This window comes from Leuciscus leuciscus (genome assembly GCF_965113295.1).
Source record: "Leuciscus leuciscus genome assembly, chromosome: 25".
Taxonomy (NCBI): domain Eukaryota; kingdom Metazoa; phylum Chordata; class Actinopteri; order Cypriniformes; family Leuciscidae; genus Leuciscus; species Leuciscus leuciscus.
Window position 1 is genome coordinate 31,142,544 of NC_138724.1, and position 67,549 is coordinate 31,210,092.

The window sequence follows — 67,549 nt, forward strand, 5'->3', positions numbered from 1 at the left end:
AGACAGATCACTGTAATCTGTATAAATGCAAACTGGAACGCAAGGCTAATAATAAAAAAATGAGATATATATACATAAATATATATACATATACATTTCGTGTCTACAATGTCTTTAAAGTTCACATTAATCCTTTCTGTAGTCCAACAGGATGTGTTCTTGTCTTATTGTGGATCTATCAACACATGGAGATTGACATTTTTGACCATTGCATCATGTTTTTTTATTGCCTTGTACCATGAGTGCCGCTTTTTTAAAGCTTTTAAATATCTTACACATATGTATATATGGTATATACATTCTAAACCTATATATATATATATATATATATACTTTGACAAAGGTAAGCTAGTTAAAAACAAACACTGAGGAAATAACAACACTTTAATGGCAAACATGTTGCTTCGTTAAACAAAACTATATCAAGTAACAGCAAAACTGCAACATTATTAATGGAGATGAAAACATGAGACGTAGAACTAAACTGCCAAACAAGTATGAGCAGTATTTGGAAATCAGCACGTGGATAGTTCAACACAATAAAAACGTGAACTATAGTTACACTTTAAAAGTGTGAACGTGAACAGTTAATCAAAAGCTTAAGACATGTAGCTGTGCTGAATAACATTTCAACTAGGTTGGTAAAAACCAGACAAACACTACTAGCATGTAGTGTGTTAATCTGAGTTGAGGGAGCGTGATAAAGCACTAGTTTATCAAGTTATGGATTTGGTTTGAGCAGTGCATTCACCTCAGAGATGAACTGGCTGAGGTTTTCCAAGCATTTCTCCCTGATGTCCACCAGGTTCTGTTTCAGCGCTGTCAGGAGCTTCTGTTCCAGAGTTGGGTCCTTGGATACAAGCATCTTCACCACCATTCCCAAAGTCTCGCAGTCCTGTTTGTACAACTGGGAAAAGACGAACAGCTGTTGGACTCATCTGAGCTCTTAACACAAAGTGAGGTACTTTAAAAACGATAAATCAGATTATTACTCGTCTGGAGTGTTAGTCGGGTCTGGAGACATTTCTGCGATAGACCTGCACAGAACCGGCATATTTTCAGCTGATTGTGGTTGAAAATCAGCGGGATTCTTTGGAGTAGATTAAATATGGTAACATTTTTTGTAGGTGAATTAAAATTTGGGAAATTTAGGGAGCTTTCTGGGAAATTCATTGGTTGCTTGTTCTGTGCAAGTCTATATTTGACTAATGCGAATTTAGCTGATCTATGAAAATGATAAACGGGACAAACTGTTTGTTGGCAGGAGATCTCTCTGGTTTCTCTAACATGAGCATTGCTTCTTAAGAGCTTGACAAAGCAGTCTCTCTGTGTACTATACGACACTTTGACCTCCGGCGAGTAAGTCATTTGGCTGTAAACTTAACAGCCGTGCGCTTGGAGGCCAGAGACTATGGGAAAATGTCCAGTAACAGGTGTGTGACAGTGTGTTTGCATGGAGACCTAAAGGCAGGAGAAGTGTTGAAGCTAGTTAGAACTGCAAAGTTATTTCACACCAGACTTTAAAGGCCAACAAATTCTCCCTGAGTTTAAAGATGTGCTTAAAAGGTTTATTATGCCCTGCACATGTCCCGAGTGTGACGTCCAAGACCAGCGGACGAGGTGCGATCGGCTTTTATTTGATCTGTGCTGTAGGAAAGGTCTGGAGTTCATGCACATTAACACATCCTTTCAGGTTTTAAAGGAGCGTTTCGGTTTAGCTCTATCAACTTCGACTCGTCTCTTGATTTAAATATGTGAATATTGTTCCGAATCACTTGCTTGTCTGTGTAAAGTTAGATACCGTACTTCATCTTCTTGATGAACTTACCCACAGCCATCTATTATACACTGTTATATTAGTAAACTCCATTCACGGGAATTGCCAACACAATCTCAAACTTTTTTACGCTTTGGCGAACTGGTGGCCACTTTAGATGATTTCGTACAATCTCATTTTTGTACAAATTGTATGATCTGCTCAGTTAGGGGTAGAGATTCATGCTTTTTTTGTAAAATAGTTACATTTTTCACCAGAAGTAAAGTACACTACAAAAAAAAATTTTTTTTGTCTCGTTTTCCAGCACAAATCTAAACATTCATTATGGAAGCTTGTTTCCGCCACAGAATAAAACATTTTAAAAGATAATTCTGACTTTATTTCTCAGAATTGCGAGATATAAAGTCAGAATTACGTGATATAAAGTTGCAATTGCGTCTTATAAAGTCAGAATTCGGACTTGTTTTCTCGCAATTGCGACTTTATATCACGCAATTCTGACTTTATAACACATAATTGCAAGTTTATATCTCGCAATTCTGACATCTTTTCTCAGAATTGTGAGATATAAACTCACAATTGTGATATAAAGTCCAATTCTAAGAATTGTTTTTTTTTACCTCAGAATAGTTTATATCTCACAATTCTGACTTTATAACACGCAATTGCGACTTTATATCATGCAATTCTGACTTTATATCTCCCAATTGCGTATTATAAAGTCAGAATTGCGTGAAATAAAGTTGCAGTTGCGAGGAAAAAAAGTCCGAATTCTGACTTTATAAGACACAATTGCAACTTTATATCACGTAATTCTGAGATAAAAAGTTAGAATTGTGAGATTAAAAAGTCGCAATTACCTTTTTTATTTTTCACTCTGTGGCAGAAACAAGCTTCCATATTCATCAAGATAAATTTACTGGAGAAGCAAAATGACTGAAGATTTTAAGTCTTGTTTCTGAGTTTGTGCGTGAAACAAGAACAGATATCTGCCAATGGAGTCAGAGAGAGAAACTTTAATTAACTTCATATGTCTCTTCATATTTTAAGGTTAAACTTGCTACTTTTTGATAATTTTTCCTTCATGTCTTCAGTCATTTTGCTTCTTCTCCAGTAAATGTTTTCCAGGAGAAATATCTAAACATTCTTAAATCAAGATACAAGACAAAAATATATATATTTTTGCAGTGTAGTCCCACCACTAAAAGAGCAATTAAGACTAAAAATACCAAATAAAAGAGAAAACGAAGGGCTGAGTGCCAATTATGTTCTGACACAAATGCCGTTGATGGAGCTGAACTTATATTGAATGTGAAATCATCTTTTAACAGGAAAAAAAAGTATGAGCGCTTCATTGTAAGAGAGCATGAGAAAAGCATAAAATTACAAGGCCTGATGGGTTAATCCTCTTTGACCAACATCATAAAGCATCCGCAGATTTGAGCCACATCTCAGAAACCGCTTTATAATCAAGAGCTTTTGGGTCTAGAGATGAATAATTCCACACAATCACCCTGGAGCTCTTCTGACATCTGAGCTCGAGCCAGTCGAGGATATTCCCTCAGAGAAACAATGTTCACGTTTATTCGGGAGCATTAGAGGAACTGGTTATTTTTGCTGGAAATTCAACCCCAGTTTTTAATGATAATTCCTAGAGAGAGAGAGAGATAGAATCTGTCTATTTGAACACAAAACTAAACAAGAGGAAAGGAAGCGAGGAGGATAAACATAAACCTGCTCTGGTACACAGACCCTTCGAAGATAGAGGTTTAGGTTCAAAGGTGAAGTCTAATCAGAGCCGCTCAGGACCGGAATTGGCCATTTATTCAGCGTTACGGTTGAGGACTCTGTCGCGGGTTAATCTGAACACCAGAGGAAAAGCAGAAGCGCTCAGATTACTGAAGTGGACGAGGTCTGGTTCCTCTTATCCACAGCGTTCAGGCGCTCGGGTCCAGTTTAAAAACAGCGCAGAGATTGGAGGAGTTCTGGGCTCACTCAAAGATGAGCCAAGAAGAACAAAGCGGCCTGAGAAAGAGAAGACATGACAGGAAGACGAAAGATATTCAGGGTTTGAGACCAATTATCTTAAATGTTAACGTGAAAGTGAATGCGGTCAATGTTCAAGGCTTGACCAGTGCATTATTCTGCTTGATAATGGTATGCTATATATGAATATATAGAATAGGTCGTCTTTAACGATTTAGCTACCTAAGCAAACATCTCTCACTAACCCAGGGGAACGTATAGTTACTTGTCTCAACTTGGTTAAACGCTGGAGATTCCCACAAGCACGTAATGAGCAGGTTTCCACCCGTCTGCCAGTTACGGCTTCAGACTCAATTAGAGGACATTTGTTCTGGGAGCCTGTGGCGATGTCTGAAGAGTTATTACACTTCCCAGATCCCAACGCAAATCCAGCGGGTTTCGGTGTTCTGGCGCATGACCGCATTCAAAACGCCGAATCCTGCCGAGTTCTCAGGAGCTCAAAGAGCGTCGGGAGGTTTCATGTCTCGCTGGCAAACCTGTGTGTGTGTGTGTGTGTGTGTGTGTGTGTGTGTGTGAGCGTCCTGAAGCTCGTCTGCTGTCAGAGCTCTTAGATTCAGAGATTGGCACATGTACACTATCAGTCAAAAGTTTGGGATCGGTAAGATTTTTAAGAAGTCTCTTCTGCTCACCAAGACTGCATTTAATTGATTAAAAAAAAACAAAAAATATATTTTTCCAATGTAAATCATCTTTTTCTATGTGAATAATATATAGTAAAGTGTAATTAATTTTTGTGATCAAAGCTGAATGTTCAGCATCATTACTCCAGTCTTCAGTGTCACATGATCCTTCAGAAATCACTCTAATATGATGATGTGATGCTCAAGAAACATTTATGATTATTATCAATGTTGAAAACAGTTGTTTACATTTTTATTTCAGGATTCTTTGATGAATATAAAGTTGAAAAGAACAGCATTTATCTGAAATATAAGCTTTTGTAAAATGAAACACGACCGTTCAACAGTTTGGGGTCAGTAAGAATTTATTATTTTATTTTGGGGGGGAAATAAATAAAATAAATCAATACTTTTATTCATCAAGAATGCATTAAATTGATCAAAAGTGACAGTAAAGACATTTATAATGTTACAAAAGATTCTATTTCAAATTTATTTTCTTTCTATTCATCAAAGAATCCTGAAAATAAATTGTTAACAACTGTTTTCAACATTGATAATAATCATAAATGTTTCTTGATCATCAGATCATCATATAGTAATGATGTAATGATGCTGAAAATGATCACAGGAATAAATTACATTTTAACATAAAAATTAAAATAGAAAACAGTCATTTTAAATTGTCATAATATTTAACAATATTACTGTTTATTTTTTTGTATTTTCGATCAAATAAACGCAGCCTTGGTGAGCAGGAGAGGCTTCTTTTAGAAACATGACAAATCTTACAGATCCCAAACTTTTATGACCCTGACGTTTCAGTGTTTCACTGTCATCTGTACTAGACACAGCTCTCTCTCTCCTCCAGTGTGAGACACTGATAGTATTTTCACCCACATTACGTCATTCTCCATCTCTTCGAAACAGCAGAATCACCAGCGATAATAAACACTCAACTTAAATTACAATCATTTCTTGAGCGTTACAGGATCTTGTAAACCCCAAAGTAAAGCCACAAGTAATTATAATAAAACAATGACATAAAAAAGAAAACAAAAAGCTTGTGTTCGTGACGTACAGAGGAAGTTCTCCACCCCAGAGAGGATCTGTATTTATAGTGGTGATATTTACCAGTGCATGCTGGGAAGGTTTGTTAAAGGGAGGAAAGGTTTGACCCCGGTGTGCTTTTGTTTGGCGTGGAAGGAGAGAGAGAAAGACGTGATGTGGAGGTCTGATAACAGGACCACACAAACAGGAGACCGAACTGTACAACACACTGGGAAAGCAATGGTCTGTGACACAGTACAAATCAAACACACAACTGTGGCAGCAAGTGAAGCGTCGTGCTCAAACACACACACTCCCAACAAGCGGAGGTCTGTCGCAATCACTGAGCGGGGGGCGATTATCTGAGGGCTGGAACACATTAGGGAATATTAGGAGGCATTTTATCACTGAGGGTCTAATAGGGCCGGGTGGATGTGTGTCGTTGAGGACCACTGGAGTGATGGATGGAGTCTGAGCTAAATCATTCCCAGCTCACGAGATGTGATGTGTTGTACAGTCAAACCAAACATTACTCAGACACCAGATATCATTTCACTAGTGTGATCAGGACACTATAGTTCATTTATGTAAGTGAGGAGAGCAGAATAAAGTAAACTGTGACATATTATACCCAATAACTCTTCATACAGTGACTACCAGTGACATTTATACAAATTTGGGACCAAAAATGATTGGGACACTTTGAGCTGATCATGTTTTGCTGAAGTGTTTTGTCTTTAATTGCTAATGCTCTTTTTACACACAGACTGAACAAAATGAAGCATTGCTTGGTCACTGGTTGAGCTAAACTGGTATTATCTAATTGTGTAGTTAAATTTAACAGCTGACAGATATTCAACATAATTCATGTGTGAGACAGTCTAACAGAAGGACGGACAAAACCAGTCAAATATCAACTGAGTTCTGCTCATATTTTAGTACCATTTTCTAAACTATAGTGAATAAACTGATAATGTGAGAAATGTTGAAGCTGTCTGATATATATTGTGGTTTGACTGTAGCTCACGTTTAGTTTTCTGTCTTAGAAACTCAAAAAGGAAGTGAGGAAATCATATCAAACATGGCGAACGCACCTTCTCGATGTCCTGAGCTCTGTTTTTGATGGCCTGAGCGCACTGTTCTTCCACTGTCGGCTCCTCCGGGTCTCCGCCCAAACCGGGAATCACATCCAGGTCGGAGAAGAATATCTGCAACACAGGAGATTTATTCCATTGAACACGCTGCTGTTCTGTGGCTTCTAGGATGTTTAATGAAAAAATGATGTTCTTCGTCAGTATTTTTGTCTTCTTTTCCAGTACAAATATCTTACTTTGTGCTTCAAGTTTGGTTAAGCTTAGACATTGCGTTTAGCAGCTATACGTCCAGGGCCGCGGGAAGTGGGGGTGCTGGGAGTGCTGCAGCACCCCCTGTTTTCACAGAATTGTAAATGCAACGCATATGTTTGTTCATTAAAATGTATTAATTTTTAGCATTTAGTCATTTATTTGTAATAAACACTTTAAGTGGGCTATTTAAAAATTGTTATTTATATGTTATATTATGTTTTTAAAACATAAGCGCAGAGTGTTACGTAATAGTCTATTGTGTGTGTGTCGAAAGAATTTGTCCGCAGCTGTAAAAAAATAAATAAAAAATAAAAACCCAGTCAAAAACCCCACTGTCAGTGTTTTGTAAGGAACAGGCAAATATGTCAAATATAGCAGGAGACATTTTAATTGTTTACTATTAAAGCAGTTATTTTTTATGTCAGTGTCGGCTAGACAGATGAAGTTGACGACTCGCGATCTTCGCAGCGCCAGAGAGAAATGCACATTTCATACGAATTACATAAGCAGCGCAGTCTGTTTTCTTTCGTTTTGAATTGTTCTGCTTAAAAGTAGACATTTCAAGCTATCTATATGTCTCAGGTCTGTGAGGCAATAGGCTACCTTATAGGCCTACGCTGAGTTTCGGTTCATTTATGAGACGAGCTCCAGGTTCGCCAGCGCCTCCGTGTCCTGATTATCTATTTTCTAATAGCCAAGTATATTTACTTCTTATTCATTAAATCCAGACAATTGGTTGACGAAACATCGATTAAAATTAAGATACAATTAATACAAAACAAAATTAAATTTAAAGACAGGCTTTGTGCTTTCAGTTTGAGGTCTCTGTGAAAGTTTTAAAACATTCTTTTAGTGCCGCTTTAGAGCGCTCACGTCCGTAACGGAGAACTGTCTGTAATTTTTTTTTTTTTTTGTGAAATAAATTTCTAAAAAAATGCGACTTAGTCCAGTGCGACTTAGGCTATATATGGTTTTTCTTCCTCGTGGCGCATTTTTTTACTGTTATGCGACTCCGGAGCGACTTATAAAATAGGCTACGGTAAGTTATTTATTCTTTTTGTGCAAATGTCCCATAAAGTGCCATCCTTTAAGGATTAATTTATGTCCCGTTGACCGGTCCATTGCATTACGAATAAAAGCAGAATCAATAAAGTCAAAAATGTGATGTGCAGAGTTTTATAGTCTTGATATTGTTTCTTATTCAAAAGTGGCGACGCCACAACAACGAGTGAACAAACGAGTGTATTCTATGGCAAAGATTGTTTCAGTCACTCAGTATGTATTTTAATAATGTTAAAATGGTGTAATATGTATGAATGTCATTATGTACTTATGCATTTGGTTGCGAGTGCAGTGCGTTTGCTGAGACTCCGCCCACACACTCTCCTGATTGGCTGTGATTTTGGATTGATTTGGTTGCGAGTACAGAGAGACTCTGCCCACACACTCTCCTGATTGGCTGTGATTTGTGATTGATTTGGTTGTGAGTGCAGTGCGCTTACAGAGAGACTCCGCCCACACGATCTTCTGATTGGCTGTGATTTTTTGATAGGTTTTTGTTGCCCATTTTATTTTGTTGACAGACAAACTGCATGCCGCTGTAATCTCATGGCATCGCGACTGGTTAGGACACGGTGGAAGTTGATTACAAGTGATAACAGAATTGTTCAGGCTCAGTGTGTTTGAACAGAGGTGATCGATACCTTGCTGGCTGATGCCGACGCGTGTGGAGAGTCTTCTCTGGATCCTCCCGGGGGATCACCGGATGGCCTGAGTTTCTCTGCAGTCACAGAGAGACAGTGAAGAACATCAGGAGAAACAGTTGCTCTTAAAACTCCAAATCTTTAAATGTCTGAGCAGACAAGAAAAAATTATCCGTCATAAACAATATCAGAGCCATCCTTGTATAAATGAATAGCCGAACATCATCCGCGTCGGAGAAGCGTGTTTATGTTTGCGTTCCCGAGTTTGAGATGTTTCTCTCTACAGGCACCCATACGTCTACAAACAACGAACATGACGGCGCAAAGAAAGTTCAATCCGATTCCAGGGTTTTCCAGGTGCAACTGAAAAACATGTTTATTTCTGTTTTTTATTTACTCTATATTTTTATAGAGTCTTGCTTCTGACTCAAGCTGAGCGCTGGAGGACAGGGAGCGTTTACATTAAACTACCACTGAATATTTATTTGATCATTTGGGATGATCAAAACTTTTGACTTAATTTTAAGATTTATTATTGTAAGTATTATTTTAGTTGGAAAGGTGCACATTCTTAATAGTAAAGATTTAATTTATATACATTTAAGCATATTTGAAACATTATCTGTTAGAAACTATTTAAAGAGTTCAATTAGGTAGAAAAAAAAATACAGTGGGTTTTTCCCACTGTAATAATGAGTAACTTATTAATTACATAACTTTTATTTGTAAGCTTTTATTTTAATTTTATTTGTAATCTCCACATGCTAACATGATGTTTTGCTTGATCCGGACCTGCATCCCAGCACAATCCCGAGGTCTGTGGACATTCCCTGCTTTCATGTGTGCGTTAATGACGCGGTCGGGACAGAAGAAACGGCTTCTGTTGGCTCAGGTTTTATTGTGTCTGTAAAAGTGAGGCGACACATTCCTCCTGTATGAGTGATGATGATGATGGGAACAAAACACAGGCCTGTTGTGAGCCGACCCTCTTAACACCAAATAAATAATGACTTTAAAGTTCACAGGCTAAAAAAAGACCCTTAACTGGGACGTCCTGTGACGGGACGCGTCCAATTAAACCAGCTAACCTGAAGAACTGAAGCGGCCCGGATGAGAAAGAGCCCAAATACTCTACGAATACATAAACGTGTGCAGATACTCTGGTTTAATAGTTGTGTGTGAATGTATATGAACTTTTTTTTTTGGTTATTAATTAAACAAATTAAACTACAATATATGTCGCCTCTGCAATTAATTGAAATAAAATATTTGTTTAATTTTATTTTATTTAGTGAATGATAATAACCTTGATCTGGAGAGGGATTTATAAACTTCCTAAAACCGACAGGTAGCATGAAGAAGAAATTGAAGAAATTAGAGAATCTGAGTCATCTAAATCTGTGAAGACAAGAGAAGGGGATTATCATGTAGTGACGGGTGAGTTATCAGCTGACCTGGCTGGTTCTCGGGGCGAGTGGCGCTGATGTTCTGCTGGTGTTCGGGGACTCGGGGAGATCTGGATCTGAACCTGGATCTGAATCTGGATCTGGATCTGGATCTGACACCATCACCATCAGCCCTGATCACACATCAACAGTTCTGTCAGCACCACTATCGTCAAATACGACATTCAGTTTGGATTGACTGGTTCTGTTCTGGGCCGCCTAGCATGGATAAGAGCAGCAATAACCCCTCTTAGGGGAGAACAGAACACAACCAACATGAATGTATGCAGATCATTAATTAATAATGATTTTAATCACTACGCCTAATTCTTCACATGAACAAGAGTTTTCCTGGTGTGTGTGTGTGTGTGTGTGTGTGTGTGTGTGCTGCTCACTCTCGGTCCAGGTTCATGATGGCCTGTAGCAGTGCGTCCTCTCCTGGAGGATAGAGTAACCTTTGACCTCTGACCCCAGGCTGAGAGGTCACTACACCACCACTCCTGCATACAGACATGAAAATAATCTAGTTTATGTTTTTAAAGAGCTCATTAAAGCAACACTAAGGAACTTTTCCTCTGCGGTCCCCCTACAGGTTGGAAGCGGAATTGTCCATTACCGCTGTCGTAAATAATGTCTCCGCCCGCAGCCGACTGTCACACACACACTCGCTGTTTATCCAGCGCCGGCTCTGAATGAACGATGTCCACAGACGAGGTAGAGTATGATGCATGATTTCATGAAAGTATGATGTATTGCGACATCAGAAATGCAGAAAAACTAAATAATGACTATTGTAGCGCTTGCCGTAAAGCAAGTCAAATTTGTAGTTTTCTTATGTCTCATTAGAACTACAGAAACGCGACCAGATCTGGCAATCTTACATAGTGTGGTTATAGCAGATATAGGGACGCAAAGCGGATCCAGAAGTGCCGTTCACACTGTTACCACTTGATGAACCACTGATACCATTTTGGAAACATTATTTTAAGGTAAAACATTTTCCTTAGTGTTGCTTTAAGAGAGTCAGAGAGATATTAACAGGTCATTTACTTATTTAAAAAAAAGAAATCTTTATTTAGCTTTCAAATAAGCAAACACTCGAACACACGTGAGGCCCCGAATATATATATATATATATCATTTTTCAACATAATATAATAAACATAAAATAAGAAAAATGTATATAATACATAATTCTGCATTATGACTGGTTTGATGAGGGACAAATGTAAGCGCTTCTGTGCGATTCATTAGAAGTGTTTGGACCAGTGCTGATCCTGAGGAGCCGCTGAGTAAAGCGCTGCTACACACACACAGTTTGATCAGTGTGTGGACTGTAATGAAGCCGCTGAGTAAAGCGCTGCTACACACACACAGTTTGATCAGTGTGTGGACTGTAATGAAGCCGCTGAGTAAAGCGCTGCTACACACACACAGTTTGATCAGTGTGTGTACTGTAATGAAGCCGCTGAGTAAAGCGCTGCTACACACACACAGTTTGATCAGTGTGTGGACTGTAATGAAGCCGCTGAGTAAAGCGCTGCTACACACACACAGTTTGATCAGTGTGTGTACTGTAATGAAGCCGCTGAGTAAAGCGCTGCTACACACACACAGTTTGATCAGTGTGTGAGCTGTAATGAAGCCGCTGAGTAAAGCGCTGCTACACACACACAGTTTGATCAGTGTGTGAGCTGTACTGAAGCCGCTGAGTAAAGTGCTGCTACACACACACAGTTTGATCAGTGTGTGGACTGTAATGAAGCCGCTGAGTAAAGCGCTGCTACACACACACAGTTTAATCAGTGTGTGGACTGTAATGAAGCCGCTGAGTAAAGCGCTGCTACACACACACAGTTTGATCAGTGTGTGAGCTGTACTGAAGCCGCTGAGTAAAGTGCTGCTACACACACACAGTTTGATCAGTGTGTGGACTGTAATGAAGCCGCTGAGTAAAGCGCTGCTACACACACACAGTTTGATCAGTGTGTGGACTGTAATGAAGCCGCTGAGTAAAGCGCTGCTACACACACACAGTTTGATCAGTGTGTGGACTGTAATGAAGCCGCTGAGTAAAGCGCTGCTACACACACACAGTTTGATCAGTGTGTGGACTGTAATGAAGCCGCTGAGTAAAGCGCTGCTACACACACACAGTTTGATCAGTGTGTGGACTGTAATGAAGCCGCTGAGTAAAGCGCTGCTACACACACACAGTTTGATCAGTGTGTGGACTGTAATGAAGCCGCTGAGTAAAGCGCTGCTACACACACACAGTTTGATCAGTGTGTGGACTGTAATGAAGCCGCTGAGTAAAGAGCTGCTACACACACACAGTTTGATCAGTGTGTGAGCTGTAATGAAGCCGCTGAGTAAAGCGCTGCTACACACACACAGTTTGATCAGTGTGTGGACTGTAATGAAGCCGCTGAGTAAAGCGCTGCTACACACACACAGTTTGATCAGTGTGTGGACTGTAATGAAGCCGCTGAGTAAAGCGCTGCTACACACACACAGTTTGATCAGTGTGTGGACTGTACTGAAGCCGCTGAGTAAAGCGCTGCTACACACACACAGTTTGATCAGTGTGTGAGCTGTAATGAAGCCGCTGAGTAAAGCGCTGCTACACACACACAGTTTGATCAGTGTGTGAGCTGTAATGAAGCCGCTGAGTAAAGCGCTGCTACACACACACAGTTTGATCAGTGTGTGGACTGTAATGAAGCCGCTGAGTAAAGCGCTGCTACACACACACAGTTTGATCAGTGTGTGAGCTGTAATGAAGCCGCTGAGTAAAGCGCTGCTACACACACACAGTTTGATCAGTGTGTGTAATGTACTGAAGCCGCTGAGTAAAGCGCTGCTACACACACACAGTTTGATCAGTGTGTGAGCTGTAATGAAGCCGCTGAGTAAAGCGCTGCTACACACACAGTTTGATCAGTGTGTGTACTGTAATGAAGCCGCTGAGTAAAGCGCTGCTACACACACACAGTTTGATCAGTGTGTGAGCTGTAATGAAGCCGCTGAGTAAAGCGCTGCTACACACACACAGTTTGATCAGTGTGTGTAATGTACTGAAGCCGCTGAGTAAAGCGCTGCTACACACACACAGTTTGATCAGTGTGTGGACTGTAATGAAGCCGCTGAGTAAAGCGCTGCTACACACACACAGTTTGATCAGTGTGTGTAATGAAGCCGCTGAGTAAAGCGCTGCTACACACACACAGTTTGATCAGTGTGTGAGCTGTAATGAAGCCGCTGAGTAAAGCGCTGCTACACACACACAGTTTGATCAGTGTGTGAGCTGTAATGAAGCCGCTGAGTAAAGCGCTGCTACACACACACAGTTTGATCAGTGTGTGGACTGTAATGAAGCCGCTGAGTAAAGCGCTGCTACACACACACAGTTTGATCAGTGTGTGGACTGTAATGAAGCCGCTGAGTAAATCGCTGCTACACACACACAGTTTGATCAGTGTGTGAGCTGTAATGAAGCCGCTGAGTAAAGCGCTGCTACACACACACAGTTTGATCAGTGTGTGGACTGTAATGAAGCCGCTGAGTAAATCGCTGCTACACACACACAGTTTGATCAGTGTGTGAGCTGTAATGAAGCCGCTGAGTAAAGCGCTGCTACACACACACAGTTTGATCAGTGTGTGGACTGTAATGAAGCCGCTGAGTAAATCGCTGCTACACACACACAGTTTGATCAGTGTGTGTACTGTAATGAAGCCGCTGAGTAAAGCGCTGCTACACACACACAGTTTGATCAGTGTGTGGACTGTAATGAAGCCGCTGAGTAAATCGCTGCTACACACACACAGTTTGATCAGTGTGTGTACTGTAATGAAGCCGCTGAGTAAAGAGCTGCTACACACACACAGTTTGATCAGTGTGTGGACTGTAATGAAGCCGCTGAGTAAATCGCTGCTACACACACACAGTTTGATCAGTGTGTGAGCTGTAATGAAGCCGCTGAGTAAAGCGCTGCTACACACACACTGATCAGTGTGTGGACTGTAATGAAGCCGCTGAGTAAAGCGCTGCTACACACACACAGTTTGATCAGTGTGTGAGCTGTAATGAAGCCGCTGAGTAAAGCGCTGCTACACACACACAGTTTGATCAGTGTGTGAGCTGTACTGAAGCCGCTGAGTAAAGCGCTGCTACACACACACAGTTTGATCAGTGTGTGGACTGTAATGAAGCCGCTGAGTAAAGCGCTGCTACACACACAGTTTGATCAGTGTGTGTACTGTAATGAAGCCGCTGAGTAAAGCGCTGCTACACACACACAGTTTGATCAGTGTGTGAGCTGTAATGAAGCCGCTGAGTAAAGCGCTGCTACACACACACAGTTTGATCAGTGTGTGTAATGTACTGAAGCCGCTGAGTAAAGCGCTGCTACACACACACAGTTTGATCAGTGTGTGGACTGTAATGAAGCCGCTGAGTAAAGCGCTGCTACACACACACAGTTTGATCAGTGTGTGTAATGAAGCCGCTGAGTAAAGCGCTGCTACACACACACAGTTTGATCAGTGTGTGAGCTGTAATGAAGCCGCTGAGTAAAGCGCTGCTACACACACACAGTTTGATCAGTGTGTGAGCTGTAATGAAGCCGCTGAGTAAAGCGCTGCTACACACACACAGTTTGATCAGTGTGTGGACTGTAATGAAGCCGCTGAGTAAAGCGCTGCTACACACACACAGTTTGATCAGTGTGTGGACTGTAATGAAGCCGCTGAGTAAATCGCTGCTACACACACACAGTTTGATCAGTGTGTGAGCTGTAATGAAGCCGCTGAGTAAAGCGCTGCTACACACACACAGTTTGATCAGTGTGTGGACTGTAATGAAGCCGCTGAGTAAATCGCTGCTACACACACACAGTTTGATCAGTGTGTGAGCTGTAATGAAGCCGCTGAGTAAAGCGCTGCTACACACACACAGTTTGATCAGTGTGTGGACTGTAATGAAGCCGCTGAGTAAATCGCTGCTACACACACACAGTTTGATCAGTGTGTGTACTGTAATGAAGCCGCTGAGTAAAGCGCTGCTACACACACACAGTTTGATCAGTGTGTGGACTGTAATGAAGCCGCTGAGTAAATCGCTGCTACACACACACAGTTTGATCAGTGTGTGTACTGTAATGAAGCCGCTGAGTAAAGCGCTGCTACACACACACAGTTTGATCAGTGTGTGGACTGTAATGAAGCCGCTGAGTAAATCGCTGCTACACACACACAGTTTGATCAGTGTGTGAGCTGTAATGAAGCCGCTGAGTAAAGCGCTGCTACACACACACTGATCAGTGTGTGGACTGTAATGAAGCCGCTGAGTAAAGCGCTGCTACACACACACAGTTTGATCAGTGTGTGGACTGTAATGAAGCCGCTGAGTAAAGCGCTGCTACACACACACAGTTTGATCAGTGTGTGTAATGTACTGAAGCCGCTGAGCTCTGCAGAGACGAAGGTGTCCGGTGGCTAATGCGGGGTAAGTTGGGCCAAGCCCTCAGCTTCTCCTCCACCGCTAATTTGATTGTTTGTTTTAGGAGTTCAGCCGGGCTTTAAAGTTCTCTGGAGCCTGTCGGGCCACGGGACGCTGACCTCTGACCTCTGGCCAGACAGACCAGCAGACGTGAGATGATGTCACCGGATCATCACAGGTAGAGATATTTATACACTCTTATCGATCTTATTCATATTCAATTGGGATTTATTTTTATGTTTTTAGAATTCATTTTAATGTTATTTATATATTATTATAGTTTTTATTTATATTTTGAATTGCATTTTATTTTGATATTTTCAGAATTCACTTTAATATTATTTACTCGTTGTCAGCCGTAAACGAGCCGCCGCTGAACTCAGACCCGAACACACACACACACACACACACACACACACACACACACACACACACACACACACACACACACACACACACACACACACACACACAGAACACAGAGGAGTTTAATAACTGTGTTGTGTGTTTATTATACATATATATATATATACAATTCGCTAATGAATCATTCTGAATGACTCAGTGATTCTCTCGAACCGACTCCCAAAGCACTGGTAAATGACTCTCGGAGAGTGAATCATATGGATAAATAGAAATAAAATTAAATATATAAAAACAGCAACATTTCTCATTTTCATTCACTTTAAGTTGAAGAAGTTAAAAACGATAGACATATTTAAAAAAAATTTAAATTAAAATAAAAATGGCAAATACACAATAAAGTTACTGAAACTTTAACTAAAATTAAAATGAAAACAGAAAATAAAAACAAATATATAAAAATATTAATAAAAACTATAATAGTATATGGATATAGTAAAATAACACTGATGCCTGTATATTCTGCTGTGAAGTCATGAGAGTTTTATGGACAGAGATTGTGATCATAAATCTACAATTATTTCTCCTGATGTTTTGTGGTTTTATTTTCTGATAAGAAATTAATTTCAATATGTGTTCAAGTACTTTAATGCAGTGGTTGTGCTTATACACACTATTGCACAAGCATTACAAAAATAATTAATGAATGATTAAAGTGTACGGACTGATGGTCAGACTGTGTGTGTGAGTGTGAGTGTGAGTGTGAGTGTGACTGTGAGTGTGTGTGTGTGTGTGTGTGTGTGTGTGTGTGTGTGTGTGTGTGTGTGTGTGTGTGTGTGTGTGTGTGTGTGTGTGTGTGTGTGTGTGTGTGTGTGTGTGTGTGTGTGTGTGTGTGTGTGTGTGAGTGTGTGTGTGTGTGTGTGTGTCTCACCTTAGATGTTCCTGTGGTCCATCCTCACGCTGTGTGTTACAGAAATACAGCGCCTCCTGCTGGAGAAACTACAGTCACACACACACACACACACACACACACACACACACACACACACACACACACACACATCAGTGTTTCTGTCGTGCTTTCCAGGTCAAACATCTGAACATTCTTACATTAAGACACATTTACTGGAGAAGAACAACGACTGAAGATATTAAGACTTGTTTAATGAATCAGAAGAAAGTGAGTTTGTGTTTAAAACATGAACTAATCTCTGCCATATTCTTGTTTTAAGCACAAACTCACTTTCTTCTGATTCATTAAACAAGTCTTAATATCTTCAGTCGTTGTTCTTCTCCAGTAAATGTAAGAATGTTCAGATGTTTGTTCTTCTGATAATACAGCTTTATTATCTGATCTAATATTCCTGACGTGGAGACATGATCTAACATCTTAGAATAAATATCAGTGTGTGTGTGTGTGTGTGTGTGTGTGTGTGTGTGTGTGTGTGTGTCTCACCCTGTGGTACAGCAGTGTGTCTCTGTGTTCCTGTGATCTCTCGCTGTGATGAGTGTGTGTTTGTGTGTGTGTTTGTGTGTGTGTGTGATGAGTGTGTGTGTGTGTGTGTGTGTGTGTGTGTGTGTGTGTGTGTGTGTGTGTGTGTGTGTGTGTGTGTGTGTGTGTGTGTGTGTGTGTGTGTGTGTGTGTGTGTGTGTGTGTCTCACCCTGTGGTACAGCAGTGTGTCTCTGTGGTCATGTGATCTCTCGCTGTGATGAGTGTGTGTTTGTGTGTGTGTTTGTGTGTGTGTGTGTGTGTGTGTGTGTCTCACCCTGTGGTACAGCAGTGTGTCTCTGTGTTCCAGTGATCTCTCGCTGTGATGAGTGTGTGTTTGTGTGTGTGTTTGTGTGTGTGTGTGTGTGTGATGAGTGTGTGTGTGTGTGTGTGTGTGTGTGTGTGTGTGTGTGTGTGTGTGTGTGTCTCACCCTGTGGTACAGCAGTGTGTCTCTGTGGTCATGTGATCTCTCGCTGTGATGAGTGTGTGTGTGTCCTGCATCTCCTCTGTAACACTGAGCGGGGCGTTTGCTCACGACTCTCACTCTGCGATACGGCGCCTGAGAATGAAGATCTCTGAGCATCAGGGGCCTAAAACACACACTACTGAAGCAGAAGAAGGAGGAGTGTGTGTGTGTGTGTGTGTGTGCTCTTACAGCTGTTCCGATGTATCTCTCATAGATCTGTCTGATGTTGAGCTCCCTGTACGTCACTGAAACACATTCACAATCACATCACTTCCTGTCCGCCACGTTCACAATCACATCACTTCCTGTCCGCCACGTTCACAATCACATCACTTCCTGTCCGCCACATTCACAATCACATCACTTCCTGTCCGCCACGTTCACAATCACATCACTTCCTGTCCGCCACGTTCACAATCACATCACTTCCTGTCCGCCACTGAAACACGTTCACAATCACATCACTTCCTGTCCGCCACGTTCACATTCACATCACTTCCTGTCCGCCACTGAAACACATTGATCTGTCACTCATAACTGGTCTGATGTTGATATGAAGAGTTCAGACACTCACTGATGATGATCTGGATCCTCTCGCTCTGTAAACTGCAGCTTGAGGAGAAACATATGGTTTTATTACAGTTATATCCTGAAGATCAACATCAGCATGAACGCTGACTTTACTAACAGCAATTAACATACTGTCACTGTCATACATTAATACATTAATAATCTTCAGATCGCGTAAGAAGCTTCATTATTTTTCTTTACGTTTATGTTATCTGATGACGAGGGATGATAATACAGAGATTACACGATTATACTGAGTTATCTGTGGTATTTCTGTAAACTATAGTTACTACGGTGAATTTAACACATTAAAAGATGATTTTGCCACTTTTGAAGAACTAATATTTACATGAATTCACTGTACATTCATTTTACAACAAGATTTCATTTGTTAACATTAGTTAATACATTTACTAACAACGTTACAGCATTTAATATTTGTTAATAAAATGTTCATGTTAGTTCAATATTAACACATACTACTTTTGATCTTATACATCAGTAAATGTAGAAATCAACATTAAATCAATAAACGCTTTAGAAGTGTTTTTCACTCGTTCATGTCAGCTAATGTAAAGTAAAGTGATAATTATGTTATTAATATAATTATATGATTATTACGCGTGCGGACGGAATTAAATCACGTTTCTACAGCGGCTGCATTACGCCTGTTATTACTTCACACAGTTTACTAATACTATATGAATATACCTCGTCAAAGTTTGATGTCAGCTGTAAAATCAGAAGTGTAACTGTACTCGTTTAAATATTAATCAATTCATCTTGGCACCTGATGATGATTATTATTATTATTCTGACGATGTTCTTCTTCAGCAGAAAGTGATTAATGAGAATCGGCGAGTCACTGTCGCCCCCTGCAGGACACACTCTATACCACACACTCTATACTACACAATACTGTACACTCTATACAGAAGGACTATATTTTCCATTATTTATATGACAACAAGATTCATTTATTTTTGTAAATAATATTTTGATTATTACAAATAAAACAGCAGTGAGGTGAAAAAATATGTTTGTAAAGTAGTAGTTAATCAAGATGGCTTGTTGGTGAAATTTTGCTAATTTAATGTGTACACTATAAAAAAAACTTACTTTTTTATGTATTTTTTTCTACCAAAATTAATTTTTGGGGGTTATTTTTTCAGTGTTTGCGTAGTTTTATTTATTTATTTATTTTGCAAACACACAGAGATGACATGTTTATGATGTACAACTTTATATACAGACTACAAATTGTATTAACAATATGTTCAATGTCATCAGAAAACACATGAGAAAAGAAGAGTTAACAAAGAGCTGGAAGAAAACTGCAGTTTTGAGGAGGAAATACTCAGCAATGCTGTTTAATTATGAATTTACACATGGTTTGTCTTAAAGCATATTAAAAACACCACATAGACACATAACCGACATTAAAAGCTGGATTTACACCACAGAGGGACTTTAACATTATTTAGCATAACTGTTTAGTTGAAATTGTTAATTGTATTGAAGATTTTCAAATATCTGTCGGTCTCTGTTTTTTTTTTTTCCTGCATTTACAACATACATGAACTTACAAGAAGTAGCACTATATGCAAACACACTGTTTGTGGAACAGCAGAGCTATAGATACATAAAGAAAGCATCTCTACATTAAACACTGCGTTATTATAGATTATACAGAGGTAATATGAAAAGAAACTGTCCTGGTCGAGTTTACAGGAATAGGCTGCCGCTCCATGATATAACATACATTTAACATTTCATTATTCATCAGCAGATCAAAGCCATCACTTGGTATAAATGTGGGCATTTACACTAAGTTTAAATAGCGATATTCTATCTAGGCTATATTTGACCCATATGTTTAGGCAGAACACAGTAGTAAATATAGCCTATTTATATCGACAAGATACATTTTGAATTTAAGATTTTTGCCTGTTCGTCCCATCCCTGTTCAGTAAAGTACCTGATCAACGATACCTGTGTTCCTTCTCCTGTTTATCTGTGTCAGTTAATCACTTTAGCCAGACAACCATGTTAAATGTTGATTAACATCAAGACTTCCAGTGATAAATGATAGGTTGATTATAGGCCTTTTTCTGTTCTGCGCCCCAGAAAGCTTCCTCTGTCCAGTTTATTTATAGACTTGATGTCGGAGGTTGAGCGGTTGATATTTAGGCTATATAATACATTTGTATCGTTTTTAACAAATAACTTTTGATTATTTAAAGTTTTATTAAGGAGATTTTCAAATAATGATTTTAGCTCATTGGCGCCTCTCTGTGCACTTCATATACCACACTAAACAGCGAAAACGAAACTTACCACAGTGTCATCAGTAGCCTACAGTTACTTCTACATCCTGAGGGAATAAAGTAAAGGTTCGAGCACATTCAACATGAGTTTCCAGATCTACTTTTCAGATAGGAGACAGAGACTGGAGAGAATAAGATTTTCTGTGGCGAATTCAGAAGAGGAATTCAGGAACACCACAGTGCAGGAGTTAAAGAGAAAACTCATTCCTGAAGACCAACGTAAGTCCAACACTTCAGTCTTCTGTGTACATTAGCTAACATATGTGAAGTAGATTGTGATGTTAACAAAGAAAATCTGTATTTGAATGTAGATTCAGCTCTTATTAACGGAGAAGCCTGAGATTTAAGGGTGGCATGTTGCACGGCTCAGTTAATTAAGCACAGTTTAAAAATAGGCTACTCTAGGATTTGTTGATCGGGGCTTTATTTTATATCGAGTTGTGTTGCACCACTTAGGCCTAATTTTAAACAGATTAACACATCTGGATTTAGATTTCTAAACTGCGATTAAAACCTACATTTACGATTCATTTTCTCCACCATTATGGATTTGCCATATTGTAATTAAACTCCAACAATGTTTATATTCCATTGTCTTCTTTATTGGCCACCAGAAACACTCTTTCTGACAATAATTGCTCTTGCCGATAGTTTAACTTGTCGAATGTCAGCTCTTTATAAACTGCTAGGCTTTGTGAGACCGTTATTGCAGCAGGCAATGAAAATATTGCGGCAAGGCGTGTAGATTTCATAAACCTGGAAATATATTTATAGTATCAGTTAATAGAGTAATATGGCAGCATAACATGACAAAACAACCGAGATTTGAAAAAAGTGCCTATCATGCTCTTGACCAGCAGCTACACCTGAGAAATGAGGAGGACGAAACCTGCAAAAACAATAAATAAATACAATTATACATAGATAAATATATAAATAAATACATGTGCAAAAAATACATGAATAAATACATAAATCCACAAATTCCTGCATAAATATATAAATAATTAAATGTGCAAAGAGAACAATAATTAAATAAATAAAACGAATGTTGGGGGAAATTAATTTTTTTATGTTAAATGTTAAACTGAAAGTTGTTGTTTTTTCCTTTTAAGCGTTTATTCATTTTTTTATGTAGCTCCGTATTTACTTTTCCTTGACGCAACATGCTAATGAGAAGGTGTCAATCAAGCATCAGAAGGCGGTCTCTGTGCCACCATTGGCTGACACTGTTGAGGACAGTAGCTACACAATCTGCAGATTATATTCTCCTCAGAGTAGATGATCTACAGTTAGCAGCTACTGTACATCTGAGGCGGCGTCAGAGCCGTTACTGTACATCTGAGGCGGCGCCAGAGCCGTTACTGTACATCTGAGGCGGCGGCAGAGCCGCTACTGTACATCTGAGGCGGCGTCAGAGCCGTTACTGTACATCTGAGGCGGCGTCAGAGCCGTTACTGTACATCTGAGGCGGCGTCAGAGCAGCTACTGTACATCTGAGGCGGCGTCAGAGCCGTTACTGTACATCTGAGGCGGCGTCAGAGCAGCTACTGTACATCTGAGGCGGCGTCAGAGCCGTTACTGTACATCTGAGGCGGCGTCAGAGCAGCTACTGTACACCTGAGGCGGCGTCAGAGCCGTTACTGTACATCTGAGGCGGCGTCAGAGCCGTTACTGTACATCTGAGGTGGCGCCAGAGCCGCTACTGTACATGTGAGGCGGCGCCAGAGCCGTTACTGTACATCTGAGGCGGCGTCAAAGCCGTTACTGTACATCTGAGGCGGCGTCAGAGCCGCTACTGTACATCTGAGGCGGCGTCAGAGCCGTTACTGTACATCTGAGGCGGCGTCAGAGCCGTTACTGTACATCTGAGGCGGCGTCAGAGCCGCTACTGTACATCTGAGGCGGCGCCAGAGCCGCTACTGTACATCTGAGGCGGCGTCAGAGCCGCTACTGTACATCTGAGGCGGCGTCAGAGCCGCTACTGTACATCTGAGGCGGCGTCAGAGCCGTTACTGTACATCTGAGGTGGCGTCAGAGCCATTACTGTACATCTGAGGTGGCGTCAGAGCCGTTACTGTACATCTGAGGTGGCGTCAGAGCCATTACTGTACATCTGAGGCGGCGTCAGAGCAGCTACTGTACATCTGAGGCGGCGTCAGAGCCGCTACTGTACATCTGAGGCGGGATCAGAGCCGTTACTGTACATTTGAGGCGGCGTCAGAGCCGCTACTGTACATCTGAGGCGGCGTCAGAGCCGCTACTGTACATCTGAGGTGGCGTCAGAGCCATTACTGTACATCTGAGGCGGCGTCAGAGCCGTTACTGTACATCTGAGGCGGCGTCAGAGCAGCTACTGTACATCTGAGGCGGCGTCAGAGCAGCTACTGTACATCTGAGGCGGGATCAGAGCCGTTACTGTACATCTGAGGCGGCGTCAGAGCCGTTACTGTACATCTGAGGTGGCGTCAGAGCCGTTACTGTACATCTGAGGTGGCGTCAGAGCCGTTACTGTACATCTGAGGTGGCGTCAGAGCCATTACTGTACATCTGAGGCGGCGTCAGAGCAGCTACTGTACATCTGAGGTGGCGTCAGAGCCATTACTGTACATCTGAGGTGGCGTCAGAGCCGCTACTGTACATCTGAGGTGGCATCAGAGCCATTACTGTACATCTGAGGTGGCGTCAGAGCCGCTACTGTACACCTGAGGCGGCGTCAGAGCCGCTACTGTACATCTGAGGTGGCGTCAGAGCCGCTACTGTACATCTGAGGCGGCGTCAGAGCCGCTACTGTACATCTGAGGCGGCGTCAGAGCCGCTACTGTACATCTGAGGCTGTGTCAGAGCAGCTACTGTACATCTGAGGCGGCGTCAGAGCCGCTACTGTACATCTGAGGTGGCGTCAGAGCCGCTACTGTACATCTGAGGCGGCGTCAGAGCCGCTACTGTACATCTGAGGCGGCGTCAGAGCCGCTACTGTACATCTGAGGTGGCGTCAGAGCAGCTACTGTACATCTGAGGCGGCGTCAGAGCCGCTACTGTACATCTGAGGCGGCGTCAGAGCCGCTACTGTACATCTGAGGTGGCGTCAGAGCAGCTACTGTACATCTGAGGCGGCGTCAGAGCCGTTACTGTACATCTGAGGCGGCGTCAGAGCCGCTACTGTACATCTGAGGTGGCGTCAGAGCAGCTACTGTACATCTGAGGCGGCGTCAGAGCCGCTACTGTACATCTGAGGTGGCGTCAGAGCAGCTACTGTACATCTGAGGCGGCGTCAGAGCCGTTACTGTACATCTGAGGCGGCGTCAGAGCCGCTACTGTACATCTGAGGTGGCGTCAGAGCAGCTACTGTACATCTGAGGCGGCGTCAGAGCCGTTACTGTACATCTGAGGCGGCGTCAGAGCCGCTACTGTACATCTGAGGTGGCGTCAGAGCAGCTACTGTACATCTGAGGCGGCGTCAGAGCCGCTACTGTACATCTGAGGCGGCGTCAAAGCCGTTACTGTACATCTGAGGCAGCGTCAGAGCCGCTACTGTACATCTGAGGTGGCGTCAGAGCAGCTACTGTACATCTGAGGCGGCGTCAGAGCCGTTACTGTACATCTGAGGCGGCGTCAGAGCCGCTACTGTACATCTGAGGCGGCGTCAGAGCCGCTACTGTACATCTGAGGCTGTGTCAGAGCCACTACTGTACATCTGAGGCGGCGTCAGAGCAGCTACTGTACATCTGAGGCGGCGTCAGAGCAGCTACTGTACATCTGAGGCGGCGTCAGAGCCGTTACTGTACATCTGAGGCGGCGTCAGAGCCGCTACTGTACATCTGAGGCGATATTAAAGTGTAAATAAACATTGATATTAAATTGTACATAAATAAATGCATAAATAAATGAAAAAATAAATGTGTGTGTGATATCATGTGTGTTCGCTGTTACGTTTCTTCCACAGTTGAAAACACAATACTTGTCAACTATCATTACAACACACTGAAGAAGAATCGCACACTGGGTTTCTACGGCATTAAACATGAGGATCATATTATTGCAGAGCGCCGTGGAGGTATGCATTATTTACACTAGTATTTGACATTATTAAAAGTATTTATTTATAGTCTTAAACTAACTGACCTTTTCATTTTCAGGCTCCTATACACTGACATATATGGAATTTTCTTCTGCTGGGGAAGAGAAAAGAGGTCAGTTTCAGAGTCTAAAGTCCACAAATGCTTGTTTTCTCTATCAGTGGTTTTGTAAAAGAAAATTACAGCGTTTACACACATCAGGCCCTTTTTTGTTGACATTTTTTCTTTTTTTAGGAGTTTTGTGCTTCATTTTGTGGCAATATAAATTGAAACTTAATCATGATGAGCAGGGGCGTAGCACCAAATTTTGGGCCCTGGGTACAAACCATCTTGCTGGGCCCCCGTACCAAATACCATAGTGATACCAATGGGTGGGGTATTGCATTTTTATCATAAAAACACTTAAAATGTAAACAAAATAAGCCACACTCTGATTAATGTATTTTTGTTTTATTGTCAAAAGTACAAGTTAATTGATGATTATTTAAAATAAATGCAGACTATAGAATCACAGGGTACACTAACCGCCAAACTAGACATTCAGTCTTTGAATTACGTTTTTAAAATAAGTCATTTTCAATCATTAAGATGTGCATTAAACTGAGAACAATCCTGTACTTAATGTAAGAGCGTGCGCGAGCTAATTTGCATAACAATGCGGTAAAATCGGCGCTAACGATCTGTGTTGTCGCGGGTGTTAGATTTTGACAATGGAGGGAAATATACAGTGTTTTCATGTAAACTTCTGACTCTGGGGAGAACTGCAGCAGAAGAGGAGAGCTGCGCATCTGCCTGGAGTGGCAGTGTGTTGAGCTCCCAGCTCCGCCTCCGTCTGCTTCTCACTCCGTTATTTACCCAGAAACATTGTTTGCTCGCTATGTAGGGTGTGATACTATAAAGTATTGGTATATTATTCAAATAGAGTACGAACATAAATGTATGCTATTCTACCTGGAGTAGATATTTATGTTAAAACAATGTCAATGCTCGATGATGCATTTGGAGCTCACCTTTCTTAAAAAAAAACTGAGTGAGCAACTGCTTGCCCTCATTTGCCTTTCTCTATTTAATCTTCTTTTCGTTTTTGAGCCCCTGATTTTCCTTTCTTAAGGAAAGACATGACTCTTCCCCTCTTAGTTCCTATCACGGCTCACTCCAGCTCCTGTCTCATCAACTGATTCACCGCAGGTCCACAGCAGAAGCACCTGACCTGCGGGTCGTACCATTTACATTGATTCGAGAGGGATGGTGGGGCCCTGCACAGCATGAAAATGACTTTTTTTTTTATACCAAACCAGTGCCTAACTACAAGTTTAGTTTTGCACAGGAACTTTTTTATTTGTATATAAATACTATACAAATGTTAGTGCATGTATATGTATGTATAGAAAACTGACTTCTAAGGGCCCTCCCCCTGCCTCGGGCCCTGGGTACTCGGTACCCTTTACCCCCCCAGTCCGACGCCCCTGATGATGAGTGTAAAATACCTTTACTTATTGATCCTTCACATTATTAAAGGCACCGATAGACAGGCAAACAAATCTGTAAACTTCTGCTGTTTCACGTTATCTCTTACAGTAACACATTCCTTTGAAGATGACGATGATGAAGGTAAAGGACTGCCCAGGACTCAATCTATGGACCATTTGGCTCTGATGCAACAGACTGACCCGTGGCAGTGTTGTGTATTATAGTTCAGTACAGCCTCACATAATCCACAGATATATATTCATACTGTCATCAGTTAAAGCATCGGTTCCCAACAGGGGGGTCGCGGCCCACAAAAAAGGTTGGGAACCACTGAGTTAAAGTGTCATATCTTTAACATTCACTCAGCGAGCTCTTTTTTTTGTTTTGAGCAATTTGCATTAAATAAAAGTCCTAACCTTTTTCTGTTCAAAATTTATATAATGAGCGAGTTCATCATGAATCCATTTTCCAATCCGTGTTTTTGTCTTATCCTGAATCACTATGGTACACCTATAATAAGTGATTACATTGGGACTATTTTACCCTGGTTCGGATCGCTGGCGCTGCGGAGTAGCCCAGTACCTGCGTGACTCGTCATAGACGCACACAGAGAGAGAAGTAGTTCCGGCTACAATGTTCTTCCGAAAGACGCGTTATTCTGTTAATAAACGCATGTTTGTTATCGCTCGCTATAGCGCCAAAAGCCTAAAAATAAAGCCTCACATTGATAAAGCCTCACAAATAACATGCAAGTATTGAGGCCCCAGACAGAAGTCATTTAGTAATAGCCTATATTCATTCTTTTTTTACCTACACACAAGTGTGAATACTGATATTTTTGTTATTGCATTTAAAATAGGGCAAATTTATAGGCTACTCCTAGGCTTACATTTTTAAATTACAAAGGGCCTACTAATGTTTTTGTTATTGTATTTTCAATATTATAGGCTATTATTTGTGCATAAACATATCTGTTTATAGTAAACATACCGTTTGTTTGAAAACAACATATTTTGTCATCCTTGCTGCAAGCTTACAAGAGTGAACATATCATTAAATGTGAAGGGGGGCCCTAAAATATTTTCTTGGGAAAAAGGGGGTCTCAGACAAAAAAAGGTTGGGAACCACTGAGTTAAAGTGTCATATCTTTAACATTCACTCTCATATATTCTCTTATGAAGTCAGCCTCTTAATGTAAAACGGTTCCTAAAAAGAATTTATAATGAATTTATAAAGTTAAGAGTTTGGTTTTGGCATGCATGCATTTCCTGTATATTTCTGTACATACATAAGCAAATATTGTGCATAGCCCTTTCTTTTACAGTTATTAAAACTAAAAATCCATCCAGTGTTTTTTTTAAAAATCTCATTATATGTTTTCCCCTGTCTCAAATCGAGTCGTTCGCCCGGTCACACGGTCGGACACCCCTCCCACGATTGTTGATTGACAGCAGCGTTTCAACACAGACCCGCCCTCGTGAGCGAGCTGTCATCATAGTCCGCATTGTTGATACGCTGGAGCACTGTCTATGAGCAGAATGGCCTCTAAGCGAGTGTGGTGTTCGGTTCTTGGGTGTAATAACGAACACAGCATCATTTTGATGTTCCTAAATCTGAACCGCTGAAGACGCAATGGCTGAGTTTTGTTTTCGAAGGGAATATTCCCCACGGTCAACAGCAATGCTTTCATGTTTGCGCAAATCATTTCTCACCAGACTGATTTATAAACGAGGGTCAGTATAAAACATAAATTACAACAAATTCTATGTCCTTCAACTACTGCTAGAAACATTCCTGCCGTGACCTCATGTCAGTGCTTCAGCCCTGACAGCTGTACCTAACACTGCATAGATAACGTTACGCATCACGGACAAGCCTACATTTACCGAAAAAAAGTTTTTCATGACCATTAGCTGTAACATCAATCTGTCAATGAACTAACGTATATATCAGTAAACACACATAGCGTTCGTATCTCACTACTCTACCCTGCCAGTACACACAAAGATAGATCAAAGTGACATTACGTTAACCAACCATTCATTCTTTCTCCAAAAATATACCCTCAACTGTTGTCAAGGCAACACTCCACGTGTGTTGTGTCAAAACGCCCACAGAACAGAGGGGCGGGGTCAGCAAAGCTCATTATCATTTAAAGACACATGCACTCAAACGGCGTGCTGAAAACAGAGCTGTTCTTGACCAGGCAAAATGAGTGTTTTCTTACAATACTAATGCTGGTTTCTGGTTTCTTACAAGCTGGTTTAGGTCCTATTTTTCTGATAGAAAGCAGTTTGTCGCTATGGGTGGTTGTAGGTCTGTTATTGGTGTAGTGCAATCTGGTGTTCCTCAAGGTTCTATCTTGGGCCCTATACTTTTTAACATATACCTTTATCCCCTGGGTCAACTTTTGAGATCACTTGGTCTCAGTTTTCACTTTTATGCAGATGACACACAGGTTTATATACATTCAAAACCTGACGTTGATGTGGCTGTGTCCTATCTTTCTGTATGTATTTCTGAGATAAAAAAATGGATGTCTAGTAATTTTCTATGTCTGAACAGTGACAAGACGGAAGTAATGCTCGTTGGTTCGCCTCACCAGCTACGTAAGGCTGGGTCTCCAGCTTTAAGTGTAGAAGGTTCTACACTTCATTTTCAAACAAAATTAAAAAATTTGGGAGTAATATTTGATAGTAATCTAACATTTGTTCCTCATGTCCAGAGCACCGTCAAGACATCATTTTTTCATCTAAAAAATATAGCCAAATTGCGTCCCATGTTGTCACTTCCTGTGGCTGAAAAGCTAGTTAACATCTTTGTATTCTCTAGAGTTGATTACTGTAATGCCTTGCTGGCCGGGGTCTCAAAAGCTACCCTTAACAAACTGCAGTTGGTACAGAATGCAGCCGCTCGAATTCTATCTGGTAACAGAACAGGGGATCACATTACTCCGGTACTGGAATCCTTACACTGGTTGCCTATCAGATTCCGTGTTGATTTTAAAATTTTAATGCTTACTTATAAGGCCTTGCATGGACTGACACCTCTTTATATCACTGAACTTTTAAACCCTTACACACCAGTACGTGATCTTCGCTCCTCGGATGCTGGCCTTTTAATTGTCCCGAATACTAGACTTAAATCCATGGGTGATAGGGCCTTTTCGGCGAATGCTCCAAAACTTTGGAATTCCCTGCCTTTGGAGATTAGGCAAGCTGAATCTCTTAGTGTTTTTAAATCTTCCCTGAAAACTTATTTGTTTAGGGTAGCTTTTATATAACTGTTTATAATTGCTATATTATTGTTATTTATTATACATTTCATTGTTTTATTTTATTAATGCATTGTTTGTTCTATTGTAGGTGTATGCTTTGTGAAGCGCTTTGAGATGCTTTTTAAAGGCGCTATATAAAAATAAAGTTTATTATTATTATTATTATTATTATAATGAGAATTTTTAATTAAAGTATATTACAAACTTTTCATTTAGACCCTAAAGAATCATATTAGCTTGTACAAAAATGGCATTATATGACCCCTTTAACCACTCCTCAAACCGTTAGTCTGCTATGAGCAGAGATGGAGAGGAGGAGGAGCGCTAAAGTAAAACCCGGCCCTCTCTTCAATATTCCCTTTCACTTGGAAATGCGTCACAGAAAAGTTGTTTGCAACTTCCAGTTTATGCAGATTTTAATGTCTTCTTTTATCTTCAGTTGATTTCATCTAAGGCTGTGGCTGAAGTCAGTTGTAGTTCTTGTGTTTCTCTTTTCTTTTAGTGATTCTGCTTGTTAACAGCAGGTGTTCATCAGTAATGCTCAATCATCAAATATTTCATCTCTTAATTATCGCAGTAACTTTAACACTGCTTCAGAGTTATTTTAATTCTCTGACTGGGACCATAAGTGATCTGAGCAGAGTTGATTTAACTCTGTGGATTTTGCTGTGTACTCTTTTATTATGCATATGCAAGGACACGTTAAACTTAAAATAAAGACATTTATAATGTTACAAAAGAGTTCAGTTCATATATATTCTATATTTTATTCATCTAAGATCCCTGAAAAAAGTGTCACGGTTTCCACAAAAATATGACGCATCTCAACTGTTTTCAATATCTGAGAAAACAACAAGATCAGATCAGATCAGACATACTGAAGTGGAAAAAGTGCAAATCTTCTTTTGGAAAGTAGGCTTGTATGAGCCATGCCAACAGCAACTTGTAAACAGAGTGTGCGTGAGGAGAACTAGGCTCGTGCATGCTCTCTCGTGCGCACGTTTAATAGGCGTTCCCTCTCGGGAGCAGGGAGAGTGTTGCGCATGTGCATTTTTTCAAAAAGTGGAGAGGGCGGTTCTTTTCTAAAATTCGGGAAAATCCTCCGCTATACCTTTAAGTAAGTTCAATGATGGTACATTTTGTTGTAAAAATAAATAAATATAAATATATATTCTAAATAATATTTTTTTTATTAAAAAAAATCATATTGCTGTTCTTTCTGTTGTTATGGTTAGTTTTATTATTGTTTGGGTTTGTTGATTATTGTGTGTTAATTGTGTGTTAATTGTGAGCTGACTGCAGTACGGCTTACGGCCCGAGACACATTTCCCCATGTGGGATAATACAGTTTGTTCTTCCGTACATGAAGAGACTTGAGCCTATAGATGCAGGGAACTCACCAAGCTGGAACACAACACACACACTCTTCTCTCTCTCTCTCTCTCTCTCTCTCTCTCTCTCTCTCTCTCTCTCTCTCTCTCTCTCTCTCTCTCTCTCACACTCTCACACACTCTCTCTCTCTCTCTCTCTCTCTCTCTCTCTCTCTCTCTCTCTCTCACTCTCTCTCTCTCTCTCTCTCTCTCCTCTCTCTCTCTCTCTCTCTCTCTCTCTCTCTCTCTCTCTCTCTCTCTCTCTCTCACACACACACACACACACACACTTGTTATCCTTATCTAAATTACACTACACAGTAAACAGTTAATATTATGTTCTGACATGTTCAGTGACACACTGCTCTACACACACTATACACACATCACAAACTGTCAAATACTTTTTGGAAGTCTAAGAATCCCATGGAGAAACTCTTTCTGTATCAAAGGCCCTAAAGTGGGAGGTGACTGATGTTGGATTTAAACTGAAGGAAGTGAAACTATCATCACTGTGTGACCAAATTCAGTTACTACTAGATCCAGAGGGAATATAGTTCAAGTTCGAGCACATTCAACATGAGTTTCCAGATCTACTTTACAGATAGGAGACAGGGACTGGAGAGAATACCAGTTTCTGTGGCGAATTCAGAAGAGGAATTCAGGAACACCACAGTGCAGGAGTTAAAGAGAAAACTCATTCCTGAAGACCAACGTAAGTCCAACACTTCAGTCTTCTGTGTACATTAGCTAACATATGTGAAGCAGATTGTGATGTTAACAAAGAAAATCTGTATTTGAATGTAGATTCAGCTCTTATTAACGGAGAAGCCTGAGATTGAGAAGTTAGCAAATAAATAACGTAATATTAATGAGGAAAACATGTGATTTGATACGTGTGTGTGTGTGTGTGTGTGTGTGTGTGTGTGTGTGTGTGTGTGTGTGTGTGTGTGTGTGTGTGTGTGTGTGTGTGTGTGTGTGTGTGTGTGTGTTCGCTGTTCCTCATGTTTCTTCCACAGTTGAAACCACTATACTTATACGCTTCAAGACACTGAAGAAGAATCGCACACTGGGTTTCTACGGCATTGAACATGAGGATGAAATTACTGCAGTACCCCGTGGATGTATGCATTATTTACACTAGTATTTGACATTTTTAAAAGCATTTATTCATAGTCTTAAACTAACTGACCTTTTAATTTCAGACTCCTATACAATGACATTTCAGACACACTCTTCTCATGGCCATGAGTATACAAGTCAGTTTCTCTTCTGAGTCTAAAGTCCACAAATGCTTGTTTTCTCTATCAGTGGTTTTGCATTACACACATTTTTATAAAACATGTTTACAGCTTTTATAAACATCCGGGTTTTTTTTTTATGAGTTTTGTGCTTCATTTTGTGGCAATATAAATATAAACTTTATTATGATGAATGTAAAATACCTTTAATTATTGATCCTTCACATTATTAAGGGCACCGAAAGACAGGCAAAAATTCAGTAATCTTCTGGGTTTTTTCACATCATCTCTCACAGAAACGTATACCTATGAAGATGACGATGATGAAGATAAAGGACTGACCAGGACTCAATCTATGGACATTATGATTCCGATGCAACAGACTGACCCGTCGAAGTTTTGATTATTATAGTTCAGTACAGCCTCACATAATCCACAGATATATATTCATACTGTCATCAGTTAAAGTGTCATCTTTAAAATTCACTACCATTAACATTCACTCTCATATATTCTCTTATGAAGTCAGCCTCTTAATGTAAAATGGTCCTAAAAATAATGAATCTATAATAGTTTATGAACTTAAACGAGTTTGGTTTTGGCATGCTGTGCATTTCCTGTATGTTTCTATGTATTCATATGCAACAATTCTACATAGCCCTTTCTTTTACAGTTATTAAAACAATATTGAATATTTTTATTTTGTGAGAATTTTCCCTTTGTCCTTCTAAACGGTTTTTGTGTAATTAATTTAATTCATTCCAATTTGCTATAACACTGTCAGTAGTATACTCAAAATATATTTTAAAGTATACTGTAAAATAGTTGTTAACTTTAAAAAGTAAGTGTCTGTGCTGCCTTAAAATTGTAAGTTTAATCAACTCAAATATCCAAGTTGTCACTTAGTATAACTTCATATTTCAAGTTGAATAAACCTAAAATGTTAAGGCAGCACGAACACTTACTTTTTAAAGTTGACAACCATTTTGATTTGTTTTATTCTATAGGTGCATTTGACATTGCATGCTGGTTCAAGAATAATCCTTTGTGGCATACTTCTAAAACATGTTGACAGTATTTATGTAACAGAAAACAGAAGAGAGAGAGAACACCTAACATTAACAAGTCTGTTCAGTTCTTTATATCGCAGCCAACTCCTAAACATGTTCACACTTGAAAAAAATATACGTTCTACAGTTTAATGTGTTTCTCACAGATCCCGCATGCACTGTCCCTTTAAATCATTTAATTTATAAAGTGGTAAATGTAATTTAAAATAGTTTAAGAACATTTTCTTCTCAGTTGTTTAGTTAACACAATTCAATACAGTGTTAGATTACATTGTTTTGAAGGGTAATGCGATGGCTTGTCACTTTATTGAATTATAATTTTAATTAATAACATCTGTATAAGTTAATACACTACCAAACCAGTCCAGCATTTGTGTTACAGCCCATATTCAATCCATGCAAGTACCTAAAACAAAGACTTTGAATTGCTCAGGATATATTTCATTATGAGGTGTTGAAATATGAATTCCAGTGATCGGATCCACACGCAACATCTTCCTCTGGTAGTCATTTCTCAGAGGATACAGTCACATGACCGGTTCATAAACGAGGGATTGGTGTGTTTGATTAGGTTTGTTTATTTATTTATTTACAAAGTAATGTAAATTATGTTGTGTTTTAATGCATTATACTTTCTAAAGGTGTATTCAATGAATAGATAAGCATTATAATGTATAATAACTGTCACAGTTATTCATGAGATAATGCAGTAAGGTTCATTACAAGGCATTATTGCATGCATTAAAAATACTTAATAATGCATTATACGCGAGGGCTTTAAGTAAAGTGTTACTGTAACATCTTTGTTCTCATTATAATGCTTCTTCCAGTCAAAGTCTTTTCACATCAAAATCCAATACCTATTTCTCTAGAATGTTCTGGCTTGTGATTAGTGTTTGATCTGTGAATATTTCTCTCCTGATTCAGGAGATATATATATCGCGCGTGTGTGTGTGTGTGTGTGTGTGTGTGTGTGTGTGTGTGTGTGTGTGTGGTGTGTGTTTGTGTGTGTGTATCATATATATTTTTATATTTTTATAATTTTGCAAAGAGAATTTGGCTCACTCCTGAGAAAATGAGCTGCGCGACGGCGATATTGTTTTTTCCTCCAGAGACATCATGGCTTGCAATGGCAGTTGCTCAGTGTTTGGATGTACAAATGAACACAAAGGTATTTTTTTAGTTCCTTCATCCGAGCCTCTGAAGAACCAGTGGGTTATGTGAATTTCTGATGTGTAATTGTTCAAGTTCAGACAGATAATCTTTCTTTCAAAGTTGTTCAATACTGTTTATGCATCAGTCAATCAAGCCAGTGACTAAACGATCAACTTCACGTCGTTTCTCTTAGTAGGATGAAAATAATCTTACTTAAACTGTGATTAATATACAGAAAGCGATCAAAGAACAATCCCTTTCCAATCGCCCAAGCTGTCAATCACACAGCGTGAGTTTATCTGGACACTTGCCAAAACTCGTTATGAAATCAATGATGCTGTTACGCTGCACAACGAAGCTCTTACTGTACTTACCTCATGTTTGCATTGGTGAAAGCATTAGTGAGAGTGCAGAAACTGTTGCAATGATAAGATCTTCATTCACGCGATCAACAGGCTGTCATCTGCTCAATGCTCATCACTGCAACCTTTTATGTGATGGGAATAGATCTAAATACTTAAACTTTTCACGATTCGTTAATCTCAATAGCTTTAATAGTAAAAACGTATAATAGCTGTAATAGTAAAAGTTTTCGAGAGTGTTCCACATGTAATGCGAGATATTTCATATGCAAGCATGTCAGCCAATCACAGCAGTGGGCGTTAACACTGAAGTCTCACAGCAGCCAATCACAGCAGTGGCCGTTTACACTGAAGTCTCACAGCCAATCACAGCAGTGGCCGTTTACACTGAAGTCTCACAGCAGCCAATCACAGCAGTGGGCGTTTATACTGAAGTCTCACAGCAGCCAATCACAGCAGTGGCCGTTTACACTGAAGACTCACAGCAGCCAATCACAGCAGTGGGCGTTTACACTGAAGTCTCACAGCAGCCAATCACAGCAGTGGCCGTTTACACTGAAGTCTCACAGCAGCCAATCACAGCAGTGGCCGTTTACACTGAAGTCTCACAGCAGCCAATCACAGCAGTGGCCGTTTACACTGAAGACTCACAGCAGCCAATCACAGCAGTGGGCGTTTACACTGCAGACTCACAGCAGCCAATCACAGCAGTGGGCGTTTATACTGAAGTCTCACAGCAGCCAATCACAGCAGTGAGCGTTTACACTGAAGTCTCACAGCAGCCAATCACAGCAGTGGGCGTTTACACTGAAGTCTCACAGCCAATCACATTTACATTTTACATTTAGTCATTTAGCAGACACTTTTGTCCAAAGCGACGTACAGATTAGGACTAAATTAAGCAAGTCATTGTGAAGAGGCAAAAAACAATGCAAGAAGTGCTCAAAATACGAAGTTCAGGCATTATTCAGAGTAACATAAGCCCGATAAGCAAGGATTTAAAGGAAAAAGGAAGAGGAAAGTTTAAAAAAAAAAATGTATGAGGTTAAGTGCTCACGGAAGAGATGGGTTTTCAGCTGTCTTTTGAATGTTGTCAGGGATTCTGCATTCCGGATGAGGGTGGGGAGATCATTCCACCAGCATGGAAGTCTCACAGCATACAATCACAATCACAGCAGTGGGCGTTTACACTGAAGTCTCACAGCCAATCACAGCAGTGGGCGTTTACACTGAAGTCTCATAGCCAATCACAGCAGTGGGCGTTTACACTGAAGTCTCATAGCCAATCACAGCAGTGGGCGTTTACACTGAAGTCTCATAGCCAATCACAGCAGTGGGCGTTTACACTGAAGTCTCACAGCAGCCAATCACAGCAGTGGGCATTTACACTGAAGTCTCACAGCCAATCACAGCAGTGGGCATTTACACTGAAGTCTCACAGCCAATTACAGCAGTGGGCATTTACACTGAAGTCTCACAGCCAATTACAGCAGTGGGCGTTTACACTGAAGTCTCACAGCCAATCACAGCAGTGGGCGTTTACACTGAAGTCTCACAGCCAATCACAGCAGTGGGCGTTTACACTGAAGTCTCATAGCCAATCACAGCAGTGGGCGTTTACACTGAAGTCTCATAGCCAATCACAGCAGTGGGCGTTTACACTGAAGTCTCATAGCCAATCACAGCAGTGGGCGTTTACACTGAAGTCTCACAGCAGCCAATCACAGCAGTGGGCATTTACACTGAAGTCTCACAGCCAATCACAGCAGTGGGCATTTACACTGAAGTCTCACAGCCAATTACAGCAGTGGGCATTTACACTGAAGTCTCACAGCCAATTACAGCAGTGGGCGTTTACACTGAAGTCTCACAGCCAATCACAGCAGTGGGCGTTTACACTGAAGTCTCACAGCAGCCAATCACAGCAGTGGGCATTTACACTGAAGTCTCACAGCCAATCACAACAGTGGGCGTTTACACTGACGTCTCACACAGACACGCCCCTTCAAACAGAGCGTTCAAATCAGAGGCTAAAATCAGGCTAGGAAAATGCCTTTTATTTGTAAATTATGACAATTTTTTATCTAAAAAACATACTAACATTATAAGGGCACCCCAGGAAACATTATAAAATAATAAAATAATCCATGCCATGGTACCTTTAAATGTTTTTATTTTGTGAGAATTGTTTCCCTGCCTTGTGTTTTCAATGGTTTAATTAAAGGTTCTGTGAGTAATTTCAAAATAACTTCCCCAAAAACTAGAGCGAGAACATGAATAGAGGACAGAAACTAACTCTCAGTATTAGTAGAATAATAGAGTTATAGTTCGTATATAATAAGTTTACATGTAGTTGCAAAGTTATAGTCTGTTGAGGAGCATCAAAATAAAGAGTCAGCTGATATTAACCAGAGGGTTTATTAATACTCTAATAACTGATAAACTGATATCGACATAAAGAGTTTCAGAGATTTTTATGCATTACAGTAAACAGAAAAGAAAAGTTGTTTCATGTGAAGCAAGTTATTACTTTATGATTCTGGACTTTATTACACTCAAGACAAACACTTGTTTTAGAATAGAATAGAATAGAATAGAATAGAATAGAATAGAATAGAATAGAATTCTTTATTATCATTTTACAGGGTACAATGAAATTAGATGACATTTCTCTCTGTGCTTAACAAACAAATAAACAGAATCTAAAAATAAGAATGTAATATCACTATGGTGTTTCTCATCCCCCCTGAAACATACTCTTTTTGTGCTTTATTTGGGTCGCTGTTAAAACAGCGTTTGTTTGTAGGGACGCGTGCAAAAAAAAAATCTTATATCGATTGTACCACTATAATCTGTGTTGAAATGTTTTAAACTTTTGCTAATTTTAACGATTTTTTCCGTTTGTACAAAGATATGTCTGCTGTTAGCAACAACACCTCAGGTAGCATTGAGATACGAGATGATGTGAAGCGAACAATGTAAGCATCCTTCTCAAAATCAATGTTAAATGTATTAGCCTACTTTGCTATTCAAATATTTTTCATATTGGGTAAAGTAGATTAACAGTCTGTAAACAAAATATTAATATTAAGTGATGTTCATTTTCAACAGTTGTCAGTATTTTTTACAACAAAATAATCGAAAGCCACAGCAGAACTGCAGCACAGCAGTGTTTGTGAACGAATCATTAGAGTCAATGATTCAATGAGTAATTCATAAATACAGCCACTTGCTTCATTACTGAGTGAATGACTCTGACTCCCCACCTAGGCCTACTGGCGGTTTTCATTTAATATTTTAAAGAATCACTTTGTTTTTACCATCATTGCATATCTCTCTATTGAATTATTTAAAGCATTATTTATTTTATAAAGGTATTTGTAAAGGTAAAAATGCACTGGAAAAATCGATTTAAGGGGGCAAATATTGTCCCTTACTGAGAAAGGTGCGACTGAAGAGTGTGGGTACGCAGAAGGATATTAAAGCCTCATGGGTACAAGTTTGAGAACCGCTGAGACTGGGTTGAGAAATAGAACAAAATAAACATCAACATTAAAGCACAATACACATATCAAGGGCAGAAAGTAGGCCTGATATTCAGAGGTCACTTACAAAGTTAGGTTAAAGACACAAACAAAGACAACACACTGGGTCCCCGTGCACACACAGACACACTGGGTCCCCGTACACACACACAGACACACTGGGTCCCCGTACACACACACAGACACACTGGGTCCCCGTACACACACACAGACACACTGGGTCCCCGTACACACACACAGACACACTGGGTCCCCGTGCACACACACACACACTGGGTCCCTGTACACACACACACACACACTGGGTCCCCGTGCACACACACACACACTGGGTCCCTGTACACACACACAGACACACTGGGTCCCCGTGCACACACACACACACTGGGTCCCCGTGCACACACACACACACACACTGGGTCCCCGTACACACACACACACACTGGGTCCCCGTGCACACACACACACACACACTGGGTCCCCGTGCACACACACACACACTGGGTCCCCGTGCACACACACACACACACACTGGGTCCCCGTACACACACACACACACTGGGTCCCCGTGCACACACAGACACACTGGGTCCCCGTGCACACACACACACACTGGGTCCCCGTACACACACACACACACTGGGTCCCCGTGCACACACACACACACACACTGGGTCCCCGTACACACACACACACACTGGGTCCCCGTGCACACACACACACACTGGGTCCCCGTGCACACACAGACACACTGGGTCCCCGTGCACACACACACACACTGGGTCCCCGTACACACACACACACACACACTGGGTCCCCGTACACACACACACACACTGGGTCCCCGTACACACACACACACACACTGGGTCCCCGTACACACACACTGGGTCCCCGTACACACACTGGGTCCCCGTACACACACACTGGGTCCCCTGGGTCCCCGTACACACACACTGGGTCCCTGTACACACACTGGGTCCCCGTACACACACACTGGGTCCCCTGGGTCCCCGTACACACACACTGGGTCCCCGTACACACACACTGGGTCCCCGTACACACACTGGGTCCCCGTACACACACACTGGGTCCCCGTACACACACACACACTGGGTCCCCGTACACACACACACAGGGTCCCCGTGCACACACACTGGGTCCCCCCACACACACACTGGGTCCCCACACACACACTGGGTCCCCGTACACACACACTGGGTCCCCACACACACACACTGGGTCCCCACACACACACTGGGTGTACCCGTACACACACACTGGGTCCCCGTACACACACACTGGGTCCCCTGGGTCCCCGTACACACACTGGGTCCCCCCACACACACTGGGTCCCCGTACACACACTGGGTCCCCGTACACACACACACACACACTGGGTCCCCGCACACACACACACACACTGGGTCCCCGTACACACACACTGGGTCCCCGTACACACACACTGGGTCCCCTGGGTCCCCGTACACACACACTGGGTCCCCGTACACACACTGGGTCCCCGTACACACACACTGGGTCCCCTGGGTCCCCGTACACACACTGGGTCCCCGTACACACACACTGGGTCCCCGTACACACACACACACTGGGTCCCCGTACACACACACACAGGGTCCCCGTGCACACACACTGGGTCCCCCCACACACACACTGGGTCCCCACACACACACTGGGTCCCCGTACACACACACTGGGTCCCCGTACACACACACTGGGTCCCCGTACACACACACTGGGTCCCCACACACACACACTGGGTCCCCACACACACACACTGGGTCCCCGTACACACACACTGGGTCCCCGTACACACACACTGGGTCCCCGTACACACACACTGGGTCCACACACACACAGTCCAGATTCTGCCAGCATTCCAGAGTCACGTGTAACCCAGGTCAAAATTGAGCTGATCAGAAAAATAAATATAATTTATAATAATTATATTCTCACTCAAAATGTTTAAACAAGTAACAAAATGTGTTGCCAAAGTCGTTCTGCTGTATCTTGAACATTAAAATAATTAATTTAACTATAATAATTAAAGCGTGACGTTTGTCATAAGACGGGCGCTGTGTATGACGTCACTGTAATGAGACGCATAATTGCAGAGAGAGCACGAGTTTCACAGATCGCGAGTGAATTCAAACTGGATCAAAAGGCAAATATAACGATCATCCTTGCTTAATATGCATAAATAATAAGTTGTATGTTGTTGTAACCCTTATATTAATCTTATTTGGGCCATTTTAGTGTGATGATTGATTGATTTTGGAGTGGATGATAGCTGATTGCGAGCCCTGTAGAATCCGATGTGACTGATTAATTGTGTATTGAAATCCCCCGGATTTGGTGAGTTTCATGATAATATAATATCAAATTATCTGAAATGAAGTGTTAATGAGTTAATTCACGTTCTGAAGTGTTTTATATGGGTTTATATGCATTTAGTGTTCAGATGGTATGTGTAATGTGATGTAACTGAATGTATTGTATTGCTGAAGACCTTACAAATGTTAAATAAGCAGAGTAATATCATTTATGAGAATGATTTGTTATGCTTTGAGTAACAAAAGTGCTCAAATAGTATTTTCCACTTAGTTTAGTTAATATATGAAATATATATTGAGTTTAAAAGTCATACTAATTGTCTACGATGTTTATGGCGCTGTTTGTATAAACAGGTCAGGTTTTTTTGAGATTCCGAGATAAGCTGTGATCCTGAGATGGCGAGCCACCCAGCTGAAGAGTCCTAAAAAGAGACAAGAAATCCTGTGATTCGTTGAGTGATCAGTGCCTTATCTGACGTCACAAGTGGAATTCATCCTAAGTGGTATTTCTCAGCAATTACCTCAACACTGAGTATTGTAAAGAGACAATTGCTGCACTACAGACAGTTTTGCACACAAACGCACAATTGTTCCATCGACTGAGAACTGTTTATCTACTGAATTCCTGTCAAGTATTGTATTATTTTCAGTTAAGTTGTTATTTTTTTCTTGAAGTAATCTGTTGTTTGAATTGTATTTCCTTTGTTTTGGGTAAAGGTTATAATTCAACCCAACTAATAAGAAACAAAGCTCCAAAAACAAAAACGATAATAATTTAGAACACGAAAAATTACACAAACAGTAAAATTTAATCTAAGTCTATATCAAATTGAAAAAAAACACGATTTAAATACCAAAGTAAATATATATATATAATTAGATCAAGTAACTACCAAGGAGCTCAAACCATACATTTCTTAAAGGGAAAGAGAAAGACAATTTCATTGTTTATACAATTGTATTGGTGATTGTTATTTCATTTTATTCTACAATAATCTTCAATTTTGCTGCAAAGTAAAAGGAAACAATTTAGTACAAGTCATTTTCCTGGTCTGTCTGTTTTTTTGTGTTAATGTGTTTTAACTCATTTTGCCCTCTGTAGCGAATCTAGAGTTCTGGTCCGTAGTGTGTATTCTGATATACAGATTATACACACAGAGGAGGAGTAGCTACGGTGCACTACATAGCACTACCTGTTACAGTAAGTGGCGAGCCAGCCAGGAGGGCATTGTAGTATTAAAAAAAAAAAAAAAAAACCTTTAAAGACACAAGAGACCAGGAAAATAACTTTAAAATTTGAAGTAGTGCAAATAGTGTCAATATGGAAGTAGTCGAGCTTGAAAACATCATAATTGAAAACTCAGTGATAATTAGTGGACTCACAAATACAGAACTTGATGAAGATCTGACTGATTTTCTAAACAAGTATGGTCATGTCCATAGACACCTTTCCATAGACGATCCCAAATCGCCTTATCATAGGGAAGTCATAGTAGAGTACAGCAGTTGTTCTGCATTAGTGGCTCTTAAACCCTTGTTGCCTTACACTTTCAAGAGCCCGCACAACGTCGCTTATCTCATAAGGCTTCTGTCAAGTGTCTATATGTCAGCAGTAACTGAGAATGCAACAAACCATTACTTTGCTGAACTGAAGAGAATAGCAAAGCTCAGTGGCAGATCTTTTGACGATCTCTTGAAAGAGCAGCTTCACTCAAGTGCTGCCTCCGTTGCTGACAATCTGACTTATGCAAACGATCTTGAGTCGTCACAAACGACTGATTCTTCATCTGACATTCCTTTTCCACCCAAGCGAACTGAAAATTCAGAAGGAAGACGAATCTCTGATAAAGTTCACAGAGTGGGTACAGAAAGCTTTTCACCCACACTTGAGGCAAAGGATGTGAACCCACCTGAAGTCCAAAGAATGGTCGTTGAGCACATTGTGAAAAGTGATGGAGTTTCATCCTCTAGTAGTGCATCGTTCAGGCTAAGAGTGTTCTCAGGCAAAGTTCCTCGTCCTACTGGCGAAGTTGATTATGACACCTGGCGGAACAGTGTAGAGTTAATTCTTCAAGACCCTTCACTGTCTGACTTGCATCGGTCTAGGAGGATCGTAGACAGCCTACTGCCGCCAGCATCTGAAATTGTCAAGCAGTTAGGTCCAAAAGCCTTACCTGTTGCTTATCTCGATATCTTGGACTCCGCTTTCGATACCGTAGAGGATGGGGATGACCTTTTCGCAAAGTTTCTGAATACGCTGCAAAACGCAGGTGAAAAGCCTTCCTTGTACTTGCAACGGTTGCACACTAACCTTCTCAAAGTGATGAAAAGAGGCGGTATTCCTGCTGATGAAGCTGACCGACAACTTCTGAAACAGTTCTGTCGGGGTTGTTGGGACGACACACTAATAGCAAACCTTCAGCTTGAGCATAAAAGGAACCGACCACCCCCATTCCCTGAGCTACTCTTACAGTTGCGCAGTGAGGAGAACAAACACTTTTCCAAAGAAAGCCGCATGAGACAGCACCTAGGCGCACAGAGGCAAAGAGCCAACTCCCATATTGTCACTGCTAATCCTCCTGACCTAGGTCAAAACGAAATGTCAGAAGGAACTGAGGTCGCTGAATTGAAAAGACAAGTTGCCAAGCTCCAGAGTCAACTTGCCAAGCAAAAGAGTAAACCGACTGGAAGAAGTGTGTTGCCATCTACCGATGCTGTTCTTGAGCTAAAGCAACAAGTCACAGAGCTCCAGAGTCAGATGACAAAGCTCAGAGTCCAAAAGAACCCAGATCCAAAGAACAATCCAGGCAAAGTGAAGCAGACAAGCATACACATTCCCAGAGAGAACTCTCCTACAGCTGACCACAAGCCGCATCACCGGCCCAGGCCAGGCTATTGTTTTCAATGTGGTGAGGATGGGCATGTTGCTTCAATCTGCGAAAATGATCCAAACCCGACCCTAGTGACCAATAAGAGGAAGCAATTGAAAGAGCGCCAAGCCCTATGGGATAGTCAATATAGTCCGAGTGCCTCAGGAACTTTAAACGCCGTCCAGTCCTTGTAGAGAGACGTACGAGGGCTGTCACTCGTCAAACTAGTCTCAAGAAGTCAGCGAATATAAGCAATCTGAACTCTCATGGAAAATGGCGTCCAGTTGGCCTGCCCAAAGGATTAATCGGCACAAAGTGCACTGCTCAAGTGAACATTGAGGGAAACCCTTGTCCTTGTCTACTCGACACAGGGTCTCAAGTGACAACCATTTCCCAGTCTTTTTATGAGCAAAATCTGTCTGGATTAAGCATCACTTCTTTGGATAACCTGCTGGAAATAGAAGCAGCAAATGGTCAAGCAGTACCTTACCTCGGTTATGTTGAAGTGAAAATCACATTCCCCAGAGACTTCCTTGGGTCTGACGTTGAAGTATCAACTCTTGCTTTGGTGATTCCAGAAACTGGTGGCACTACCCAGCCAAAGGTGTTAATAGGGACGAACACTTTGGATCTTGCATATGACAAGCACCTTGAAACCAACGATTCAGTTTGTCAAGCTGTTCCATTTGGCTACAGAGCCGTGATTCAGACCATTGAACACAGACGCCAGCAGAAAGTAAACAGTAGCATAGGAATTGTTAGGCTCCCTGATGTTACTCCTACTGTTGTTCCTGCAGGTCACAATATCGTTCTGGAAGGAGTGGTGAGTGTTAGAGGACAAGTAGCAGAAAAATGGGCTGTGATGGAGCCTCCTTCATGTTCACCCTTTCCTGGAGGACTGCTAGTTGCCAGCTGCTTGCTAAACTTACCTCAGCATCCATCACGCAAGGTTCCAGTGGTGTTAAAGAACGAAACAGAACATGACATTATCATCCCTGGCAAGAGCGTGATTGCAGACATACATGCTTTGCAAAAAGTAATGTCACACAACGTTCAATCTGATTGTTCAGTGTCAAGTGTCCCTGAAAAGTCTGACAAAGAACTCTGCTTTGACTTCGGTGATTCCTGTCTGCCAGAGGAGTGGAGAAAGAGAATCACTCAGAAACTGCGCACCATGCCCGAAGTCTTTGCGTCACATGACATGGATGTTGGCCAAACAGATAAAGTGAAGCACAATATCAAGTTACACAACGAAACTCCTTTCAAGCATAAAGCAAGACCAATTCATCCTAACGATCTTGAAGCTGTCCGTCGACACCTAGAAGAATTGCTTGAAGCAGGTATCATTCGTGAGTCAGAATCCCCTTTCTCTTCTCCTATCGTGGTAGTAAGGAAGAAGAATGGCGATATAAGACTTTGCATTGATTACCGCAAGTTGAACATTCAAACCATCAAGGATGCATATGCCTTACCCAACTTGGAGGAAACCTTTTCAGCACTTCGAGGTTCAAAGTGGTTCTCAGTGCTCGATCTCAAATCTGGGTATTACCAGATCGAAGTAGAAGAGAAAGACAAACCCAAGACTGCCTTCGTATGCCCATTGGGCTTTTGGGAGTTTAATAGGATGCCTCAGGGCATCACTAACGCTCCCAGCACATTCCAAAGGCTGATGGAGAAGTGCATGGGTGACATCAACCTTTCAGAAGTCTTGGTGTTCTTGGACGATTTAATTGTCTTCTCAGATACTTTAGAAGAGCATGAGAGACGTCTTCTTCATGTTTTGGGACGCTTGAAAGACTATGGTTTAAAGCTTTCATTGGAGAAATGCAAGTTTTTCCAGACGTCAGTGAAATATCTCGGTCACATCGTCTCAGAAAATGGTGTGGAGACGGATCCCCAAAAGATAGAAGCCATTAAAACCTGGCCAAGTCCAAGGAACCTGAAAGAGTTGCGTTCCTTTCTGGGTTTCTCCGGTTATTACCGACGATTTATTAAGGACTATGCGAAGATAGTGAAACCATTGAATGAACTAACCATAGGATATCCTCCTCTTCAGAAGAGTTGCAAGTGGAAAGGTAAGGAGAAAACCTACCTTGATCCCAAAGTACCTTTTGGAGGGCGATGGAAAACTGACTGTCAGCAAGCATTCGAAACACTCATTGCAAAACTCACCGAAGCACCAGTGTTAGGATTTGCCGACCCTGGGTTGCCGTATGTGCTACATACAGATGCGAGCACTACCGGACTAGGTGCAGCGCTCTATCAAGAGCAAGAGGGCGTGCTACGAGTAATTGCATATGCCAGTCGAGGATTGTCAAAGAGCGAGGCCCGGTATCCTGCCCACAAGCTGGAATTCCTAGCTCTGAAATGGGCAGTTACCGAGAAGTTTTGCGACTATCTGTATGGGAGTAGTTTCAAGGTGATCACAGACAGCAACCCCCTCACTTATGTTTTAACTTCAGCGAAGTTGGATGCAACTAGCTATAGGTGGTTGTCTGCCTTGTCCACTTTCTCCTTTACCCTCCAGTATCGTCCTGGGAAGAGCAATCTTGACGCAGATGCACTCTCAAGACGGCCTCATGGTGATCTGGTGAATGATTTAACATCTCAGAAAGAACAAGATCGAATACGTCAGTTTACCTTGTATCACTCACCTGAAGCAGCCAATTCCAGCCTTGTTCCCACTGACGTAATACAAGCCATCTGTGACAAACATTTGTTATGTCAAGCTGGTGACAACAGTTGCATCACTCTTGTTGAGTCACTCTCTATGTGCCCGGAAGCAATTCCAGAAGATTATGAGCAGATGGAAGGATCTTCAGTTGTTCCCTGTATGTCAGAACAGGAGTTAAAAGAAAAACAGAGAAATGACCCAGCTTTGCGAGAAGTGATTCTTCAATTAGAATCAGGAGACGCTATATTACCTACATTGAGACGTGAGCTTCCAGAACTTCCTTTCCTGTTAAGAGAATGGAGAAAACTTGAGATAAGGGATGGTGTTCTCTATCGCAAAAGAACTGTTGGAGACTGCACAACTTACCAACTTGTCCTTCCACCTGACTTAAGAGCCATGACCATGGAGAGTCTGCATGACGACATGGGTCACATGGGAATAGAACGGACTCTTGATCTCATCCGGTCCCGATTCTATTGGCCTAGGATGGCTACTGATGTTGAAAACAAAGTCAAAACCTGCAGCCGCTGTGTGTGTAGAAAGACTTTGCCAGAGAGAGCAGCACCTCTAGTGAACATCCAAGTCACCCGGCCACTAGAGTTGGTGTGCATGGACTTTTTGTCATTGGAACCCGACCGTAGCAACACCAAAGATATCTTGGTGATAACAGACTTCTTCACCAAGTATGCGGTCGCAGTTCCCACTCCAAACCAAAAAGCCAGAACAGTCGCTAAGAGTCTGTGGGAGAATTTTATTGTTCATTATGGTGTGCCTGAAAAGCTCCACAGTGACCAAGGACCTGATTTTGAGTCCAGGACAATAAAAGAACTCTGTGAAATCGCTGGCATCAAAAAGGTTAGAACTACACCGTACCATCCTAGAGGGAACCCGGTCGAGCGTTTCAACCGCACGCTGCTAGGAATGCTCGGTACCTTGAAAACTCAAGAGAAAACCAGATGGAGAGACTTTGTGAAACCACTTGTACATGCCTACAATTGTACAAAGCACGAGACTACAGGATTCACGCCGTACGAACTTATGTTCGGGCGACAACCAAGATTGCCAGTAGACTTGGTTTATAACACCTCAGTGAATCGTGAAAGTCCCAAGTTTCATTCACAGTATGTGCAGACTTTGAAAACTCACCTTCAGGAAAGCTACAAGCTAGCTCAGAAGAATGCAGCCAAAACTGCAGAAAGGAACAAAGTCCGTTTCGACCGCAGAGTGACAGAGTCGTCTCTTGAGGAAGGTGACCGTGTGCTGGTCAGAAACGTTAGGATACGTGGGAAACATAAACTGGCCGACAGGTGGAATCCTGTGGTACACGTTGTAGTGGGACGTGCTGGCGAACTACCTGTCTACACAGTGAAACCTGAGAGACAAGAAGGTCCCTTACGAACACTGCATAGAGATTTATTACTACCTTGTGGGTTTTTGTCTTCACTTGCTGAGGATGAAGTTGATGTGGCAAAACCTCTGAAAAAACGGGCAACCAGACAAAGCAGAGATGAGGAAGCTGAGGAATGTCCTGAGAACTATCAAAGTTCGGATGAGGATGACTATGTACACCAGATCTCTGAAGTGCCAGCTATTACCTCAGAAAGGTTCATCCGGGAATACCGTGTCATAAGGAAGCCTGTAGAGGTTCTTCTTAACTCTAATCCAGCAAACAAAATCTCATCTGACATACCATCAGTCCCAAATGATGATTCAGAGATGATTTCGCCTGAAGCAGAATACTTACTTGGTACTGAAAACTCAACTGATACACAGTACTTACCTGAAGCGGAATCTTCATCTGGTCATGCAGAACCGGTAAGGGAAACCCTGAAAGAAAGAAACAACTCACCTCAAGTAGAAGAGCAGACAGTGGATGTACCTGGTGGAAAGAAAAAGGGAAAAGACAATGAAACGCCTTCAGTGCAAATTGAGGAAACCGTACCTGATGTTCCGTTGAAGAAAAGCAGGCTGGAGTCAGCTGAATCTGATGAACCTGAGGAAGAAACAGATCAAGATGAAAGTGAGGATGAATGTCATCTAAGAAAGTCTAAAAGAGTGAAGCATAAGTCAAAAAGATTGACTTACCCAGAGTTGGGAAACCCAATGATATCCATAATTCAATCCTTGCTTCAGGGTTTGAACACTGCCTTTGTCGAGTCACTTGCAGAACAACCTAGATCAATTAGACACTCTAAACCCTAATACCTTAGGTTACAGCCATGCAAAGGGACTTGCATAGACTTAAGGGGGGAGGGTGTAACCCAGGTCAAAATTGAGCTGATCAGAAAAATAAATATAATTTATAATAATTATATTCTCACTCAAAATGTTTAAACAAGTAACAAAATGTGTTGCCAAAGTCGTTCTGCTGTATCTTGAACATTAAAATAATTAATTTAACTATAATAATTAAAGCGTGACGTTTGTCATAAGACGGGCGCTGTGTATGACGTCACTGTAATGAGACGCATAATTGCAGAGAGAGCACGAGTTTCACAGATCGCGAGTGAATTCAAACTGGATCAAAAGGCAAATATAACGATCATCCTTGCTTAATATGCATAAATAATAAGTTGTATGTTGTTGTAACCCTTATATTAATCTTATTTGGGCCATTTTAGTGTGATGATTGATTGATTTTGGAGTGGATGATAGCTGATTGCGAGCCCTGTAGAATCCGATGTGACTGATTAATTGTGTATTGAAATCCCCCGGATTTGGTGAGTTTCATGATAATATAATATCAAATTATCTGAAATGAAGTGTTAATGAGTTAATTCACGTTCTGAAGTGTTTTATATGGGTTTATATGCATTTAGTGTTCAGATGGTATGTGTAATGTGCAGTGGTGGACGAAGTACACATACCATGTACTTGAGTTAAAGTAAAGATACTCAAGGTGAAATATTACTCAAGTAAAAGTAGAAGTGCTGCCTTTAAACATTCACTTGAGTAAAAGTACAAAAGTATTTGCCTTCAAATGTACTTAAGTATCCAAGTACTATGATTGTTTTATTGCTATAATGTCCTATTATAATTTTTGTCACAAGACTCTTGCTTAACTCAGTCTACGTGAAGACTCTGTCACTCTTGGCACATCAATCTATTAATAAAATGATATATATATTTGAATTGAATACATTTTTTGTGTGTTTAATTTTGGACGGAAGGGGACTGATCCCATAAGGTATAATACATTTACAGTATTTACTGTACATATTTTTCACAAGCGTCTTTGGTCATAATTATAAACATCCTAATGTTATGATACATTCACATAAACCTGCACAATGCCATTGAATATATATATATATACACGCTACATTATGGGAGCAGCCAATTTCCCTACAAAATTAAACACCAAAACGTATTAATGCAGTGTTTCTGCTACTCCTCAGAAAAAAAAAAATGCTATTATATGCAAGTAATTTTAGTGTCAAGGTAATAAGCAATGTTCATTATGCGTCAGTATTTACCGATAATTGCTGCAATAATAGCTGCTGCTCTCTGCCCCGCTTAAAATTATCGGCAACACAAATTGTTTGGAACTATTGAGAGCTACACGAATCACGTGACCGCGCGGCGGCGAGATCACAGTTGGCTTGTTCGACTTGAAACGGCACACTGCACAGACCAATCGGTGAATGACATTAAAATACCGCAAGAGCGATTAGAGAGTAGACGGCTCTGTATGCTTTTCAATCGCTCTCGCGATTTCGCTCTATACTTTGATGTCATAAACTGATCGGTCTGTGCAGCGCCGGTTCAAGTCGAACAAGCCGTGTGTGTCGCAACCTCTTATATACTGTCTATGGTCGCAACTCTCATATTTAACGGCTCTGGTTCGCGCTTAGTAGATACCACCAAGGCAAGTTCAAAACAAAGCGCGCACGTTGTAGGCTACTGTGATAGGTGGCTCGTTTGACCAGTTAAGTTTTTATCCACTCATAAATAAAAAGGAACGACTGATTTTGAAAATGTAGTAGAGTAAAAAGTAAGATATTTGACTTTGAAATGTAGTGGAGTTAAAATAAAAGTCTTCCCAAATTTAAATACTTCAGTAAAGTACAGATACGCAAAAAAGCTACTTAAGTACAGTAACGAATTACATTTACTTCGTTACTGTCCACCACTGGTAATGTGATGTAACTGAATGTATTGTATTGCTGAAGACCTTACAAATGTTAAATAAGCAGAGTAATATCATTTATGAGAATGATTTGTTATGCTTTGAGTAACAAAAGTGCTCAAATAGTATTTTCCACTTAGTTTAGTTAATATATGAAATATATATTGAGTTTAAAAGTCATACTAATTGTCTACGATGTTTATGGCGCTGTTTGTATAAACAGGTCAGGTTTTTTTGAGATTCCGAGATAAGCTGTGATCCTGAGATGGCGAGCCACCCAGCTGAAGAGTCCTAAAAAGAGACAAGAAATCCTGTGATTCGTTGAGTGATCAGTGCCTTATCTGACGTCACAAGTGGAATTCATCCTAAGTGGTATTTCTCAGCAATTACCTCAACACTGAGTATTGTAAAGAGACAATTGCTGCACTACAGACAGTTTTGCACACAAACGCACAATTGTTCCATCGACTGAGAACTGTTTATCTACTGAATTACTGTCAAGTATTGTATTATTTTCAGTTAAGTTGTTATTTTTTTTCTTGAAGTAATCTGTTGTTTGAATTGTATTTCCTTTGTTTTGGGTAAAGGTTATAATTCAACCCAACTAATAAGAAACAAAGCTCCAAAAACAAAAACGATAATAATTTAGAACACGAAAAATTACACAAACAGTAAAATTTAATCTAAGTCTATATCAAATTGAAAAAAAACACGATTTAAATACCAAAGTAAATATATATATATAATTAGATCAAGTAACTACCAAGGAGCTCAAACCATACATTTCTTAAAGGGAAAGAGAAAGACAATTTCATTGTTTATACAATTGTATTGGTGATTGTTATTTCATTTTATTCTACAATAATCTTCAATTTTGCTGCAAAGTAAAAGGAAACAATTTAGTACAAGTCATTTTCCTGGTCTGTCTGTTTTTTTGTGTTAATGTGTTTTAACTCATTTTGCCCTCTGTAGCGAATCTAGAGTTCTGGTCCGTAGTGTGTATTCTGATATACAGATTATACACACAGAGGAGGAGTAGCTACGGTGCACTACATAGCACTACCTGTTACACACGCTTCTTTCCCTCTGTTAAAATTAATTTTTTTAAATAAAAAAAATATGTATTTTATATTTATTTCTATACATTTTAAAGGGAATGACAATGTTTCCATAGATGGTAAATTATTTAGACTTATAGGGCCGTAGATGGGCAAACCATCAGGAATGGTCACTGCCTGGTATTGTAGACTGTGGATGCGTTGGTGAATATACAGGATCCTCTGTGTTACTCCTGGTCTGGCAATGGGTCGCATCATTAACTCAGTTATCCAGAGGGGCTCCCATTAGGAGGATGCAGTCAGCATAAGTTCTCAATGCTACAGGGTTCAATATGTTTTCATCCACTGAGTTATTCTGTGATGATGTGCAGATTATATAGTCCAGCACGGAGTTTTGGTCATGCACTGGACTGGGACTTGTCGCTGAACAAACCTTTGCATCATATCACTGTACCGGTCAATATCTCAATCTCATCGGGAATCCCCAGAACATCAACCAGAATTGGTAGGTCACGTTTTCTTACACGAAATTAATTTAAGCATTTCGTCTTCCTCCATAATCAAGATTAAAAGCCAAGTATTACACGGTAAATCTAGGTTTTTAGACTTATTTACATCATGCAATAGTAAAAACTCCTTTTCTGGCGATAGATTGTTTTTTTTTTTATCTCAATAAATGACCGAATGCCGCGTGCGCGCGCCTGGTTACGGTTGCTAAGAGATCTTTACGTTCTTGGCGACGGTCGTTGCTAAACTATCATCACTGTGTGCATCAGTGCAGTTACTACTAGATCCTGAGGGAATTAAAGTTCGAGCACATTCAACATGAGTTTCCAGATCTACTTTACAGATATGAGACACGGACTGGAGAGAAGAACAGTTTCTGTGGCGAATTCAGAAGAGGAATTCAGGAACACCACAGTGCAGGAGTTAAAGAGAAAACTCATTCCTGAAGACCAACGTAAGTCCAACACTTCAGTCTTCTGTGTACATTAGCTAACATATGTGAAGTAGATTGTGATGTTAACACAGAAAATCTGTATTTGAATGTAGATTCAGCTCTTATTAATGGAGAAGCCTGAGATTTAAAGGGGTCATGGTTCGAATTATGTGGGAGCCAGTGGGAGCTGAGCTCCCATAGGGAGAGGATGAGCTCCCATAAAAGCAGTAAAATCATACACCTGTGGGGGTCTCTAATAATACAAATAAAGCACTTTTTCCTTCGGACTACTGTAGCGTGACTTATAAGATAGGACAAGATGCCAAACACATGGATCTCGCAGGATCTCGGATCGTCATCACACTACATCCTTATATGCTTCGCTTTCAGCCAGGACTTTTACTGACTTTTCTCAACTCACAGAAGTGACATCAACGTCCGATCTAGCAGTAGCATGCATAACCCATCAGGCAAGTGTTATTTTAACACTTTTACTGTCTATGATTTAGTATAGACTGTAAAAGTGTCTATAGTATACTGTAATGATGACTTGATAGGACTGTATTGTAACTAGTTAGGGATAAGTGACCACTGTGGTGCATCGATAAGAATGCAATTGGATGCTTTGAATCTCTTCAATGGGTTTATTGTTAGTCAGCAGAGGATTATCTGTCGTCATGAATGTACAGTATGTGTGTGTGGTTCTACAATAAACAATAAAAGAAAAGAAAATATTAGCATATAATTAAACAACAGTGCTGACATGATTCAATTAGTAAAGGTAATAAATTATAATTATTATACCTTCCCCTTTAAGTAGCTTTAACTGCTTATACATATCAAATAACCAAATAAAATACCAGGTAACACACATTATCTTCTTATTGAATTGAACTGAATTAACATACTGCTAGTTCTCAATACTATCCACCAAAAACATAGTTCTCTACTACTCAACCATAATTACACTCAAATAATAACTATACCGTTTCAGGTGAGCACACACATAAGCACAATATCAATATAAAACTAATAATACTAGGCATTAGCATGATGCTAGCGTACTTTATACTAACATACTACATAGTAACTCAGAATAGACTCTTTTAACAATCCGAGGCACCGAAATACACATACGTAAACATTTAAACCAGGGTACTCACATGTCTCTGAACGCACACATGCACGGATAGCGACACAGACGACAACTTTTCACCTCAGAAATATCTACGATGCGTTTCCCAGCCAATCTCACGACTAACTCAAAAACGAAACTAAAAACTGTCGGCGCGAAAACTGCATTCTCCCTGTGACCCCGAAACAACGCCACTGATTGGCTGATGCCCGTTACAGCAAGTCCTTCTTCACAGCCGCCCCCAAATTTGCACAGTCAAATTTGCTTTCCCATAGAAGGACTGGTTGTCTCAGGTGCTGTCTCAGGTATGGCAGGAAGTGGAACAAGACGGGCAACTGGCCGGGTATAGTTCCTGTCGTTCACCTGGATCTCCGCTGTCCTTATCCTCCCATCTGCACCTGGGATAACCTTTGTGATGCGACCAATAGGCCAGAGCGCCCTCGGGAGCTGCGGATCAATGATCATGGCGACAGTACCAGGTTGTAATGGGGCCACTTCTTTCTGCCACTTGGTGCGCGTCTGCAGGGCCGGCAGATAGTGCCTGATAAATGTCCTCCAAAATTGGTCGGCAAGGACCTGCGTATGCCTCCAGCGGCGGCGGCTCAACAGCTCGGACTCCGGATACAACACCTGGGGCAGCGATGGGTCGGGCCGCCCCATCACAAGTAGATTGGGGGTTACTGGGTCAGGGTCCGCAACATCACTGGATACATATCCCAAGGGCTTAGAGTTTAGGATGCCCTCTATCTCGATTAGGACCGTGCGCAGGACTTCTTCTGTCACAGTCTGCATCTGGATTGTAGCATACAGGGCAGCTTTGATGGATTTGATTTCCCTCTCCCATGCACCACCAAAGTGAGGCGCACTTGGAGGGTTAAATCTAAACTGGATCTGATGTTTGGCCAGTTCTGCCTGTAAAGTGGGGTGCAGTGCCTTGAAAGACTCGTGGATTTCCCTCTCACCTCCTCTGAAATTCGTGCCCTGATCCGACAGGAGCTCCGCTGGTTTTCCCCTGCGTGAGATAAATCTGCGGAGGGCCATCAGGAAGGAATCCTGGTCGAGACTAGTCAGGACGTCTATGTGGACAGCTCGGGTAGTAAGGCACTTAAATAATATACCCCAACGCTTCTCATTACGCCGTCCGATCTTGACCATGAAGGGCCCGAAACAATCCATTCCTGTAGAGAAAAAAGGTGGTTTCATCAACCGCAAGCGGGCGAGAGGTAAGTCTGCCATTTGTGGCACTGCAGGCTTCGCTCTCCATCTCCGACAATCAGGGCAGGAGTACTGGTGCCTCTTCACAGCTTCTCTTCCACGAAGGATCCAGTACCGTCGGCGAAGTTCCGCAAATAGTCGCTCTGAGCCTGGATGATGGAGGTCTCGGTCAGCATCTTGAATGATGAGTTTAGTCACCTGGTGAGCTGGGTCCAGAACTATGGGATGAATGGCTTCTGTGTCCAGCACATCACTGCGACGCAATCTGCCTCCAACTCGAATCAGCTTAAGTCGATCATCAAATTCAGGAGCTAATGTAATCAAACGGCTGGTGAAAGGGACAGGTTTCCTTTCTGAAAGGTGTTGATAGTCCTCCTCGAAGCAGTCTACCTGAACTCGTCTCAGTAGATCTATCTCAGCATCTCGATAGTCTTGTGCATGCAGATGGCGTTGACTGACTACCTGCCGCCCCATGGCGGGACCTCACAACTGCCTCTATCATGTCCCTGAAACCATTGAATTGGCTGGCATCAAGTAAGGGCGGAAGAGTAGCGGTGATGATGGAGCCGCAAAAAGTAGCCTTGCGAAGCTCTGTGGCATCCAACTGCTCAGCCTCTGGCTTAGCAGGCCAATGCTTAGGTGACAAGCGCAAAAATGCTGGGCCATGATTCCACCGGCTCTCCCCTGCCAGCTCCCTTAGGGTCTTTCCACGCGTAATGTCATCTGCGGGATTATTTGCAGAATCCACGTACCTCCATACTTGTGCCTCAGTCAGCTCCTGGATCTCAGCGACTCTAGTGCCCACAAACACCTTAAACCTGCAAGAGTCTGACTGAAGCCACGTAAGAACGGTGGTGGAGTCTGTCCAGAGCACCACTTCATAAAGTACCAGGGTAAGTTCACGCTGCAACAGCACTGCTAACTGAGCTCCAGTCACCGCTGCACATAGCTCTAATCGCGGTATTGACTGCTGGCGCTTGGGGGCCACTCTCGACCGTGCAGTCAGAAAAGCCACCTCCACCTCACCACCTGAACCCTCCGTACGAAGGTACGCAACTGAACCGTACGCTTTTTCAGATGCGTCACAAAATATATGGAGGCTTCTGACAGAACTGGGGTGGTCCAGAGGGGGACTTGAGTAGCAGCGTGGCAAGACAATCTCTGGAAGGTGTTGCAGCTCATTCTCCCAAGTTAGCCAGGCCTTGAGGGCGTCATCTGGCAGCGACGGGTCATCCCACTCTCTCTCTTTGTTCCATAGGTGCTGCACAATGATTTTGGCCCGCGTGGCGAATGGAACGAGAAAGCCTAGCGGATCAAAAAGCCGTGCCAGTGTACTATATATGTTCCTCATAGTCGGTGTGGGACGGTCAGTGATGTTGCACTTGTAGGCCAGAGTGTCCGAGGCGCAAAGCCATCGGAGTCCAAGTGCAAGCTCTTGTGGATCCTCCATTGACTCTGTGAGCCATAACTCGCTGCTCTGGGATCTTGCCCCTTTAGGAAGGTGGCTGATAACTTCTGGGACATTACTAGCCCACTGACGCAGCTCAAACCCCCCTGAGGCCAACAACATCTTCAATTTGTCAACCAGCTGTCTTGCTGCTGTAGAGGAGGAGAGGCTCTGTAAGTGGTTATCCACATAAAAGTAACGCTCGACGGCCACCCGGACATCCTCCTCTAGCTGGCTGTGGTCTGTCACATGCTTTTGCAGTGCAAACGTTGCACAGCAGGGGCTGCATGTTGTTCCGAAGGGGAGGACCTGCCACTCATAGACACCGGGTGGCGCCTCTTTATTCATGTCCCTCCAGACGAAACGAAGCAGGGATCTGTCTTCTGGCAGCAACCTGATCTGATGGAACATGCCTTTTATGTCGCTGCTTACAGCAACAGAATGCTCCCTGAATCTCAGCAGGACACCTAGCAGGCTGGAGGTCAATGTGGGGCCTGGTAGTAGAAGCTCATTTAGGTTGTAGCCCTTATAGGCGAAGGAGCAATTAAATACGAGTCTGTTTTTTCCATTATGACTCACCATGTGGTGAGGTATAAACCAAGACTCTCTTGACGTATCCAGCTCTTCATCTGCTACCTTTTTCACGTACCCCGCCTGCTCCAATTTCAGGATCTCTGCTGCATAGGCTGATGCTCGTGTTGGGTCCTTCATCAGACGTCTCTCAGTGCTCCGCAGACTCGCCAGTACAGCATCTTTGGGGGCGTGGAGATGCGGCATGTTACTAACACGAAGCAAGGGGGTGGCGTAGCGACGGACTCCGTCAACTTCCACCCTCACTGTCCTGGTTTCCAGCATGCGAACTGCCTCTTGATCTTGTTTTGAGCGGATCACTACCTTCTCGCTCCTGTACGGCAATACGTCCATTTTCCACAGCTTCTCCACGTGATAAAGGAGCTCTGCAGAGGGTGACTGTGTGGATATATGCAGACACTGCTGTGGCTGAAGATGCTGTCGGATAATTTTGGTTGGGCCCTGAATAGTCCAGCCCAACTTGGTCTTTACAGCAGCTGGTCCTCCAGGCGGACCCATACGAACCGGCTCTACTGGAGTGATCAGGTGCGTATAGTCTGACCCAATGAGGACCATGGGGTGAACACATTCCAGTGTTTGCAAGGGAAGTCCCCTCAGGTGCTTATATTTGCGCTGAAGAGTCTTCACTGGTTGTGAATGCTCTGCCAGGCCCAACTGATCTGCAGTAAAGGCTCTCCGGATCTTGTAAGTCTTTTGGGGGTGCCTGGCAGGAGAAATAGAGAAGGAGACAGACATTCCATGTAGAACTCTAAGATCCTGGCGCACTGTCCTTAAAGCAAGGTTCTCTGGCTCCCCTTTAAGTTTAAGCTCTTTAGCAGCGGCTGGAAGTAGCATAGTCCGCTCTGACCCATCATCCAGTATCGCGTAGGTCTCCATGGCCTGCTCCCCATTATGTAGCACAACCTTTGTCACCTTCAGGAGCACCTGACTGCTGCCGGACGGCCTATCCAGATAGAGAACTTCATTGGCAGTACTCACTAAGCATGATGTGTTCTCTGTGGCTGGTGTCACTATGGCTGGTCTAATGTTAAGGTCGTGGAGAGCTTCCAGGTGTCTGCCATCACAATTCTTGCACCTGGCCTTTAGTTTGCACTGTGCGGCCTGGTGACAACGACCACAACGCCAGCACCGCCTGTTTTTCTTAACCCAATCTCTCCGCTGCTCAGTTGTTAACTGGCTGAATTTAGTGCACTGGTTCAGGTAATGCAGGGCGTTGGTACAGTATGGGCAGGGTAGGGCGACTTTGCCTTGTGGATTGGCACTGGTAGATGAGACTACTGGGACAGTCGGGCAACTTGAAGATTGTTCAGCTCCATGGAGGACTGTGGTTAGCCTGCCAAACTTTGAGTCCTTCCGTCTATCCCTCTTACCGTCTGGGTTCTCTCTGGGTCGAGACTCATATCCATACTCCTGAATCTGCAGCTCAAACTCCAGCCAGCGGGCGAAGTCTAACAGCGTAGGGACACGGATGCTGAGGGGATGTAGGTATCTCATAAACCCAGACCGCAGGTCTTGTGGAAGCTTGGACATAAGCCTAGTGACATGAGACCCACACTGAAGCTCAATATGACCTTTCTCTCCAAGTTGGTCGAGCATGCCAACTAAGGCTCTCACTCTGAGAGCAAATCCTTTAAAGGCAGTGATGTCCTGGCTACGGATGTTAGGCGCCTCCATCAGGTCTGCAATGCGCCTTAATGCTAGCTGGTGAGGTTGCCCATAATGTTCTGTTAAGGAGGCCATAGTGTCAGTGTAGGGTTGTGTAGAGTTGGTGTATGAATCTGCGATGAGGAGCGCTTCTTCAAATTTAAGATGATCAACTAAAATCTGATATTTAAACCTCTCCGTAGCATCGTGGGGGAGGAGATTTTCCAGGGAGGTCTTTAGCCTAGCAAACTCACGTGGGTCCCCTCTACTAAAGTCTGGGATGGTGGGTTGAGGACCCCGATATATGTACTCTGTAGCTCGGCGGGAGTGAAAGTCCTCGTGTCTCTGTTCATCAGTTGTGCCTGGCTCAGAAGGAAAATGGGGTGACATCTGTGGACGGACTTGCGTATCCGTTGGCTGGTGTGACCTCCCCATCCGACCAGATGCAACCCGATTATCATTACCAAATGCCGGCATTCCAGGAAGCTGCTCTTGAGTGATCCCCATCTTCTTAAGGCATGTCATAAGCTCTGCCACTAACTCTGTGGGCAGTGTGGTAGTGGATAGCTGTGGCTTCTCCTCATCATCTGCCACTGGAGGGGGGGGAAGGGGCCAGTCTTCATCGTCCACTTCTCCTTTACTGGGTACCTGCACAGGTGCTAATGTGTTATGGACCGTAGCCTTTGGTGTGGGCCTTGGTGGGCTAATGGCCGCGGCGATCACTCCCAACTGCGCGTGCGGGCTGTACTCCGCAGGGGAGAGGGCCATGTGGTGTGATGGATCTAGGCCTCTGCTTGAACTAAGCTGTGTTTGCATCTCCATTACGATAAGTTGAAGCCTCCGGTTATCCTCCCTAACCTTTTGCAGCTCATCTAATATTTCAGGTGAAACCCCTGGGTTTACTCTGTGAGACAGTGGGTCTGGGGTGCTCTGATAATGGGGTCCTGAGACCACTGACTCTCTGGGATACTTAGGGCGAGCACCAGTCTGGTTCCACGGATCATAGAGCTGGGAGGTGTACAGCTGATCGATCCTGTCACCACCGTAGTAGGGCTCCTGCATCTGATGGTGGGGCTGTGGGGAGAGTGCTGCAGCCTGGGGGGGTCTCTCCACAACAGGCAGGGAGACTTCATAGTCAGCAAACCAGGTTGGCGGACGTATCTGACGTCTCGGGCGGGTATCAGGAAGTGGCGTTGCCTCCTCTCTCACAAATGGGAACATCCTCACGCACAGCGGTCACACACAAGATCCGGCTCGAAGGACCAATTTGTAATGATGACTTGATAGGACTGTATTGTAACTAGTTAGGGATAAGTGACCACTGTGGTGCATCGATAAGAATGCAATTGGATGCTTTGAATCTCTTCAATGGGTTTATTGTTAGTCAGCAGAGGATTATCTGTCGTCATGAATGTACAGTATGTGTGTGTGGTTCTACAATAAACAATAAAAGAAAAGAAAATATTAGCATATAATTAAACAACAGTGCTGACATGATTCAATTAGTAAAGGTAATAAATTATAATTATTATACCTTCCCCTTTAAGTAGCTTTAACTGCTTATACATATCAAATAACCAAATAAAATACCAGGTAACACACATTATCTTCTTATTGAATTGAACTGAATTAACATACTGCTAGTTCTCAATACTATCCACCAAAAACATAGTTCTCTACTACTCAACCATAATTACACTCAAATAATAACTATACCGTTTCAGGTGAGCACACACATAAGCACAATATCAATATAAAACTAATAATACTAGGCATTAGCATGATGCTAGCGTACTTTATACTAACATACTACATAGTAACTCAGAATAGACTCTTTTAACAATCCGAGGCACCGAAATACACATACGTAAACATTTAAACCAGGGTACTCACATGTCTCTGAACGCACACATGCACGGATAGCGACACAGACGACAACTTTTCACCTCAGAAATATCTACGATGCGTTTCCCAGCCAATCTCACGACTAACTCAAAAACGAAACTAAAAACTGTCGGCGCGAAAACTGCGTTCTCCCTGTGACCCCGAAACAACGCCACTGATTGGCTGATGCCCGTTACAGCAAGTCCTTCTTCACATATACTACTTTTGAAACATCTCGTGGCACTAATTACCAATACAAATAAATAAAACATCTCCAGTTAACTAGTAGAGCATTGATTTAGTTCGTTTGTTAAATAAGAGGCGATCTAGCGCTGAAATGTGTTGTTTTTTAAATCAAGTGATCAAAGTGCTGGTTTCGCTGCGATCAGTGGCACGGATACAGTGTTCTCTTGTGGCTCGCACACAGTCTTCCCTCGGACGCGCGCTTCAATCCGTTGTGGAGACTCTCTATTCGTACCGGTGAAATTACAAAACAAAATGCACACAAACGTGTCCCTGCCTGATATACAACCACTGATAAACATAATCGGTTTTGATGAAAAAAAAAAAAAAAAAAAAAACGATACGAGTGCAGATTAGAACCCAGAACCTCTGACACACTTAGCAAAAGTTCTGCCACTGGACCACTTAAATACACGCTTAAAATTGTCGGATATATATTTATTTATTCACTTGAAAATTCTCACCACTAACAACATATATTTTATGTTGTTGCCTCATTAAACGACAAATTAAACCAAATGTAGGCTACTATTTAAATTGAATTGTGTTAGCAATGGTTTTTTATTAAACATTTTTATTTATTTACATTAGTAAGCTACATCGCGCCTGCTCATAGGCTACTTTTTTTTTCTTTTTTTAAAGAGACCCCCACAAAGATGAAATCATAATTCGAACCCTGAAAGGGGTGGTTGATTATGATTTGACTTTTCTAGCTTTAGTTAGTGTGTAATGTTGATGTTTGAACATAAACAACATCTGCAAAGTTACGACGCTCATAGTTTAAAGCAAAGAGAGATATTTACTTTTACAGAAATCGCTTTTTAAGGATTACAACAAACGGCTGGTAGGAACTTTTTTTATTTATTTATTTATTTTATTAATGCTCAATAACATAAGAACATTGCCAAGGACTTCCATACAAATACATATACATAAAAATAATAAAAATAAAAAACAATTATACAAAAACAATGAAAAACAAAGTATGACATGGCAAAGAGATATGACAAAAATGCATAACCTACAATTGTATTGACACAATAACATACACATACAAGCAAAGCTTTTAAGTGCATGTATTTTCTTTAAATATTTCTTCATAATATTTTATACATCTGATCTTAGGGATTTTGTATTATTTATATAACGAAGAGATTTAAGAAGTGAGATTAATCGGCTGGTAGGAACTACACGACATTCCTCCATTGCTCTGACGCTGCCTCAGATGTACAGTAATGGCTCTGACGCCGCCTCAGATGTACAGTAATGGCTCTGACGCCGCCTCAGATGTACAGTAACGGCTCTGACGCCGCCTCAGATGTACAGTAATGGCTCTGACGCCGCCTCAGATGTACAGTAACGGCTCTGACGCCGCCTCAGATGTACAGTAATGGCTCTGACGCCGCCTCAGATGTACAGTAACGGCTCTGACGCCGCCTCAGATGTACAGTAACGGCTCTGACGCCACCTCAGATGTACAGTAATGGCTCTGACGCCGCCTCAGATGTACAGTAATGGCTCTGACGCCGCCTCAGATGTACAGTAGCGGCTCTGACGCCGCCTCAGATGTACAGTAACGGCTCTGACGCCGCCTCAGATGTACAGTAATGGCTCTGACGCCGCCTCAGATGTACAGTAACGGCTCTGACGCCGCCTCAGATGTACAGTAACGGCTCTGACGCCACCTCAGATGTACAGTAGCTGCTCTGACGCCGCCTCAGATGTACAGTAATGGCTCTGACGGCGCCTCAGATGTACAGTAACGGCTCTGACGCCGCCTCAGATGTACAGTAACGGCTCTGACGCCGCCTCAGATGTACAGTAACGGCTCTGACGCCGCCTCAGATGTACAGTAACGGCTCTGACGCCGCCTCAGATGTACAGTAACGGCTCTGACGCCGCCTCAGATGTACAGTAATGGCTCTGACGCCGCCTCAGATGTACAGTAGCGCTCTGACGCCGCCTCAGATGTACAGTAGCGCTCTGACGCCGCCTCAGATGTACAGTAACGGCTCTGACGCCGCCTCAGATGTACAGTAATGGCTCTGACGCCGCCTCAGATGTACAGTAATGGCTCTGACGCCGCCTCAGATGTACAGTAGCACTCTGACGCCGCCTCAGATGTACAGTAACGGCTCTGACGCCGCCTCAGATGTACAGTAGCGGCTCTGACGCCGCCTCAGATGTACAGTAGCGGCTCTGACGCCACCCTCAGATGTACAGTAGCGGCTCTGACGCCACCTCAGATGTACAGTAGCGGCTCTGACGCCACCCTCAGATGTACAGTAGTGGCTCTGACGCCACCTCAGATGTACAGTAGCGGCTCTGACGCCGCCTCAGATGTACAGTAACGGCTCTGACGCCGCCTCAGATGTACAGTAGCGGCTCTGACGCCGCCTCAGATGTACAGTAATGGCTCTGACGCCGCCTCAGATGTACAGTAACGCTCTGACGCCGCCTCAGATGTACAGTAGCGGCTCTGACGCCGCCTCAGATGTACAGTAGCGGCTCTGACGCCGTCTCAGATGTACAGTAGCGGCTCTGACGCCGCCTCAGATGTACAGTAGCGGCTCTGACGCCGCCTCAGATGTACAGTAGCGGCTCTGACGCCGCCTCAGATGTACAGTAGCGGCTCTGACGCCGTCTCAGATGTACAGTAGCGGCTCTGACGCTGCCTCAGATGTACAGTAGCTGCTCTGACGCCGCCTCAGATGTACAGTTACGGCTCTCTGCCTCAGATGTACAGTAACGGCTCTGACGCCGCCTCAGATGTACAGTAACGGCTCTGGCGCCGCCTCAGATGTACAGTAACGGCTCTGACGCCGCCTCAGATGTACAGTAACGGCTCTGACGCCGCCTCAGATGTACAGTAACGGCTCTGACGCCGCCTCAGATGTACAGTAACGGCTCTGACGCCGCCTCAGATGTACAGTAATGGCTCTGACGCCGCCTCAGATGTACAGTAGCTGCTAACTGCAGATCATCTACTCTGAGGAGAATATAATCCGCAGATTGTGTAGCAACTGTCCTCAACAGTGTCAGCCAATGGTGGCACAGAGACCGTCTTCTGATGCTTGATTGACACCTTCTCATTAGCATGTTGCGTCAAGGAAAAGTAAATACGGAGCTACATAAAAAAATGAATAAACGGTTAAAGGAAAAAAGACAACTTTCAGTTTAACATTCTGTAGTTTTTCCTCTTTGTCGCCGTCTCTGTTCGAAATCTGCAATTGCAGTTATTCACGGAATTATCAACTTTATGCGGGTGGGAATCCTCGATGGGATTGCCTCGGGTCCTCCACCCCCTGCCAGCTCCTCGAACTTGGCCCTCTTCCTCTCAAATGCCTCCTCCATCCGGTCTTCCCAGGGAACAGTCAACTCCAGCAGGACCACTTGCCTTGTTATTTCTGACACCAGGACGATGTCTGGCCTGAGCGTGGTCACTGCGATGTTTCCTGGGAATTTGAGCTTCCAATAAATAAATGAAAAAATAAATAAATGTGTGTGATATCATGTGTGTTTGCTGTTCCTCATGTTGTTTTGTTTTTTTCACAGTTGAAGACACAGTACTTGTCACCTATAATCGCAACACACTGAAGAAGAATCGCACACTGGGTTTCTACGGCATTAAACATGGGGATCGTATTTTCGCAGTGCGCCGTGGAGGTATGCATTATTTACACTAGTATTCGAAATTATTAAAAGCATTTATTTTATAGTCTTACACTGACTGACCTTTTCATTTCAGACTCCTATACACTGGCACGTTTGAACTTATCTTCTGCTGGCGTAGAGAAAATAGGTCAGTTTCAGAGTCTAAAGTCCGCAAATGCTTGTTTTCTCTATCAGTGGTTTTGTAAAATTAAATCACAGCGTTTACACACATCAGGCCCTTTTTTTCACATCAGGCCGTTTTGTGCTTCATTTTGTGGCAATATAAATTGAAACTTTATCATGATGAGTGTAAAATACCTTTACTTATTGATCCTTCACATTATTAAAGGCACCGATAGACAGGCGAACAAATCTGTAAACTTCTGCTTTGTTTCACGTTATCTCTTACAGAAATATATACCTTTAAAGATGTCGATGATGAAGAACTGGCCTGGACTCAATCTATGGAGAATTTTATTTTATTATTTTATGCAATCTATGGACTTTCACAGTTATTAAATAATATGTGAGGATTTTCTCCTCATTCTCATCAAGTCATTTCATCCATTTCAATTTGCTTTAACATTATCTCAGTTATGATTACTCGATATAATAATTTTTTTAAGCATACTGTAAAAAAATGTTGTTTCAGTCAACTCAAATATCCGAGTTGTTATGGGGGGTGCTGGATGGCAGATGCAGGCTAAATACACATTAATTGCGCAGATATTAACATAAATAAATACATAATATTCAATAAAAATAAACATGAATAAGACTTATTCATGTTTCTTTTTTATTTCTTTTTATCGATTGCAAAAATTAACTAAGTTAATCACAAATTGTTTTCTGAGTTATCACGATTAATCGCCATTAAAACAACTTACGTTTTTATTATATTTTATAATATAACAATTTCACAGTTAATCTCCAAATTAATGTAGAAACAACAAAAAGACAGTATATTTTAAATATTTGTCTAACAAGAAATATACAGAAATTTAATAAAGTTATCAAACAGTTTGCACTGCATACATTTTAAATTATATGATTAATCCTTATTAAAGTTACAAAAGTTCTTTAGTCAAGAGCAGCGAGTGTTTTTCTCTGTTACGTTTGTTTTTTGATTAACTTTACTGACAGAAAGCTTTATTGGCTGCTGTCCCTTTAAAACCAGCCGCTGCTGACAGATCTCATTCTCTCACAACTCTTTGCCTTCATTTAAAGGTAGGGTAGGTAATCCTTTTTCTAAAAAAAAAACATTCCAAATTTGTTTAAACTGTCTTTATATACCAATACATAATTAAAATGTAAGTACTCTGAAAAAGAAAATATAAAAATCGAGTGACTGTAGACCTTTTAATCTGCAATAAACACAGCTCATTATTTCCATTCACTCCACCCCCTCCCTTCTGAGCTCCTTCCAAAGCCACGCCCCCAAAACACATGAACGCGCGACGCCAAACGCTCAGGCTGGAACAAGACGCATTTATTACCTGAGACGAGTGGAGAGGAAGGAGCGCAGTACATACAGTGACATCATGTCAGAATCACATGTAATAAAATACCTAACTTTATCACTATGAATATAAACAAATGAGATTTCTTTTAGTACTCACTATCAAGCTAGCATATCGATAATGGTAAAGTTTCATTCGGTAACGAGCTATATTTATAAGGCAAAACTAAAAACAGGTTGCATTGATACACGTTTTTCCATTACCATCAGTTACACTGTGATGAAGATGAATTTCGTGTAAGATTCATAACATATACGGTGTTTTGCATGTAAGAGTTTCCATGATGAAAACATTGTTGACTCTAATGAAGACTAACGTACACTCCGAGTCCGGAGACAAGTACCGCATCGTCGGCTCGAGGACAGGTCCGGGGTTGAGGGCGAAGCAGAGGAGGTCGTTCAAGAGCGCGGGCAGGGTCCGAGGAAGTAGTTTTTGCCTTGTTTGCCTTCGCTGACTGCATATGCAGGTGCTTTGAGCTGAATATTTCCGGGAACGGTGACATGTGATGAGTGCACGCCGGGCAGCGCGCGCAGTGGGGCTCGAGGCGGGCACGAGACATGAAGGCATCTGATTGGTTCTTTACATTCGCACCTAATGGCAGTGATTGGTCAGAGTTTTTACTGTCCTACAGCTGCTACAGAGGTCTGATTTTTTTCATTCCTTTTTCTAAACACATATTGTATTGACTACTATCAGGATGGAAGGACCATTTCACCCAGTATAAAAAAAAGTGTTTCTGAACAGGATTACCTACCCTACCTTTAAGTCTTTATTTCACTAATTTAAGACTGCACAGACATCTTCCCACGGCCGCGTCTACTTCCTGCGCAGATGTCAACAGCGCAACTGGGTTGTAGGTTGCCAGGTTGAGCTCACAAATGGGTTGAAATTTGTAAGATGTGTTGATTGTGTGAGTTGGGTGCGTTTCATACAAGATCTGGCAACTGGACAACCTTGGAATAATATATTGATGTGATTATTCATATAACGAGGTTTGGGCCATACAAATTACGGGAGTTTCAAGGGAGAAATAACAAAACGGGAGGGGGGTCGGGAGATGGGTGTGAAATACGGGAGAATCCCGGGGAAAACGGGAGTGTTGACAGGTATGATAGGTGCGTTGGACTTGATGCGACTGATCGGCATGACTTGAAGCAGTGCATGCTGGTTAGCTTGGAGGCAGTCTTGTAGCTGAGAGTTAGCTGTTGCTGCCACACCGTCACAGTTTTGATTATTAGTGTTCTTGTCTGTATTATTGGTCTATAGACTGGAAACAGAAATATAGCCGGTGATCAGAGAGTCCTAGATGGTCCTTGTATGCCCCTATGATGTTCGTATACTCCTGGTCTAAGATATTGTTGGACATTTCACATTTCGGGAAAGCTTGGGGAGAACTGACTTAAGATTGGCTTGGTGGAAATCTCCAGCAACAACAAACACTCAATGAATGAGTCCTATTGCTTTCTCCAGTTAGAGTTCATCGTGTCTGAATCAGGAGAGGAATATCACAGAGCAGAGGTGGACAGTAACCAAGGAGATTTACTTGAGTACTTTACTTCAGTACACTTTTTGAGTATCTGTACTTTACTCAATTTTTTTCTGGAAACTTTTTACTTTAACTTCACTACATTTGAAAGACTATATCATACTTTTCACTCCACTATATTACTTTTGATACTTAAGTCATTTTAAAAACGAGTACTTCTGTACTTTTACTTAAGTATAAGTCAGTCTTTACTAATTTTACCCTGTAATGGAATGATATTTGACCAGTGGTATCTGTACTTTCACTCAAGTAAGGAAGTTGTGTTTGTCCATGGCACAGAATCAGATCAAACACGGTTTACAAGCCAGAATAGTCTGAAGAAATATGTGCGTGGATTTCGATGTGAAAAGACTTTGACTAGAGGAAGCAT

The 67,549-nt window shown here is 42.0% G+C and overlaps 4 protein-coding genes and 1 long non-coding RNA gene across 9 annotated transcripts in view; 3 read left to right on the forward strand and 2 right to left on the reverse strand.

The window, feature by feature from the left end:
* Positions 1-93, forward strand: part of prickle1a (prickle homolog 1a) — a 27,202-nt gene extending 27,109 nt beyond the window's left edge. For all 3 annotated transcript variants that reach the window (XM_082160655.1, XM_082160653.1, XM_082160654.1), the window contains one exon: positions 1-93. This exon is cut by the window's left edge and continues 1,419 nt beyond it. The gene's annotated coding sequence lies outside the window, so the exon portion shown is untranslated.
* LOC309491258 (uncharacterized protein) overlaps positions 1-19,213 on the reverse strand; it is a 135,529-nt gene extending 116,316 nt beyond the window's left edge. For 2 of the 3 annotated variants that reach the window (XM_082160748.1, XM_082160750.1), the window contains exons 1-10: positions 19,091-19,213; positions 18,384-18,421; positions 17,999-18,054; positions 17,774-17,902; positions 16,784-16,851; positions 10,383-10,487; positions 9,997-10,121; positions 8,543-8,619; positions 6,588-6,701; positions 752-907 (exon numbers count right to left, since the gene is read on the reverse strand). In XM_082160748.1, coding sequence (XP_082016874.1) covers positions 752-907; positions 6,588-6,701; positions 8,543-8,619; positions 9,997-10,121; positions 10,383-10,487; positions 16,784-16,851; positions 17,774-17,902; positions 17,999-18,054; position 18,384 — 831 coding nt within the window. In that variant the 5' untranslated portion in view covers positions 18,385-18,421; positions 19,091-19,213. The remainder of the gene's footprint in view (positions 1-751; positions 908-6,587; positions 6,702-8,542; positions 8,620-9,996; positions 10,122-10,382; positions 10,488-16,783; positions 16,852-17,773; positions 17,903-17,998; positions 18,055-18,383; positions 18,422-19,090) is intronic. The other variant, XM_082160749.1, reaches the window with a different exon arrangement.
* An 11,919-nt stretch (positions 19,214-31,132) lies between these two features.
* Positions 31,133-32,843, forward strand: LOC309491283 (uncharacterized protein). The gene is made up of 4 exons (XM_082160800.1): positions 31,133-31,617; positions 31,922-32,026; positions 32,108-32,161; positions 32,440-32,843. Exons 1-4 carry the CDS (start codon positions 31,482-31,484, stop codon positions 32,544-32,546), a joined length of 402 nt encoding a protein of 133 aa, XP_082016926.1. The 5' UTR covers positions 31,133-31,481; the 3' UTR covers positions 32,547-32,843.
* Positions 32,844-40,265: 7,422 nt separating this feature from the next.
* On the forward strand, positions 40,266-41,671 carry LOC309491001. Its single transcript, XR_014202906.1, has 2 exons — positions 40,266-40,651; positions 40,984-41,671. It is a non-coding gene; the product is annotated as an uncharacterized lncRNA (long non-coding RNA).
* Positions 41,672-53,690: 12,019 nt separating this feature from the next.
* On the reverse strand, positions 53,691-60,423 carry LOC309490703 (uncharacterized protein; the record flags this gene model as incomplete). Its single annotated transcript, XM_082159916.1, has 3 exons — positions 60,226-60,423; positions 55,113-59,766; positions 53,691-54,961 (listed from the first exon to the last, which is right to left on the reverse strand). Exons 2-3 carry the CDS (start codon positions 59,551-59,553, stop codon positions 53,691-53,693), a joined length of 5,712 nt encoding a protein of 1,903 aa, XP_082016042.1. The 5' UTR covers positions 59,554-59,766; positions 60,226-60,423.
* Between the last annotated feature and the right edge of the window lie 7,126 nt (positions 60,424-67,549).

Coding starts and splice junctions, on each gene's coding strand:
- LOC309491283 (XM_082160800.1), top strand. CDS start 31,482: ATGAGTTTCCAGATCTACTTTACAGATAGGAGACAGGGACTGGAGAGA. Junction 32,027..32,107: donor TACTGCAGTACCCCGTGGAT/GTATGCATTATT, acceptor TTTTAATTTCAG/ACTCCTATACAATGACATTT. Junction 32,162..32,439: donor TCATGGCCATGAGTATACAA/GTCAGTTTCTCT, acceptor CATCTCTCACAG/AAACGTATACCTATGAAGAT.